Raw genomic sequence first — 72089 nt, 5'->3', positions numbered from 1 at the left:
CATAAAAATCAAATTGCTTATTAGAATAAGATAAACTATCCAATGATTTTTTTATAATAGTTTCCAAAATATTTTATTTATATGGCCTGCTCTACAGTGTCACAGCATACATGTATTTTTAAAATTTCTAGCCACATAGGTGGAATTCCAAACAATAATGGAATCACATTTAAATATAAATCCTGTGTGAGTCCCCCTCGCTACCACCAAGCTTCCTCTAACTAATATGCAATTATGCTTATTAAATGTTACATGCATTCTAAAATCATTCAACTCCAAAAATAAAATCAATCTTCTAGTTGATCCAAGAATATGCATAACATCTGGGAGGTTTTAATCCCCCCACTATTGAAACAAAACAATATTTTTCTTCATCCAACAATCAAATATGTAGTGTTTTCCCCAAGGTATACATTACCTCCATCATATTTTTCATATGTGGAAAACCACTCCTTATGAGGATTCTTATCATATGAGCATCTTGAGTCAACCAACCTATTAGACGGGATGTGCCACTGAGAGAGGGGTGAATTAGTGGTTTACAAACTTTTTCATTTATCTATCCTATGTGTTTATATCGGTTATCAGATCTAACAGAAAGAAGACTTACCGGTTAGATGGGAGACTATCACAAAAGCAATCACACATGAAAGGGACATCACATAACACCAACATATATGAGGAAAAGCCAAGATGGGAAAAACCTCGGTGAGAAATGTTGTTGGAGTCTATTCCTCCAATCCAGCCTCACAATGAAACTCTAATTATAATGTTTAGGGTACCAACCTAAGGAGCACCAATCCCTGATTTAGGGCACCAATCCAAGGAGCACCAATCCCTGCACCGAGCTCCAACTCAGTGATATTCAATGAACATAATCAATTACAAAAGTAATAGCCATGTTACAAATTAACTTTGTAACTCTTCTGCAAATCTCTCTATCGGTTCTCCTCTCTCCAATTCTCTATCAGTTCTCTGCTCATCTCTTAGTTGCAACCCTATCTCCTGATGCAACTTACTCTCTATTGCACCTTCACTAGTTCAGTCTCTTCTTCTTCTTTGTCGGTCTTGCTCTCTATCGATTCTCTCCTCTCTACTACATTGCTGCTCTCCACCACCGGTCTTGATAACTTACGCAAATGTCTACCATCTTATTTATGTCATTTCTCAGCTTCCCTTCTCAACAATCTTCTGCAACTCTTCTCTGTCGGTTCTGTCACTATCGATTTTCTCCTCTGTCAGAATCAATGGTTGATTGTCGATTGCCTCACTGTTACTGGTTGAACTCTTCAACCCAATTCTTTCTCACACAGTCTCTCCTCCAATACTCATTGAGTACTTGACTGATTTCTTCTCTCACATACAGCAACACCCTCTCATTCAACAACATCCTTCATCGATTTTGGCTTAAATATTTATAAACTGATTTTCCTGCCAAAATCCAATTCAAACTTTGAGCGGTTAGGGTTTCTTCATTGACCTCGAGGCAAACCAAATCCAATCAGATCTTATTAGATCTGATCTCCTTGATTGATGAACTGCAACTCATCAATCAATCCCATCATTGTCGTGCCTTACAAAATACTCCTTCCTCATTTAGCAACTTTCTTTAAACCTGTTGGCTAATCTCTTGGTCGATCACCAAGAATGGTTTGGCGTTATCCTTCATCTACTTCGATGTGCACAAACAATATGTCCTAGATCTCTGTTGTTTGTTTGACCTTGAGCTACAAACCTCTGCTACGCATCCCATGAATCACGCAGTCGACATAAATGTGGACCTGTCACCATCTACCTGGCCACCTGAAATGTTACCAACTCAACATGTTGACTTGTGCATGTATGCTTGCCACATCAACTCTACGTGGCATCTTTATCAGCATCCATCTTTGCTAGATCATCTGTGTGGATCTGGATAAGATCATCGACCAACACCATTACCGGGTTCATCTATCGACTTACTAACCCTGTCGATTATACCTTAACCGATCTGCCATCACTTTGCACTTGGCATCTCTTTCGGTGGATCACCTTTGCTGGTTGCCAAACATATCAATCCACCATATTCTCATCTTCATTAGGAAGGAGCGCATCACTTAGCCTCTTTGCTCTCTTACCGGTAGGAACCCTTGATGACATTGTGTCATCAACCTTCAACTATTTCCATCTGAAGCATCTGCATACCGGTTGCACTTTCTATCTGTAGCTGCTCAGCCTTGCCTTCTTCATCATCAGCCCCGACCATATCTCAATCGGTTTGTCAAGGTGATAAACCCATCACTTCTTTACTCTTCTTTTTCTGTCCCAGTAGCACATCATGTCTTCACATGTTGATCCGGTGCACATCCCTGATCTCATGCACCTAGGGCAACTTAGTGTTTCACCAGTTCATTCGGTGTGAGCCATCAATCACCCACCTTCTATTCTTCTCTCTTATCTCAGAGGACTATGATGCATTCCATGCATAATAGGAGATAAACTCCACTTACCAGTGGGAGTGGTTCTTTGTCATCTGCATTCTGCAATGCACCAATGTGGCTTCCCTGTTTGAGAAACATATCTTCAAACAAGCATATGTGATCCAATTGGGGCACATTCACTATTAGTCATCTCTTCGTCTGGTGGGAGTCTTGTTGTTTCTCATCCACACAACATATCTGTGGCCTACACATACTTTACCTCTGGTGTTGATGTGATTTAGATAACATTCCCCCTCTTTGTCACAATCAACCAACCAACATCTTACTCACTTACAACTGTCATCATTTCCCAGTTGTTATATCATACCGGGCTCTTGTCCATATCTTCAACACAAGTCAAACACTAACTTGTGTACCGGTGACTCCAATGGGCATTGTCCTGAATGACATTCTCACCCTTACCGGTGACCTGCAATACTAGGTGACATCAAAGACATCACATCCGATATGCATCAATGACAGTGTTGCACATACATCTCTTATACCGATTGACATCAATGACAACACAATGCCAACACAACCAATGTTCATTAGCAACTACATTACAAGAAGATAGTATGTATGTGGAGAAATCATATTGTTTAATTTTATTTTTGCACTCCTTCACATGTCATCTTTTCCCACAGTTTCAATACTTCCCCATTCTTCTTTCCATGATGAGTCTTAAAATGACCTTTAGACTCGTTGTTAGGCCCTTGATCTCCTTTGCACCCTCTTTCTTTAGGCCTACCCTTGACATTGAGAGAATCCACCAAGCTATCCATAGACTTCTTCTTCATTTCTTGTGCCAACAAAGTTGCAAAAAGTGCATCTATCTTTGGATCTTCAAGGTTAGTAGTGATAGATTTCCATGACTCATGTAAAGAACAAAGAAGTATAATGAATTTTCTATATTCCCCACGTTTAACATCTATAGATGCTAATTGAATCAAAATAAAATTAGATGAATTCAAATGCTCTGTAATGGATTCAATTTCTTTCATTTTAAAAGAAAACAAATTTCTTTTCCAATACAATTTTGTTTACAAGGCTCTTGGCTCGATAAATCTCACTCATTCTAGAAAAAAATGTAATATTTTCTTCATACACATTTAGGGGGATTAAATTTGCAAGAAAACTAGATAGTACCTTGTGCCTTTTTGTCCATCTTCTCCCAATCAACCTGACTAATTGCATCAAGTTTATTTTTATTTTTTGTAGCCACCCATTGTCTCTTTCATTAAGGAGATCCTCCATTTCCATCTTCCACGACTCATACTTAGATCCATTAAACTTCTCAACATCCAATTGAGATGTAGATGTGGCCTTGATTCCTACAAACACAAATATGCAAAATAGAACTCCCATTGTAGCATAGAAAACCTTCACATTTCCACCCAATAAACAAAGTTGGCGAAGCTCTAATACAAAATGTTAGAAATGAAGGAAACTACTACAATATGTAAATCTGATATAACTTATAATTTTGATAATATAAACTATAAATTAAATGGAGAAATGATTTAAATTGCAAAGAAATAACACAGCTCAAAATCCATACACATAATACATGGTTTTACGTGGAGAGAACCCTTTCGAGTAAAAAATTCTACCAAAAAAAGAGTGCAAATCTGTATTATTCTTCAAAGAGATTACAATACAATTTATTTCCTCAATCCCACATTTAGTCCGAGAGCAAATATGTACCTATAAAACAAACTTCATACAAAACTCATACAAACTCCACTTTCAAGCACCTATAATATAGAAAATGAGCTACCAAAAGAACGACATCCAAATTGATCAAATATCAATGCCTCTATCTTGGAATAATCAAATGCAACCCATAATAGCCTCTTATAGATTCTCTTATAACAGTCATAAGGCTCCTCTCATGCATGGATGCCTAGGAATCAAGAATATATAATACATTACATAATAGTTATCCTAGAATCTTATGACAGGTGTCACAACTATCATAGATGCTCTTACAAATTATGGTAGTTATCATGACATATTCTCAAAGTGGATACTTAGATTCTCCAACTTCACCTAAATGTTGTTATCCTAGTAAAAGTAACTCAAGAACAACCTGCTAGTAAATAAGTAATCATTGAGGCTAGTAAATAACAATTTACCAGTGTTCTTGAAATCCTCGACCTCTTGTGAATGATTTACAAATAATTTTAGGAATATTTAAATTACATGAGATTTACAAGGTTAATGGCACCTTGATCTCGACATTGAAAGGGACTAGAATCTTTTACAAGGTCAATGCAATGATACCAAAAAAAATGTTCAACAACACAAGTGCAACCGAACTGAAATTGGAAAATGACCCATCCAACCTACTTGTATGGGCCCTCATAATCCATACACCGAAGAATGGGATTCCAAAAGAAATGTAGGAAGACACCTCTTTCTTCTTGGAACAATCCATGCCATTCTCTAAATCCTTTGAACATGGAGGAGAGAGTCCTCAACCACCACCACATCTCACCTCATGTGATGAAGAAGAATGTCCAATTGAAGATGTCATGTGTTGCATAAAATCCTCATATTCAACAAGAACACGAATCCCTCCATAGGCCACTGACTAGGTAATGAGATTAGATGCATAAGATACCTAAAATGAACTAGATTAATATCTAATAGGGAGTAATAAAATAGGGGAAGCCACCATAATAGGAGCGTTCAAAATGACATTGTGATCCACCATCAAGAGGACCAAACAAGGAGACTCATCAGACAAAGAATTAAAAATAGAAAAACAATTCACAATCAAAAGATTAGGGAGGACATTCTTCCATGTAGCTAATGAATACTAAGAGGGGGGGGTGAATTAGTATACCAAAAATTAGTGAACTCAAACCCTTAAACAATTTAGCAGTTAACCGGTACAACAGATTTACTAACAAACTGGTTAAGATAAATGCAAACCAAACAACAAATAAAGCATTCACCAACAAGAGCACAATCACCATAACACAAGAGGTTTTGACGTGGAAACCCAAATGGGAAAAACCACAGTGAGCTGAAACTCACAAGTAACTATCTGCAGAATAGTAACTAGACCAGTTAAGGTCATACAATGTTCTTCACCAGAACATATCTTGTTAGGAATCTAGATCTCTATTAGGAGATAAGTCCTGTTAAAGACTACCTTGTGAGAGAATTTCAGATCCATAGTTGTGAACCACCTTGTTAGAGGATTTACAAAGGCTTTGCTAGGCCCACCCGGTTAAGGGTTTTAGACTTGTCGAAGATGTGAGTAATCAACAAGTGAGTGATCTAGATACTAGCACAGTATGCTTGGTTGGACCCTTGATAGCTCATTGTTAATGCACATTTAGCATTACTTTAGTCTTCAGTATCTCCACACTCTGTTTTTTCACACAGACCTAATCTTTTCTTCTGTGATCGCACATACAAAAACCTCATGCACTTCTAAAACCCTATCAACACCTAAAACCCTAGACATGATGTCCTTGTAAAGGAATCTGATTTCATGTTGGTCCAATAGGATTACATTGCAAGTTCCTAGGTTCAGTGCATCTAGACATATTTGGTAACACGACACAAAATCACCGCCAAAGTGTCGGTGGATGATAACTCATCACAGAAATACCGGTTGGTAACTCATCACAGAGTAATACTAGTTTATTACCAATTACCGGTTCATACATTTTACTAATTATCGGTTTGTCAAATGAAGACTAGGAAAACATTAACAACCACTTTGTTCCTTCGTATCGCTTTGGGATCCTCAAACCACTTGAGATCGGTAAACACTTTCTGCAAAACATCGATAGTCTAAAGACTATAATACATAATACCAATCAGAACAATTACCAGTTGAGCATAACTCATACATAGGGAAGTGATCATAAAACAAGTGTGTGCCCATCAATGACAATCACAACATCATCAAAATGCCAACAATCTCCCCCTTTGGCATTGATGGAAACACTTAGGAAAATTTTGACATCTAAGTGTTTTACAACAAAAATATGCCATAATCAAAATTTCTCTCCCTAAGCATATACACTCTCCCTTTTTGCAGAAAATACAATGTATACTACTCCCTTTAAGAAATAACATGAAAGTATACATAACATTTACCAAAATTTTAGATACTACTCCCCCTTTGCTAACAATGATAGAGTACTGCAGAATAACCCCTGTTTCTCATTATCATTAAAATAAATAAGTGTTTATGACAATAATGAGTGAAACTTATCAAAAAATGATTTAAAATCCTGCATAAAAGTCTTCATGAATAATGACCATGACTCTAGTAATGAGGTAGCCACCTCACTTTCTGTCTGCATCTGTGATACTCGTTCTTCCATGACATCAATTGTGCTCATCTTTTGAGTGGTTGTTAATGCTTCCAGATTAAGAAAGCACTTCTGAAGAATTTGCAGTTTAGGTAATAAAACCAGTTGAAGCTCCTACAAATCTCTTGCTCGGTTGCTAATCTCCACTTCTATTCTGGCAGACTGAAGCTGATACCAGTGCACAGTTTGCCCATATGTAGTAAAAGAATCATAGGGTTTCTTAAAGGTGCTTATGTATGTCTGCAAATCAGATTGCAGTTTATCCTTTTGTGCAAGCACATCATCACAAAATAGATGGGGTTGGCTGATTTTGCTTAACAGTAGCTTGCCCTCGTCCATAGCATCTCTTATGTTCTTCTACTGTTTCAGAAGTTCAGACTAGAGCTCGTTCAATTTCTTCACTAAGGCAGTGTTTAGTGCCTTTTGATGCTTCTTCAGTGCATTAGCTTCAACAACTTCTTCCAGGCATTGTACCCAGTCCTCTACAATTGTACATAGAAGCTTTAGTTGGGCCACAGAGGAATCGGTACTGAGGAGGTTAGTACCGGGAATCAAACTGCTAAGAGTGTCAACCGCAGTTTGAATAACATCTTGCTCCTTTTTCCTCCTTAATGCTTCCAGTCGCTCTTGTGCAAGCTTAATGCTTTGGTGCAGCTTCGATTTGTTTGCAGATTGGAGGTCAATAGGACTGGTGATGTCAGTCGGTTTGGCTTGACCATCGGTTGCCTTTGGGGTCTCCACTTGTGTGCTCTTTGCTGCTTCCTTCTTCTCTTCGACTCTTTGCTTTTCCTCTTCTACCTTCTTTTTCTCCTCTTCTTCTTTCTTTTTCTTCTCTTCTCTCTTCTTCCTTTCTTCTTCCTTCCGCTTCTCCTTGTTTTGTTTCCTCTTCTCCTCTTCTCTCCGCTTCTCCTCTTCTTTCTTTTTCTCTTCTTCTTTCTTTTTCTCTTCCTCTTTCTTCTTTTCCTCTTCCTTCCTTTTCTCTTCTTCTTTCCTTTTCTCTTCCTCTTTCTTCTTCTCCTCCTCTTTCTTCTTCTCCTCCTCTTTCTTATTTTCTTCTTCTTTCCTCTTTTCCTCTTTTTTTCTCTTCTCTTCTTCCCATTTCGCTTGCTCTTTGTCAGCCTTTTCTCTGTCCTGTCTCTCTTTATCTGCTTTTTTCTTTTTCAGCATCTGGAGTGACATCTTCAACATCTAACGCATCAACATCAATCGTGTCTACATGTTTTGTTACTCTTTCTCCTTTATCATCAAATTCCTCATCTGGTTTTCTGGTTTCCGGTTCTTGTTCGGCCTTCTTGTTGGCCTCAGACACTTGGTGCAATCTCAGAGTAGCTTTGGCATGGGAGTGTGTATCTTTCACCACTTCAGAGACTTTGCCTTCCAGTAACAAGAGTCTTCTTCTTCTCATGAAGAAGAGGCCTTTGTACTTATCCATGATTTCATAGAGCTAATAATTTGACACATCAGGAAAATATTGTGCAAAGATTTCATCTCTTATTTCCTGTTCTTTTTCAATGGCAATGCACCATTTGTTATCTAAAGAATTTTATAAAGAATCTGGTGTCACCGATCTAATTTCTAATGGTGACCGGTCATTAATACATAGGTATTGGATGACTTCCTATTCAACTTCCTCTTTTGCATTATCATTAAAATCATCAAAGTGATCTATTAAATCACTTAGCACTTTTCTCCTAACATTCTTAATAGTCCTTTGATAATGTGTCAAGGGTTTGTAAGAGGAAATGTCTATATTTACCGGTGCTGATGATGTCGGTTCATTGCTGGTTGTCTTTGCCTTCTTCCTTGTTTGCCTAGTCTTCTTAGGCTGCACTTCAGGTTCTGTATCCTCAGAATCTAGTGAGTTGCTCTTAGTCTTCCGCTTTCTTTCAAAAACCTTGGCGGGTGCAACTTCCGGTTTCTTCTTGGCAGCTGACTGCTTGGTCACTTTAGGACTTGCTGAGGTAACTGGTGTCGATACCGATGGCACTGCCTTTCCCTTCTTTACTGAAGGTTCTTCAATCAGTTTTATCCTTTCCGAGTAGGTGTCAGTTCTCTTCTTCTTCAGATCAAGAGGCGAGGCAAGTAGGGTAGAGGCATACTCATCTAGCATGTCATAAATCACCTCATATCCCATGGGTTCAACTTTTTCCTTTCTGGGCTCAACCGCCTCCATTATGCACTCATCTACTCTGATGGTAAAGCAGATGTCCTCTTCATACTTCTTAACGATATCTCCAGATATCCTCATCCTTTGGCTCATCTTCCGTCTGAATTAATCAAAATATTTATTCAAGACCTCAGGATATTCGGTTCCCACCGCTTGGAGACTTTCCCTGATTCGTTTGGTGACCGGTTGGTCAGCAGACCATTGAATATCACCGACTCTCAGAAAATAGCCTTGAAAGTAGAAAAATAGACCTACCAAAAGTTGTCCAAATTTGAATCTAAGGGCACTGTCTTGTTTAATAGACTTCAGGTTTATTAACAGTTGCTTCTGCATAAAGGTGCATAGATCAAATGATGCATCTTCCATGATCATTCTTTAGGCGACATTTATCGCAACAATAGAGACATAGTTTATTCTGCTAGCATAGAACGTTCGGTATCTGATCACCATGCAAGCATACTTGACCAAATCATCCTTGATAGTGTTAACGGTCATTCCTCGTTGGTCACTCACAGAACCGGCGAGATTAGTCATTTCGGCCTTGATGACTTTTCTTAGGGCTGGCACCTCACCAATGTTGCAGAAATCGATGACGGCATGAATGGCTTCAGTCGTAATGTTATGTGTCCTTTCGAGATACATCTTGTCGCCATGCACTCTGCTCAGGATGATGCAGATGTGATCTTCCGTAAATTCTTCAAGAAAGTACACCGCATTGTGAAGTTTCTTCCTCTCTAGGATGCTGTATTCCGGTTTGATCTTCTTGTCATCCCCATAGAATAGACCTAGCTGGGAATGAATTGCTAAGGATCCTAGGTCTTCTAGTTTACAATCAATGTACCTTGAAATATCATCTTCCAGTATGAATCCAGTGGGTATCTGGGATAGGGCATTGTATTTCATCTTTTGTTGGATAAAATCTGCTGAATCGACAGGTGTACTAGAACTGGAGTGCAATGCAGAAGCCATGATTAACTGATAAACAAGAATTTCAAGAAATACCTTTAGAATTTTGAGATTTAGGGTTTGCAAATTTAGCTTCTCTTCACACCACTTCGGTTGCTGGATTACTGCTTTGTGTTCTTCACTTGATTGGTTGACACTATCTCCGAATTCAACTACAAAGATTTGAAATCTCTCTGAATCGCAAGTCGAATTGCCTTGTCGCTCTACTCTTGAAATTTTTTTTGCTCGTAAACTAATAAGTGAAAATTAATTGAAAATCCCTTTTAAATGAATTCTTCACCTACCATAATAAATGCTCCATCGCTAGGGCATAAACCCTAATTTTCCTTTTACCGCTTCACAATCTTTTGTCGATTGTTAGGTAACGCATACTGGTTAAGGTCTTTTACCGGTGTAAACCAGGGGTTCAAAACATTTCATCGATTTGTTCCCCCTAAGCTTTTCTAAAGCTTAGTTTGCCGGTTTAGAGACTTCCACACTAGGTGTAGAAACCGGTTCATCTTGTGACACTTCTTTAGATTTCTTTTTCCATGTTTTATTCATTCATGCTTGAATGGTTTCAACATCAATCTTCCCTTCTGGAGTGACCAGTATGTCATCTGATAGGTTCTTTCTGATTCTGTAGGTTCTGGCAGGGTGTCCTAGTTTGTTGCAATGATAGCATACCATTCTAGGTGTTCTCCACGGTCCGTTGTTCATTCTATCATTCTTCCTCCTGCATGTTGCAGTAGTGTGACTGCTACCATGGCAAATCAAACAAGTTGCTCTCCAACCAGTTGCCGCTTGATAGCCACCACCACCTGACTAATGGTCATAAGCATTTTATCAGTTTGTATTCCGGTTCACAGAGGATTCAGGAAAAACTCCTTGAGTCCTTTGAGGATATCTCCCGGTGTTGTGCATAACAGACCTACATTCAAATGCTCTATGCCCAAACTTGTTGCATACATAACAGTTACCATTGAATCTATTGGATCTAGGCTTATTGTTTAGAAAATAAGGAAAATTATTGTAAGCCTTATTTCTACACACATTAGCAGTATGTCCTTCCTTGAGACAACTAAAGCAAACAGGTTTAAACTTTTGCTTACCTTTATCCTTTGGTGCCGGTTGCTTCTTTGATGCTCCATCTTTTGTTCCAGAGGTCTCACCTTCCTCATAACTAGAAAAACCAAGTCCAGTGGTATTCTTTACCGGTTTTGCCGATTCAAGCTTTTTCCTAGCTTAACAGTACTCTTATTGAATTTGGCAAGTATTTCTTTTGACTCAGTGACTTCCTTGGAAATAGCAGCATTGGATTCCTTCAAGGTTGCATTCTCAGAAATAGCCATGTTTAGTTCACCTTGCATTTCTTCTTTTCCCACTTTACTCTCTTGGAGATGAGCAGTAAGGACACTGATTTCTTGCTTCAGCTTGGAGATCTCATGATCTTTGTCTTTTACCAGGTCTTCAGCTTTCCTCCGATTCTCAAGCTCTTGGCACATTCTGATAGTCAGTCCTTCCAGTTCCCTTCTCAGGTTAGCATTAGATTCATTCAGTTTTTCAACTTCTTAAACTAGGGCTTCCATGTCTACTTCATCAGAAGAACTATTTTCAGTAAGCTCCATCAGTTTCTCAACATGCTCTCTTCTCTTTGCTAGAGAGGCTTTATATTTGATTTTAAGTTCATCAAAGGCTTTCTTAGTCTGAGTGAGACAATGAGTAAGCTCCCTCACAGTGTATTCCCCATATCTCCTTCCAAGTGGTTAAACTTATAGAAAGGTTGGCTCTGATACCAATTGATGAATACTAAGAGGGGGGGAGGGGGGTTGAATTAGTATACCAAAATTTAGTGAACTCAAACCCTTAAACAATTTAGCAGTTAACCAGTACAACATATTTACTAACAAACCGGTTAAGATAAATGCAAACCAAACAACAAATAAAGCATTCACCCACAAGAGCACAATCACCATAACACAAGAGGTTTTGATGTGGAAACCCAAATGGGAAAAACCACGGTGAGCTGAAACTCACAAGTAACTATTTGCAGAATAGTAACCAGACCGGTTAAGGTCATACAATGTTCTTCACCAGAACAGATCCTGTTAGGAATTTAGATCTCCGTTAGGAGATAAGTCCTGTTAAAGACTACCTTGTGAGAGGATTTCAGATCCATAGTTGTGAACCACCTGGTTAGAGGATTTACAAAGGCTTTGCCAGGCCTACCCGGTTAAGGGTTTCAGACTTGTCGAAGATGTGAGTAATCAACAAGTGAGTGATCTAGATACTAGCACAATATGCTTGGTTAGATCCTTGATAGCTCATTGTTAATGCACATTTAACATTACTTCAGTCTTCAGTATCTCCATACTCTGTTTCTTCACATAGATCTAATCTTTTCTTCTGTGATCGCACATACAAAAACCTTAGGCACTTCTAAAACCCTATCAACACCTAAAACCCTAGACATGATGTCCTTATAAAGGAATATGATTTCATGTCGGTCCAATAGGATTACATTGCAAGTTCCTAGGTTCAGTGCATCTAGACATATTTGGTAACACGACACAAAATCACCGCCAAAGTGTCGGTGGATGATAACTCATCACAGAGTAATACTGGTTTATTACCGATTACCGATTCATACCTTTTACTAATTACCAGTTTGTTAAAATGAAGACTGGGAAAACGTTAACAATCGCTTTGGGATCCTCGAACTGCTTGAGATCAGTAAACACTTTCTGCAAAACACCGATAGTCTAAAGATTATAATACATAATACCGGTTGGAACAATTACCGGTTGAGCATAACTCATACATAGGGAAGTGAACATAAAACAAGTGTTTGTCCATCAATGACAATCACAACATCATCAAAATGCCAACAGTAGCTAGGCTCATGTTCTTATGGTGAGAATGAGGCACTCTAAAACAAGATGTTTGGTGAGCTAGGCTCATATTCTTATGGTGAGAATGAGACACTTTAAAACAAGATGTTTAGTAGCAAAGCATCATTTGAATTGGAATGAAAAGGCTCTCATAATCATGCAAATGAATCCACAACCTACCCTCAACCAAAAAATAACATATCCATGAAGACCCTTGAAAATATTGATGTCCACCAAAATATGGGCAAAATTAGATTGGTCAATGTTAGATGTAGTCGATTCTATCTTCAAAAAAATACTAATAACATTGTTGATATCCTCAAAGAACTAATTTTCCTGGAATTGGAGAGAGAGAGAGAGAGAGAGAGAGAGAGAGAGAGAGAGAGAGAGAGAGAGAGAGAGAGAGAGAGAGAGAGAGAGAGAGAGAGAGAGAGAGAGAGTAGGTAGCCTCACCCATTTTGGCATAATATTTGAAAGGTTCTATCATGGAATTGGAATAAAGAAACCATGGTTGAGAGAGAAGGAATGCTCACCGCACACCCACAACTAAACATCCAACACCATCTCCATGTCCCTTACAGGTATAAAAACTTACAATAAATAAACCCCTAGTACAAATTAAAAAACTTAATTATACCATTAGTAAAAGTCCTCCAAGACTCCATAACCCACTTATGTAAGTATGTGAGAAAACACCAAAACTAATTAAATCTACATACCAAACTTCAACGAGCATTAAAAATTTCATTATCAATCACATTTTTCTCACAAACATGATAGGGAAATAATGTGAACAAGAAAGGGGCACAACTTTTCCATGGAGGGAAGGCCAAGATGAATCAAGGAGAGTCCCTGAGCTAGCTATGATCACATTGGACCTTCCAAGATTTTCCCCACCCATGCCAACCACCACTAGCTCAATTAGGAGATGCGATCCCACCATCTATGTGTCTGAATGAACCAAAAGACAAAGAACCCGAGGCTTCAACAAATTTGAGACCAATGGCAAGAACCAAAGCATAGAGGCTAGCAATAGGTGATGCAGTAATAATAACCACACAAATGTTTTTGACATGGTTGATACTTGACAACCACAATGTTGATTTTATGGTTAAAATATCCAAGATTCATATCGATATGACAAGTAATGGAGTATTCATACTATTATGGATCATCTACTATGGTAGAAGTTTATGTTGAACTTTTTGAATCTTTCTTCAAAGATGTGTAATACATGGTTTCCCTCTATTCTCCTCTTTTTTAATCAAATTAGAACAACAGTCCTTGTCATGGTTGATAATCGACAACCTCAATGTTGATTTATGATTAAAATATCTAAGATTCATGTCAATAAGACAAGTAATGGACTATCCATTCTATTATGGATCATTTGCTATGGTGGAAGTCAATGTTGAACATTTTGAAATTTTCTTCAAATATATATATAATACATGGTTTCCCTCTATCCTTGTCTTTTTTAATTAATTTAGAAAAAATCATTTGCTTAGAGACTTTGTTTTAAGACCTACTAATAACATCTAAATTGGGTGTTCATTATTTGGACTAGATATAATATCTCTATCTCAAATTTTGAGATAGGATGCTTCTCTAGTTGAATCTATAATATGGGCCAGATTCAAACGGTCTTAACATATTGGTAAAATTGCATAAAATGATTATGTAAGAATTTTTGTTTGTATTGAAATTGTAGCAAATAAATATCACAATGACAACAATAATGCTAATGAAGGTATATATATTTAAACAATTATATACATGGATGCAAATTAAACATATCTTTTTATTAGTTTTACATTTAACAATAAGAATTATGTTAGTGCTAATGATAATTATAGTGATAGTTTTACATCTTTCTAAGATTTTCTTCATTTAAATATGCTAAAAAAATAATGCTAGTAATATGATAGTTATTATTTTACATCTTTTTATATGTAATAAAAGAAGCTTTTGAATTTTTTTTTTTTTTAATATGTTAAAAGACAAATACTATAAATACAATAAAGAAATCCAAAAATATCATTCAACCCAAACAGGAGTATAGCCATTGGCCATCCCAATTGGAGCTTGGCTATAAAAGATTCAGTACAAATTTAGTAAATAAATAATATGATTTTATCTTAGAACTATTTATATTTATTATGATTATTAATTATTATTTTTTCTGAATTTGTTGTACTTTTTTAATAGGCTTTTTTCCGTATTTGATGTCGAATTAAAAGTTTCTGTATGAAACGTACTATCTTGCTGGTGTTGAAGTTCTGGAGAGCTCAGTTTCAAGTTTAGCGGGCAAAGAATTTACAGAAATTAAATTTCTAGATATCAGCAACACAATGTGTTCAATTTAAATGCCGGTGAGTTGTAAATAGGTAGTTTTCTGCAATCTTCAATATGATATTTAAGGGTTACATCTGTAACTGTTTCTTGCAGGATATTAGCAATACAGCATTGGGCAGCAAACTGCCCCACGGTGCAATGATGGCTCAAAAGGAAGAAACATGGCAAGCTCTCAAAGAAAACGGCAGGAAGCTGACAAACAGTGGTAATTACATCTTGTGCTTAGACCCTGATTCAATATTTCAAACTAGGTAAACCATACCAACTTGTAAAAGAGAGATATGAGGAATGCCCAATGTCACAGAAGGATCCCTGCAGTTCTTTCTCAAAAAGTTGTATACCACATCAATAGCTAGCCTTTTTAGAAAAGATGAATCTCTCTTTGCTTTCATATAAGAGTGCCCCAATATAAAGGCAGCTCCAGCTTCTGTTGCCTCATGAAGCTCTTGCAGCTCATCCCTCACATCAGAGTTAATGTCAGGATAGTTAGGAAGCATGAATCGCACCTTTTTTCTCCGTGCTAAATGGAGAGAATCAATTTCTACAATGTCTTGTATGCTCTGAATGGTGGGTGAAGGTGACCTAACATAAGATACACTTGTAGAGTGTATGCTCTCTTGTGTTTCATAGCTCAGACTCTTCTCCATTCCAGACTGCACGAGAGGAGTACCGATCACAACCATTTTCTCATCTGCAGAGTAATTGCCACTCGAGCAAGAATTTCTTTCTTCCGATATTATAAACTCCCCAAGCTTGAAGATAAGCTGATCCTCAAACTGATCATCAACTTTGTGGGCATCCCTATAACCATATCTGACGATGCATCTGTATAATCTATATTCTTTGGGTCCTACGCGTCCAATAAGAAAACGTTCCTCTGGTGGCACATATGGTACTGGTACTGATTTAATGCATATAAAGACAAGCACCTTGTGAAATGCTGGAAGATTTGTCACAAAGTGTGTAAAATTTGCAGGTATCCCAGTGACAAGTTCTGTATATACAAGTCCAATACCAGGAACACGTGCAATCCCCAAACTAGGAACAAGTCCAAGCAGCCATTTTATGGACACCTTGTTTAGCAGGTCAAACTCATACTTCTTTATTGTGCCATAATGCCACACATACATGATTGTCATGAATATGAAAGCTAGACAAATAGGCACCCAAGCTCCTTCCAGAAACTTAATAAGGGATGCAGAGAAGTAGAAGGCTTCAATAGATCCAAAGAAAAGTAGAAAGCAGAGTGCTAACAGAACATTTTTGTGCCAACATAAAATAATTACCAATGATGTAAGAAAGGTGGTAACCAGCATAACTGTGATGACAGCTAGCCCTGTGATAGAAATAATCAGAGATGTAGGAAGCTGTCAAATTTCCAGTTAAATTAAAAATGTATCCTTCCATCTTTGCAAAAATGATTCATGCTTGACTCAAATATTAAAAACATAAAAGTAGAAGATACCTGATGCATTTCCCATGTGTTTCGTATCTCGGAAACCAACAGTAACAGCAAGACAAAGAATCATTAAAATCCAGTTGATTTCTGGAATGTATATTTGTCCGTGTATTTTCTTAGAGGTATGCACTACTTTCACCCTAGGAAAGCAACCTAGGGCCAAGCTCTGATTGATAATGGAAAATGTCCCACTGATGATAGCCTGACTTCCAACCACAGATGCAAGTACCGCAATTACTAGAACTGGCCACCGTAGAGGTTCTGTCAAGGTATTACACAACAGGTCCATTTTTTCATAATTTTTCCGAAAAAGTAGAAAAGTTGCCCAAAATATGTAGGTTTATAAAACACAAACATAAGTAAATGTACCTGGCACATATACATAGAATCCAATCTGATAGCTATTTTCTATATGATGGTGTTTTGAAAGATAGGCAGCTTGACCCATATATGCTAAGATTAGAGCAGGATAAACTATAGAAGTGAAAGCAATCTGCAGTCAAATAATGCCTCATTATACAGTGACGTCTTGATTCTTCCTTCACGACAGAAGTAATTTGCAGTTGTAATTTTAAATATTAGTACAATGAAATTGGAACTTGCAATACCTTGATGGCTAATTGTGAGAAGTGTCCCAGATCTGCAAACATTGCCTCTGAACCTGCACAAAAAAGTTGATCAGGTCAATTTCTTGCAGAAGAGGTTGACAAATTTTAATATAGTAATTGTGTTAAGCAGCCAGGATTTCCGGTTATAACAGGATTTACCTGTCACACACAATAGAATACCTCCCAGTGACATCCATCCTGCCTTTCTTGTTTTTCTTAAAAAATTGTACATATAGTATGGTGAAAGTGCTTGATAAACTTGCGGGTTCCAGTGAATAACGTTGTACAGACCAAGTGCACTAATGCACACCAGCCAAGTCACAATAATTGGAGCAAAGAGCATACCCAGCCTATGTGTGCCATAATGTTGCAAGGCAAATAGACAAACCAATATAACACACGTGATAAGAACAACATCATCTGCAAAACGAACTTTAAAATGTTAGAAAACAAAATATAGGTAATGGCAAACTTCTCTCATAACTCTTGTTTTCTTTACAAGTGATATCAATAGCACCATTGGTGTTAAACAGGGCTGTCTGCTTTCACCTAACAAGTGGTCTCTATATAAATATAATAAAACATATTATTGTAAATTGAGGGGAAATAGATGATGGTTGTATTCTATACGATAAATCATCACAATTTAATTATTTGCAAATGATCTCATTCCTGTGTCACATGCTGCTGTAGACTTACAACATCTTATCTTGATATTCTGAGCTAATTTTGTGTCAATCATGATTTACAAGTGAAGTTGAATAAAATAGAGTCTATGGTTTCTGTTGTCACAAAAGTTTGCACCCTTGCTGTAATATCCCACTAATTTTTTTAATTTTTTTTCAGGCTAATAGCAATTCATCCACAACAATTAACCCGTTAAGGTTAGAGTAATAAGCAAAACAACTGAAAGGGAACCCTTCCACCTTTTGTTCACCGAGAGCCCAGACTGGGAGGGTGAGAGCATACGGTGTTCCGGGGATCGTCAGCATCAATAAACAAACTGAACATTACAATTGCATGGGCGGCAAGCCATCCCCTTTTGCTTATCCAGCAGGATAGAAACTAAACTTCTTGGCGGTGAACCGACCAAGGGAAAGATTACAAGAAATAGAAGTTCAATCACTCTACCGCGTATTTCAGCGGGAGGACATTACATTAACAATCACTCTACCGCATATTTCAGCGGGAGGACCAAAAACATTGAACTTATCACTCGACCACTTATTCAGCGGGAGGACATTACATTAAACCATCACTCTACCGCATATTTCAGCGGGAGGACTATTTATCAAAGAAAACTGAATTACAAAACCGAGAAGGCGGCAAGCCAGCCTCTTCCACTTATGCAGTGGGAATTACAAATAAAAGCAGATAGAATGGGATGCTCAGTACTACTATGGAGATGAGATGAGAAGATTAATTGCAGATTTCTACACAATACTGTAATTTTCTGTTACACTGCTCTGCAGGCTGAAAGTATAGTTTCAGCAGCCCATGAAAACATGAAAATACTCATAACTCACTCAATTTTTACTCGAATTGATTCAAATCAAGCCCAATCCCACCGTACATCCAATACAATGACAACCAATCACAGCCACACCCCAAACAACCCTTTTTTTAATTTTGCACGCATCCCAATGCAACCCCAAAAACCCACGCCTAGACTAGGAATTTCAATTTTGCATAATTAAATCAATATTCAAACAAACGTGCTAAAAACTTACAAACTTATTTGCCAGTGCTAGGAAGGAAGATAGGAATAATACCCATAACTGTCAGACGCTCCAGCAGAGAGATGTGAGCAAAAATGTGTTTCAGCCACAGGCAAAACCAGCAAGTCCAGAATCGTTGCAACACCAAGATGTCTATGGCAAAACTCTGAAAACGATAGAAGAATACAAGGCACAGCTAGGTACTGTATTTCAAGTACGAAACCGGGTAGCACTAGGGAGACGCACTCCGAAGCCTCAAGTTCTGTTGCCAATCCGGCAACATAACATTACAGATTTTCAAGATGCTGCAAATGGGAACCCAAGCCTCATATTTATAACTTCATTCTTCAAATTCAAATGACATCCCTCCAAATTCCACGCTTGCATTTGAATTTCATTCCACTTTTATGTGGACCCAAGTGTAGCGCCCAACTTCCTAAGTCAAAAGTCACGCCCAAGAATGGGGAGGACCCACGTTAAACACTTAGGCACATGTTAGCGATGCAAAGTGAAATAATATCCCTTCTAAAATATTTCACATTCCATAAAACAACTGAATTTCGCCCAAACTTAGGATTAAACAGGCATTAATCCCAAATTTAATAAACCAGTAGCCAATAAATAGATTAATTAAATATTAACCTTAGGATAAGGAAATAATATTTAATTATGTTGCAAATGTCTCCCGCACTGATTATTATCACCACCAAGATGAAACTGAGCCTAGATGACCACAGATTGCTGCAGAATTCAGACCCCTGTCTACTGCCAAAAATAGAAATGTGCCACCCAGCCACTTACTAAAAATAGTAAGTCAAGAATTAATGCTCAGAAAAATATGATCATCGCGTCCAGAGGCAAAGCAAGGAGTGCTCAGTAGGACAGTGGCACCAGAATGGTCATCCCCTGACTTACTAAAAATAGTAAGTCCTCGTTTCATCGATGCTAGACCCTGATTACTCATTCCACCTAGCTTACGGGTCTTAGGAATAGGCTAATGGACCACTGAAAGAACATCAATGAGAAGGGGACATTACACTTGTTGAACTATCAACTCAACAACCTTGTAAAACATGTAAACAACCCCGAAGTGTGGGACCTTGCGCAAGGGGATTGAATCTCCGGAGAAGGCCGACTTCCTTCTCAATCCAAGTGTAGGTGTTGAACCAACTCAACACTCCGATTTCTACTTCTAAACCTATCCTAACAGCTTGCAGAGGAAAAAAGAAGGAGGAAATGCAAAAATGAAAGGAGGTGATGCACTCAGATAGAGGTGTTTCTCTCCCCACCTAGAAGTGACAAAAAAAATCAATCGAAATACCCAGGAGATGCACAAACTTCAGTTGCATGAATGACCTCAAGCACATGTATGGAGGTTAGAATTTGCTGAATGTCAAGAGGAAAGAAGGTTTCCCACAAGTCACACTCTGAAACAAGTTAATATAGCATATACGTAAGAGAAAACCACAAAACATGCACTTACAATGAAGGTAAGAAAACATACACAACATGCATAAGTTGAAGGAAGGCAAGAATGATAATTTCAATTCATTCTAAGGCCAATGGCCAAACTCACAGTTGTAGAAGTGCAAGAAATATACAAGTCTTCAAGAGAAGTGAAAGAGCAAAGAATAGCTTAAGCTAGCAGGGAGAGAACCCTTTACAATGAGGCTTAACCTAAGTCACAAGGTTCGAATTCGAGTTCGAGTTTGACAACAATAAAATTTGGATGAAGTTCGGTAAGGAGAAAAAATTCGGAAAAAAATTTGACATTAAATTCGCCTTGTATAGTTAATTTAAAATAATAATAATAAATCCACAAAATAAAATAAATTAAATATTAAATTTAAATTATTAAAAATAAAATAATTTATAAATATATTAAAGGACAATTTAATAATTAAAAAATAAATAACATTCAATATAAATCTATTAAATGTTAATTTTTAATAGAACTTTAAGAAAAATAAAAGATAATATTTATTATTTTATAAAGTCAATTATTCATATTTAAAATGTTATAAAGCATAGGAAGAGGTAAAGAAAAACTTAAGTAAAAAAAAATAGTTAACCTTTCAAAAGGTTTATTACCGCCTACACAAGAAGCGGAACCAAATATGCAAAAATTTGCAGAAGAAATCTGCTCTAAGCAATCGATCCCGTGGTTGAAGAAATGCTGTTGTAGAAATTCATGCGTGGATCGTGGCTCTCACTCGCGTTATGCGCTGCAAAAATGTGTGGCTTGTCCCTTCGACTCTCATCACACACCACAAACAAAATGCCCTAGCTGCTAGCAGGCGATTGGACGAGCTATGTGAATATGTGGCAGAAGAAATGTGTGCCCTAGCTTTAAAACTAGCTCTTTCTCCCTACGAATATAGACACAAATTTTTGTGAATTCCATGCCTATGTTATATATTCACCGAATTTCAAACTTTAAGCATGAAATTTGGCAAACCTTGTGACATAGGGCTTAACAGCCTTTATATAGCAAATTGGTCGTAGAGGAGAGACCAATGGTCAAGGGGAGGAACCCTTAACCCTGGCGTGCACAGAGGAATGTCAGTCAAGGAAGGCAAGAAAGTGCACAAACTTGCCATGGTGTACATGCAAGCAACCTGGCCATACCTTGACAAGGCAATCTCAAGAAGAAAAGTACTTCTAGAAGGTGGATTGCTTGACATTCCAAAGTCAGAGCATGCAGGCCTGACATGAGGGCCATCAAGTAACCATAAATAAGCATGGCCTTGTACTCCACTTGATGGCCATCGTGCAAAACATTAAATGTGCCTCTGTATCTCAATGAATGAAAGTGTACAAGTCGCAAGAGTTGATGGAGCATTAAGAGCTTTGAGTGTTGATCATGCCATCCAGAAGTGTCGCAAGTCGGAAACTTGGGATTTTGGGTTTGGGAAGACGTGGGAAACCTAGGTTTTCAGGATTGGGAAGACTTGGGAAACTTGGGTTTCCGGGGTTTGGAAGACCTGGGAAACTTGGGTTTCCGGGGTTGGAAGACTTGGGAAACCTAGGTTTCCGGGGTTTGGAAGACTTGGGAAATCTGGGTTTACTTGGGAAACTTAGATTTCCAGGGTTTGGAAGACTTGGCAAACTTGGGTTTTGACAAGACAACACTTAACACTTCATGACCATTGGCCTTGTCCTTGATCAACTGGGGCAGCGCTGGTCCATGAAACATATCTCTGATCGGTTCTCATTGATGGACCAAGGGTGTCATAAAATAACAATAGTTTCCAATACAACTAAGAAGAACACAACTAAACTTATTTACAAAATTAATTTTGCAAAGTGTTTTTCTCTTATACTTATCTTATTGTGCCTTCTACAAGACCTCTGCTAAATACGCTTCCTACTATAGAAGAGAGATTATGCAAGGATTACAAACTTATCTTAGCGTGTCTTTTCATTGGAAGAGTCGATGAACCCCCCACCATCACCATACTCTCAAATGGCCAAAACAAAATCAAAGATTGTCTCCATGAATTTGCAATACCCTCACCTTTTATGGAGAAAGAAATTCAGATCACATGCTGATTTAAACAATTGACACCTCCAATTTCATTTTTTCCATGGGTTTATTTATCTTTTAACCTGATAGTTTCAAACTTACAATTGGGTTGTAGTTTTGTGAAAATTATTTTTTTATCTTTTAATTTCATACTTTCACAATAAAGGATGGGCCGTAATTTTGTGGGGAGGCCTATTCACCTATAGTTTTGTTAGGCCACCACTACCCATGAAGCTCATCAATAGTGATACATCATTAACTCCAAAAAAATGAAGAGAGTGCAAATTAATTGATTCAAAAGAAAGACACATATGATGTTGATTGCTGATATCATTGTTTTACTACTGATTCTAATATTGAACAATCAATATATATCATGACATTCATATAATTTTTTTTTTAATTTTGAACAATGAATATCTATCATGACATTCATTTAGCATTGGTTTTAATATTGGGTAAGTATTTTTATTTTTTCTGGTGGTTTTGTTTATTATATAATGCTATGTGGCATTTTAACTTGATTCCTATTTTTAGGCTACAAATATACATTAATATATTATTTTGTACAAACGATCCCAAAATGAACCCAACCCAAAATAAAGCTGCTGTATCCACATACTGAACTACCCAAGCCAAAACCAGTAATGTAGCCTCTTAAGAGAAACTTAAGGCTCTTTATGGGCTCTTATTCATTATGAATTTATGTGCATCCACATGCGTAGTTCTATCCATCAAAGGATGCCCCCTTAAGATTCATCATGCTAACTTTTTATCTTTAACCTCACTTGTTCTACCTCAATTTCAGACGTACAAATGGGTAGCTTGGCACCTGTTCTTTTTAATACATGGAACATTGTTTTTAATACAATCTTGGAATTTTTGCTAAACCCTATTGGAAATAAGAGTTTTAGAATGTTAGTCTATTCTTGAAGCTGAATAATTCTATAATGACCAAGAACTCATGCCAAGTTACCCACTTGTTCCTTTGAAACTGAGGTTGAATAAATTAATTTGAAAGTGAAGGTTGAGATAAAGGGTTATCTTGACAAATCTTAATTCTCTGATGATTAGAGCTAGTTATGCTACTGCGCATAATGAATAAGTGTTATACATGCATCCACAATGCACCCATTCAATTTATGTATGCATGCAACCTGCAAGAACAAGTGTACAAGAGCCTACATGCATTCACCATGCACCCATTCAATTCATGTATGCATGCAAGAACAATTGCCAAGCATTAGGGTAGTGTGGCACTTGTATTCAAATTCATGCATACATGCATACACGAAGTACCTCTATAGTTTGGTAGCTTGGCACTTGATAATCATTTTTTTCATTCAAATTTCTGGTTTACCTCATTTCTGAATAGCTTTAGATTGATTTTGGATCATTTCCTTGAGTATGTGATTTTTGTTTCAGTTACTGCTGCTTTTTATCTGTTAGCCTGTCTAGATAGTTCAGGCTCAGTTCTGCCACTCTTTAGCTTGGTGCATCCAATGTTTAATTGCTCAATGCAGATTTGTAATACTTTTTCAGCTTTAATCTATATATAGATCACTACTTTATAGACAGGCAAAACGCAGATGAAGACGGGCATCAATCTTTATAGATGGCTTTATTTGTAGTGCTTTCCTAGCTTTCATCCCAAGAACAGAGAATACAGAATTCTTTGATGCCTCAAGACCAATCTCTTTATGTAATGCAAAATATAAGATTCTGGCAAACATAATGACAGACAGATTGAAAAACTATTACACGTTATTAAAGTAAAACAAAGAGATTTTGTGGCAGGAAGACAGATATTAGATGAGGTTTTGTTAACTCATAATATATTTCATTCAATCAACAAAAGCAAGAAGGAATGAATGACAGTAAAACTGGGTATAAACAAAACTTATGACAGAACTAATCAGTAACTTTACAAAAGAAGTTTTGCTATCCACATGATTGGATGACATGGGTTGAAAGTTGTATAAGCACTCCTATATATTCTGTCCTTATTAAAAGCTTGCCAGCTGGATAATTTCATGAGCCTAGGGCTTTATGGGAGCAAGGTCTATACTCTCCTTAATTACTTTTTAAAATGGCAGGAGCACTTGAATTATAGAAAGAAACAAGGAAGAGGAATAAAGGATCTTTCTAATGTTTTTAATAATCTAATAGCAAAGGCCCCAAGTACACAGTAAGCATTGGATATTTATGAAAGAACTGTGCAGAAAAAATTAGAAAGCATTGGATATTTATGAAACAACTATAGATCAGAAACACAAGGAGAGAACTACTAGAACAAATCAGCAGACTTACGAAGTTTGAATGCACCTAGGAATGAATATGATGGAGGGAAGGATAAGGGCGTATTGGAAGAGGGTGGTACACTGTATTCTAGAAAAAAATACATGAAAAGGAAAATGTCTTACTTTGATAGGTGGAAGAGCATGTCTATAAGAAGTTCCACTCTACATGAACCATTTACTAGTACTAAGTAAAATGTTGAGGTTATCACAAGATTAAAAAACAGCTTTTTGTCAAATGGGATATGGGCAAAAGAAAAATTCTCATAGTAGCATGCAAAACGAAAATTCCGACCAACATAAAATGGATGCTTGGGTTTGACATCAATTAAGGCCATCAGTTAAATATTCAAAGCAAAGTGAGTATGGAGGGTATTTAGAGAGATGAGAAGTATTAGAGTAGGATATTTAGAGATAAGTATTTGGACAACCAAAAAGATAGAGCTTCTTACATATGATTTGTAGGCAAAAAGAATTGGAGATGCATCCCCTTAATAAAGAGGACTCGAGGCAAAACATACAATATAGTGACAAGGCTTTGCTTTGGGATTTACAAGGACAAGGTGATCTCCTTTGGCTCAAAATAAGTAGTTTGTTGATCTAAAGAGTTTATGCCAAATGGACCCTATCATACATTTAGAAGGAAGAAGAAAATGTAAACATTTGAAATGGACCCATCATTTTGACAGAGATGAAATTGCAATTCTGAAAAATATTTTCAAAATAATTCCCGTCAAAAACAAGAGGGACTATCTAGAGACAGTTTAGTAAACGAGGCATACAGCAAAAAGAAAAAAAGAAGTTTAAGCTAAGAATTTGTGGCATAAGCATTCCTTTTAAAAGGAAAATTCCTTTCTATTGTTGGAAATTTTAGGTAAAGCATTGATATATGATTCTCTCACCCAAGGAGGATATCATGCCCCTTTAGATGTCCTTTATGCAAGAGCAACTTAGAAGATGGGGGTCATATGGTTGAGATTTTAAAATGTCCCACCCTTATTCTGCCCTGAATTTTCAGTTTTGGTAGTTTGACAATTTGTCAAACAAGTGCCATGCAATCTGATTTTCACCCTTGATTTACACTACTCATGATGCACTCTTTCCAAATATCCATTCTATCAAACGATTGGCAGACCTCTGAAATTGGTAAAGTTGGTTTGATATTGTTGTCTTACAGAAATGTCTATGGTTTTGGTGACCAGATTTCACATAGCCATTCATACACAATGTGAAATAAAATTCCTTCAACAGTTCCTTTCACGTATGTTCACATATATTGCATATAAAAATAGAACATAGGTATCCTCATGCATACAAAACTCAGCTTTAACTGTTCTCAATAGTCTGCTATAAGCTACAGCAGTATATATAAATGAGCAGAAAGTACAGTTTCTGACCTTGTTTCAGACCCGCAATGATATCAGCTGGAAGTGTCCACTTAAACAGCAAGAGGGGGGGTCTGTAACGTTGCAGAAAACTCTGATATACAGCTACAGGGAAGACTGAAATTTGCACAGCAAAGCTTTAATCCTCCAAAATGCCCTTGGCGTCCATATTAACAGGGAAGACAATAAATTCTGATTTTATCTGATCCATTAATGGAAGCCCATGGGTTGTTCTGGAGACTCAGAACTTAGCATACCCAGCAACTTCTCTTTCCTATTTGTGGATTGAATGTACAGGCCATGTATCCCAAATACAGCAGACATAGTATGATAGCAGCCCCTCAAAAAACACTTAGCGCACAGCAACAGGAATGCTTCCAGCTCCTAGATGGTGTCTTGGATAGTTTACTCAGCAGCAACAACCCTTCAAGGCATTCCAACACATACACCTCTGTTATCAGGTGCCACACAATAGTTCTGAAATAAAATCCAAACACCTGCAAATTTGTCTCCAATGGAGACTTCACAAATTAACTGTAGACTCACTGTAAACCCTATGAGAAAATCTGCTCAAGCCCTCCAACAACTGAATCAATGGAGCACAATGGTGAATCCTAAGTGAATCCACACCAAAGATGGATTTGCGTTTTTGTCCAAACCATCAAATGAGCTTCCAAGTGCCTTTTTATAATGCTTTCATCCCAACGCCTTAATTAGGGTTTGCACATTTTAAATTATAAATATATTATAATATCCATGTCTCCCAAAGCACAATTAAAAGTCACTCTATAAAATAACTTTTATAAAGTCACTTTGTTACATTACTTTATGAAGTCAATTTATTATATTAAATAATGTAAAGTTAAATATATAATTTAACTTTATTATTCAAACGATATTTAATATAATGTCCATAAAACTCCAGTCGCCATGATGCTATCAACTTCTGCAATAACTAACTATCCAGAAATAGCCATGATATTCACTGATCATCCTGTGACTTACTATAAATAGTATGAGCCAAACGTCCAAGTGACTTACTATGAATAGTATGAGCCAAACATCCAAGTGACTTACTAATAATAGTAAGCGTATATCAAAGAGCCTTGAATGATCTCAGAAAGGCATACCACTAATAAATTGGGACATTGAGCTGAAGAATACTGAAATAAGCACCAAAAGGTCAGCTGAAGAGCCATAGAACACCCTCAAAAGGGTCCCCTAATCACCATGTTAGCCTACGGGGACCAATGTCATAGGCTAACCTCTAGAAATAGCTGATGCCTGAAAAGGGGACATACAGACTTGTATGGTGGCATTGGAAATTTGGGGAAGTTTCTCTAGTAAAATGCAGCAGGATTGGCTTGCTTAGAATCATTAATGGAGAGGATGTTAGTGTTGTCAAGGAGGTTTCAGAATGGGATTTTCAAGGCCAAATAAACAAGAATTTCCATTTTCATAATTTGGAATTTATGGTTTGACAAAAACTCCAAAATTTTTGGAAGAAATATCTAGCATGGAGAATGTGAGGGAAGAAAACCACCTTAAAAATGGGTCTGTCAGAAATAGTTTAAAAAAGCTATAATATCCTAGGGAAAATTTTCTTGGAAGTATTTAATTAAAACCTTCAACAAATAGACTATATATTGGACAAATACATTTTGGGTTAAAATATGAAAAACCCAAACCCTAGAAACCTAGATTAATAACTCTAAAATATGCCTCAAACTTCCTTATATTACTCTAAAGTGCGTTAATGTTCTCACAACGTTTCTACCTTAGGATTATACTTTAGACTTCAATATTTCACCTAACTTGACAAACCTTAACTGATTGTTTCTCAACTTTAGCAAACCCAAATTTTTTTGCCTTACATCTGTTCAAATAACATTAATCCTTAATATTGTAGGCCAGGTTCACAAATTGAAGATAGATTTGTTTTCATGAATTTACATCAACCCTAATACCTAGATTAACAAATGAACATACCAGATTGTAGGTAACACCAAAACTCTCTTTTTTATATATATTAAATGTCTTTGAGTTACACTTAGCTTATCAATACATGAAGTTGACGATTAACTAATCACAAAATATACTACACAATATTAGACATAGCCTCATAAACTATTATGCAGAGGACCCACAACAAACAAAAAAATGACACAAATCCAATGCCATGAAATTACATGAAATTGGTTTGAAATACACTACAACACTACAACAATAATCATAACCATCTAACAATATAGTACTCGTTCCTATGACAACAAGGATGTTGTGGAACTCCACACAGCTAAAGATCCATGACCTTGAAGCTCATGCGCAACCTCTGGTGAACTTGTGCTATCAAGAAAAAGGGTTTTCATCCTCTGCCTTGTGAAACCAAATGGTTTTCATCCACTAGCTTCCACAAATCTAAGGGCCTTTGTCCTCAAATCTGACCGTTTGAACACTGATGCTCACAATAATGTCAACTAGCACTTCAGTTGGAGAAAAAAGCATAATCCTCTTGAATAATGAACCCAGAAATATATCTTGTTTGGCATATTCGGAAAACCTAGAGAACAGATCCATTGTCATTGGCCCTTTGATGTCATCAACATTAATAGCATCCATCAATTGGAGCATGCAAGGCAAAGAAGAGCCCACAAAAATCTCTAAAACAATGGCCAACTTAAACTACCACATTAACTATGATGCTTTGACGATTTGTGTCCACTGAACCACATTAATTATGATGCTTTGACAATTTGTGTACACTTAGGGAATTTAACATACCTCCATACTAATAACTTTTTGGGACTTTAGGTAGGTCTAGTGGGGATGAGAAAGGTAAACTCTAACCAAGGAAGACACTGGAAATCGGAATTTGGCCTTCGGCCTGCAAACACAATTTGATTGAATGAGGACATTACAAAATTCCAACTTGATGTGCATAAGAATGGGCTATGCTCAATTATGATGGATCTATGAAAGGAAATCCATAACTGGCAAAAGGAAAGGAATCTTTAGACATTATGATTTACAATCTTCATTAATGTTTTCAACTGACTTGAGAATGGTTACAAATAGGGAGAGAGAAGCAATGTCTCTATTAGAAAGAGAAGTGGATGAGAAGGATTTAGGATGGGATTTTGAAGGCCATATAGATGATAAGTTCCACCATAATAATTTGGAATTTTTGGGTGGATGGAAACTCCAAACTTTTTTAGGCCTTTTGTGGGTGACAAACCTGTGTTGGATTAGTTGTCATTGATGTCAAAATCATGTCAAAAAGGAATTCATTGTTAAAGATTGATGGCAAGCATAGTGCATCAGATAAAGAAACTTTAGAAGATGACAAGGAATCAAATGTTACGAGTAAAGAAAATGAAGTGAGATATCAAATGAATGAAGGCTGACCTGCAACAATATTAGGACGAAATCTATGTTTTTCAAAGATGGCTGACTCCTTTATGATTGTGAGATTTTGCCAAGATCTAGAGCTCAACGAAAAATACAATGGAGAGACAAAATATTGATAGGAATAAACTGTATTCTATCAAGAGAAAATACTGATCAACTGGATCATCAATCGTTACATACAATGAATATGAGTCTGCTTATATAGGCAAGGCTATATGGATATGTGAGCACACAAACATGACATGTGGCTCAATAAGAAACAAGGGTAGGTAGGAAATAGGTGTGGGTAGGTAGGAGAAACAATATAATATTCCACATGAGGTGGATCACCCACTGAATATGGAGTGTAACAATAAGATCACACCATAAAAGGTGGAAATTCTCCTACACACACTATCCCAATGTGGCACAAACACCCAAGTGTCTCATACCCAAACTACTATGAAATGCATTTCCTAAGTAAACTTAAGTAAAGTGTAATAATATCCATGATGAATGATTATTTACACCAACACCCCCCCTTAAGTGCAACTTAGGGGAATGCACTTAAGTCTACAATGCAACTAAGCAATGCAAGATGGGTCTCGATTACAAGGCCATGTTAGGTACCCATGTACAAATGCAAATGCATGAAAACCAATGCAAGGAAATCTCTTACAAAGCGGGGAAAGAGAGAAAAACCCAATGGGAAAAAACCCTCCCCCAAAAGAGAGATGAAAACCATGTATAAAGAACTCTCATAGAAGTATGTGAAGGACAAAACCCCATGTGAGGAAAAAGTCCCCCCCATATGAGAGAAGAAGAAGAAGAAGAAGAGAGACTAGGAAGCCCCCCCTCAATGTGGAATCTGCACCAATGATAGAAGCTCGAAGATGAATGAAGAAACTGCTCCATGAACGTCGAACCACGTTCCTCCCCTTAGGAAGAAACAAAACCAAAGGTGTATCCAAAAAGTCTCCCCAACCATGAAGGGAAGATGAAGAAAAAATACTCATGATGAAAGGAATCTCTGAAAACTGCTCAAGTGTCCCCATGTCAATGCTGAAAGGTACCCCCTCCAAAGATGGTAAATTGTGCCACATTGCTGAAAAAGGCACTCCAAGATCTAGTGGAGATGAATGTAGAACAATATCCAAAGATTCATATGTCTCAAAAGATAAAGAGACCTCCTCCAAGTGTTGTACAAAAGTATCCACAATCATGTCAACCTCTAAAGATTGATCATGTAGAGAATGCACAAGAGGGTCAGAATTATCCCTCGCAACAATCAAAGAAGGATCATCTTCATCTAAGAGAAGATGAATGTCATGAATGGTGTCTCCCAAATCTGCAATGTAGGAGTCCACAAACAAATCTGCAATGTCTGTCAAGTAGGCATCCCAATCAACTGAAGCTAGAAGACATGAAATATCCTGCTGCACTGAATCATAAGAAGGCAAAACTGTTGCACTAGATGCATCATTAGGTGCAATAGGTGGTGTGATATCAATAGAAGGAGATGAAATGCAAGGCTCACGAATGGGGTCACATGTGAGAATCCCCAAGTTCAAATGCCCAAAGTTCTCCTCAAAATCTGAATCATCAACATAGGAAGAATCAACCTCATCAAGAGGACCAAAATGTGAAAAAGAGTACAACCGAGATGCATGATCAACCACCCTAGTCGCAATGATAGCTCCACTCTCCAAGTCTCTAATGATAACTGAATCAGGTGTGAACTCCACAGTTTTCCTCCTAGGTTTCCCTCCTACACAATCTGCTACCACCACCATCACTCTTGCACATCTGAAACATGTCAAACCAAGGTCCCAAACACCATAACCCATTTTTTCCCCTTTTGAATTTGACAGGTAATATTTCAATTCTGACAAGTAGAAAAGGGAAAAATTAGGCAAACAACTCTTGAATGTTGCAGAGGCACAAGACACAAAGGTATTAGTGCCTTTTGAAGGTCAAGAGAGCAACCTGTAGGTAAAGGGAGCATCCAAAGGGTCACTACTGCCTGTCACTCTTCAAAAGTCACTATACCAGTTTGAAGCACCTCTTGACGGTCCTCCAATTGCCTATCATCACAAAATCAGTCCCAAAATGCAAAAGACACAATTTCTTAGCCCTTTTCCCTTTTCTTTATAGATACATCTTGATTCCCAGCTCTTCCATTGTTATACTTTCCACAAAGCTGATTAGCTTATTGTTTTGTTGTTACATTGCAAGAAATCGAATTAATTAGGTGTAATCAACACATAGTAAATGAACTATGAGACCATAGTAGCATTTATTTTCATTTCCCCTTCAAATTGAATTAGTACAATGATATTTGCAAATAATTATTTACTAGGTTACTGCATCAGCAAGAAAAGAGGCCCATTCAAGGCATGATTTGTCCTGAAATCAGACTCTGAATCAATTCACTTATGGAATCAGGTAGGGTTCAGTTTTGTAGTGTCTGAAATGTTCAGAATCAGCAGGAAACAAACTCAGATGATTCTAGCCTTGAGGGCACACATGGTATTTCAAAGCCATTTTTCAACATGATTCCAGAGTTAGGTAACTTTTTCAACACATTTTAAAAATTCCTTGTCTACCAAAAAACCCTTAGCAACCTCTCTCTCTCTCTCTCTCTCTCTATATATATATATATATATATATATATATATATATACAGCAAAGAAAAACATGAACATCTTGTGACATGTTTGATGTGCTGCAGGCAAATCTCAAATATCTAATCATGATAGTATTTAGCAACAAATTATAGATATTTTTTGCTTGGTTGGCATATTTCCACCCACCATTTTTAGATTTTGTTTGTGTTTTCTGCTTGGTCAACAAATTTTCACCCTTGCATTTCAAACCTTCTCTTCATATTTAGCAACTTCATACAAGGTTGCATCTAATGACTCATAAAGGATTAGTGTGTTTCTTAATCTAGAAAACTACTATCATCATAATCCCGCATTGATAACAAGTATGTCAAAATGAAAAGCATAAATAGAGTCCATTCATGATTAAAGGCCAAGAAAACCCTTACACCTTGGAAATCCTAACAAATCTGTCTGCCTTACTGCCATGCAAAACACAAAGAAATCACTGGAATTTGAGTCTCAAAGCCACAACAAATGACAAGGACTAGAGCTGGACAGACATGAAACTGAAGGTTGAAGCATGCCAAGCAGGTGGAGATTCAAGCAAAGGGGAAATGGAAAACTTTCAGTCAGAGGAGATGAATGAGAATACACTAGAGTTATTAGAGAAAGGCATGCAAAAAATCAAAGAAAGCCTAGATAATGGAGGGACAAATGGGGAAACCTAGTGTTCCTCTACAAGTGCAAACAAAGAAGGAAATGTGGACTATGTTATGGAAATGGCAAGTAACAAGGAGGAGGTAAAACTTTGGAATTTATGTTTTTAAGAAGTGATTGAATGTATTGATGAATGTCAACACAGATTGTTATCTTGTTATCTTTCTTTTGTAAGAGGAATGCCATCTGAAACAGATTTTCACAAATGGGCCAAATTAATTGGGAAAATTGGGCTTGGGGAATTGAAGGTGAGGGCGATGTGTCTTGCAAGTTCAAATCTGTTTAATAGGCTCAAGGTGTGTTGCAATATGGTACATAGGTCATTTGTGGCTAAATCTACTATTCACAAGACTGGACCCTTGATTTTCACCTTTGAAGGTGCTCAAGATCCCACTACCCAATGTGGGTTGAGCTACCTTTTTTAAACCTTGCCTTAAGACCTTTTTTGAGGGAAATAGTTTCACAAATGGGAAGAATTATTTTATGTAATAATAACTCAAATAAATTTTCCAGCTTAAGGGTTCATCCTAGAGTTTGTCTAGAGATGGATTTAAACAATCAGCTTCCTTAGAATATCAAGCTAATTGGCCCTGGGTTTGAGTTTTCGCAGCCTTTAGTTTATTTAAACAAACCTAATACTTTTTTTTTATTGCTGATAAGAAGGTCATTTGATAAGAGATTGTCCTATCAAACGAAATAGATTTGTTTTACCATAAGTTCAAGCCACAATCAGCCCACAAACTTTACAAACTCTGTTGCTACTACACCTTCTAGAAAGTAGATTGAACCTTCTGTAGATGTCCAAAGCAACAGCAATAATCCTTCTATGATGTTTTCCTCTTCTTATAAAGACACTATGATGTTAGATGGTTGGAGATTAGTAAGGAAGAGAAAAGAGCCCTTTGGGTCTGTTGTGGTTCAAAATGGTAATATGACCTCTCAAAACTATCTCCTCTTACAAATTTTCCCTTCTTTGAGGTCTCTCGATCGCACTTCTATGTCTCCCCCTCCTTCTATGAGGCATGGAGCAAGATCCCTCTTAGCTATTATGAAAGAGAAATCTTTCTAACCAATTTATTGCTCTTGCTAACCGTTTTGATGCTTTGCCAGAAGAAAATCTTTTTAATAATACTCAACAAGGAACTACAATTTTTTTTCATGGAATGTTAGAGAGGTGTCTCTCCTCCATCGCAAATATGGGATTAAGGAGATCACCAATAAGTGGAAACCTGATATCGATTTTCTTCAAGAAGTCAAACTTAATGGTCTCTGTCTTGACTCTTCTCTTTACAATGTATGGAGAGATGCAACTTTTCCCATGCATCTCATAGAGAAGGTTGAGGTGTGGCTGTTATAGGTGTGTTTTCATGGCTCTATAAGTTTTTCATTGATAAAGGGGAGGACCCTTGCACAACTGCTTGGCATTTATCAATGGACAACCTACTGGTTTATGTTCAATTTATGCTCCTAATAATGCAAAAGAGAGGTGTTTATTATGGGATTAGATGGCTATAATCTACCTAATGTGTATTGAGTTGTAAGAGGTGATTTTAATATGGTTGAACACTCCACAGATCCTAGCCAAACTAGTCATTTTAAAAATTTAAATTAAGTTGCAAAGAATTTGACAAATAATTGAGTTGATGTAATACAATTGGGATGATAGATCCAATTCATAACAAATGCTCATGCCATGTCCATAATTGGTATACTTGTTCTAACTATAGATAGGATAGAAAATTTAGCAAGATTGATAGGTTCTATGTTTCTCCCAACCTATAGTTAGCGCAATAGTCCTCTGGCATTTGGGTAGAAGTTGATTATTCTACTAATAATGCAAAAGCGAGGTGTTGATTTTGGATTAGACGGCCAATAATCTGCCTAGAGTGGATTGGGTTGTAAGAGGTGATTTTGATATGGTCCAACGCCTCATAGATCGTAGTTGGAGTACTCACATTGAGCTAAGTTGCGAAGAATTTGATAAATGGTTGAATAACTATAATACTGTTGGGGTGATAGATCCAATTCATAACAAATACTCATGCCATGCCCATATCTGGTATACATGGTCTAATTATAGATTTGGAGATGATAGAAGATATAGCAAGTTCAGTAGGTTCTATGTTTCTCCCAACCTGCAGTTAGAGCAAGAGCCCTCTAGCATTTGGGTAAAAGTTTTGGACCATTTTTCCATCCTTTGCTCTATTTCTAGGTCTAAAGCAAGTTGTTTGGAGTGTCAATTGCCTTATAAGCTTAATACTTCTCACTTAAAAAATCCTTCCCATGCTGCTTTAGTTGGCATTTGGAACTCTATTCCTAAGCTGAAAGAAGGGGATTTTAATAGGGAATGGTAGCACTATGCTAGTTCTCAGTGTGTTGAGTTCTTATGCTCTTTTGGTAAAAGATTGGCTTGGCAAACGGAACATAAGAAAAATCCCTTCAAGGAAAGTTGGAACATAGCAGAAAATTGCTTATTTCCAATCCAAATAATACCAACATTCAAACTTCAATAGTCTTTATTGAGGCTCAACTTTGTAAACTTGACATATACAGGGGTCAAGGAGCTAAAATTTTCACCAAATTACATTGGATTAAGGAGGGTAGTAGAGGTTCCAAGTACATCAAAATTTTAAACTATACGCATAAAAAGGTGTATATTGGAGCAATACAAGATGAAACTGGACACCTTCATATGAAGTCAGTAGAGATAAAATCTATGTTTCAGAATTTCTATGAGAAGCCTTCTAGTGAGAATGCTCATCAGAAAGATACTCAAGTAATTTTGGAATAGATTATTAATTACCACATTCCCATGAAGGTGGATTTTTAGTATAGCTGATTCTTAGACCGAGAGGTTTCTATTGAAGACCTAGAGCATGTAGTGTTTCCAGTGGCTCCTAATAAAAATATTGGGTTTGATGGGGCTTTCTATCAAGTTTTACCAAACAATGTGGCTGCACATTAAGGAAGATTTTTACCTTACATATTTGGAGGCTTTAGAACAAGGCTCTTTAGGGCCTACTATTAATAAAGGAATAATTGAGCTTCTTCCAAAAGGGAAATGAAGACTATCTTTGGATGGCATCCTATTACTCTAATAACACTTATAAAATAATTGCCAAAGCCTTATCTATAAGGATAAAACTAGTGGTAAAAGGGATTGTTAGACTTGGACAAATTGGATTTCTTGGTGGTAGATTTATGCTTGATGAGTTAATTTTGGCTTAGGAAACTAGTGAATGGGCTCAACAATTAGGAAAAATGAATTGTTTGTCAAGATAAATTTCAATAAAGCCTATGATAGAATGTGTTGGAGCTTTATCCTTAATATGCTACAATGGTTGGGTTTTGGACCCAAGATTTGTAAGCATGTTCAAATGCTATTCAAAGATGTCAATGCCTAGTTGGTAATTAATAATTCCTCATCTGATCCTTTCCCTTTACAATGATCGATTAGGCAGGGGGCGTCCTTTAGCTCATATGTTCTCGCTATTGATGCACTTGGATACTTATGACAAAAATACAATCAAATGAATTTGATAAATGGAATTTTTACTCTCAACAATGTGGTTGTGCTTAATTCACATTTTGTTGATGGTAGTTTTCCCTTCCTACAAAACTCTAGAAAGGAAATTAACTATGTTCCACAGAGTTTTGGGGATGGGGATGGGGATGGTAGGGGACGACGAGATGTGTTTCTGGTACAAGGGTACTTTTGGGCCATTTTTTAGGGGATGGTAGGGGACGAGTATAAAAAAAATAGGGGGATTTTTAAGAATATAGAGAAATTTGTTGTTGATAGGTTTGTTTGGATTGGCTCTACAACTTCGACAGTGCAAAGTCCCAAGGTTTACCCCATTGCAAGGGTCGTCGTCGAGGTTGTGGAGGAGGGCATATGACCTCCTCCACCTAGTCAAGCAGCCCATTTTTCTCGTCTTCTCTCTCTACATTTAATGTTAATTCATGTTTGTTTGGTATTGTTTCAGTTCGCACGCAAGGAATTGTTAATGCTCCTATATGGATGGGAATCCGGTTAATGAAGTCATTAATTTGGAGAACCATGTTAATAATATTGATGGTGCCCATTCAAACGGCATCAAATCCTTCAAATCTGCTCTGATTGAAACCCCATTACCCATCCTCGATTCTGTGAAATTTGATGTGAATTTTGTTGCCCTTTCCAAAGGTAATGGCGAGTCAGGAGGAGGTAAAAAGGCTACCCCTACTGGTCTCTAGCCTTAGCATTGTTCCTAATTCCGAAATGGTTAACGCTCTGAATAATGAAAAATCTCGTTTAAAAAGTGTTACTATGTTTCTCGCGGCCGTGGATGTCACTAAGTGCCCGACTAGCAAATTTTAAGATGAATGGTTCACAAATGTTTGTATTAAGAAATTAGGGTTTCATTTTTCTTTTTGTAGAATGATTCAAAAAGGGCTTTTTTTTTCAATGATGCTAAATCCCAAGCGGCAGTGATTGAGAAACAGTTCTGGTACATTGGAAGTTGGTACATTTAGGGCCCTCCAATGGTTGCCTGATGCTGTCTCGGATGAGATATTGGCCTTGTCCTGCCCTAGGTGGATTATGGTTAAGAATCTTCCTCCTTTGTTATGGAATTTTTCCCCCAATTGTTGGAATCCATAGGGAAAGTGCTTAGGGTAGATAATACCCATTCTTTAGTTCCCCATATGGATGCTAGGGTTTTAATTTCAATTAGCTTGGCAAAGATCTTCCCAGGTTTATTGAAATAAATGTCAATGATGAACCCATGGTTTGTCTTGTTGAAACTCTTGGCAAGATTAATGCCTGTTTTCTATGCAGGCATGAGGGCCATATTCGGAGGAATTGCCCTATTATGTCGAAACGTAAGCCTCCTAGTAAAGCTAAGATCATCCTGGATGATGGTCTACCTAAAAAAGCTACTAGAGATCCTACCCCTTCTGATCTTTCTCCACCCGAAGGTAATTCAAATGATGTGCAAGGGCTTGTTTTGGAGTGCCTCAATACTCTGAAGGAGGCGGTGAGGGTTGTGGTTACCACTCCACCTATAGACCTCCCCTCCCTTGACGATTCCTTAAAAATAGGGAATTTCAATGCCAACCCCCCACCACATTCGGCTATCTCTGTTTCGTTATCTCAGTTAAGAGATACCAAGAAAGATGCTTATGATTAGTTTATTCAGAGCAAGGCTCACAAATCTAGAAGGAAGAATGCCCAACAACTAGCTTTGGAGCAGCTTAAAAAGGCCAAGGATTGCATGATGGAGGTTATACATTCTCCTAATGAACCATCTCCTGTTGACCCTGCCTCTGTTCCAATGGAAGATTATTCCCAATCTTTGCTGCTGTTGGTTAGTGTGACTGAAAAAGATGACCGCTCTCTTGTCAAATCCATAGTTAGGGATATGGAAGAAAGGAGGTACTCTAGTATGGTATTGGGTGAGTCGGATAGTTTGTCTATCCCCAATAGGAGAGTTCCCCCCTTAAACTCTCGAACAATTTTAGTATTTTTGAGGAGTCTCAGATTGAAAAGCCTCAAGATGGTGAGATTGGTTGTTGTTTCTCCCCCCTTGGTGATTTGCAGGCTACCCCCTCTATCTAGCATTGTAGTAGCATGGTTCCTTCAAGCAATAGACTTAACTCTAGAGTTGACAAGGATAATGCGTTCTTTGATATTATTATTGCCGATCCTCTTATAGGAAATAAGGCCTCTAATGAGAACCATGTCTTGGCCATAGTACCATATGATAAATCCAGTGTGAGTCTTAGTGTTGACAATTCTGAAACTCATCCATTAGAGTCAGACCTGGAAACTGGGTTATTATCTAGTGAGTCAGCCACTAGAGAGGAGCAACTTTTAGTTTAGGACAAAAGGAATAAAAAAGAAGAATATGAGGTGTTGATTCCTGTTGGAAATGGTTTTTTCACTGAAGTAAGAGGAAGACCTAAAGGTAAGCAGTCTCCTCTGCCTAAGAAGAAGGATAATAACAAAGAGCTTCCTAAATGCTTTGATAGCTTTAAGGCTGCCATGGACATTGTTTAGTAATGTGTCTTATGGATTTGAACTGTATATCTTGGAACATTAGGGGACTAGAATCCTCAGACAGGAAATATGTTGTCAAGAAGTTTTTGAACCAACATAAACATATTGATATCATGCTTCTCTAGGAAGTTAAAGTCACTAAATTCACATTGGATGTGAACATAAGATACATTTGGAAAGATGCACTCCAATTTTCTACCAAACATGACAAAGGAAAAGGGGGAGTTGTCATTCTATTGGGGGGCAAGTGGGGTAATAAGGTTATTGATAAGGGCTGCTCCCCATGTAATAGGGTTGTGTGGATCATGATTAACATCCAAGACATTAAGGTTGGAGTGTGTTCCCTTCACGCCTCTAATGATTATAGAGAAAGGTTTGACTTATAATGGTGTTTATGCACTCTCCCGGACATCCCTTGGTTATTTGGAGGGGACTTCAATATGATTGAGAATTGTGAGGATGAGTTAAGAGGTTTGGAACTAGAGTGGAAGAGCGGGGAGAAACTCTACTGGACTAGGATGAAGGAAAAACTCAAACTCTTTGGTCCTCTTGAAGGAAATAAGAACAGTTATGGATCCATATGGTACACTGGGCACAACTTCCAACAAGGAGAAGGATATATTGTAGACTGGATAGCTTTTATGCGAATAAAGATTTTTTTTCCTTTAAATAGGTGGATGACTGTTCCACAGTTAGAGTGTGTCCATACATCCTATCGGATCACCAACCTATCAAGGCTTAGATTACATTAAATATTAATGTTGGCTTACCTACTAAGAGGGATGATAGCTTTATCCTCAATACTAGCCTTCTAAAGGACCAAGATGTTAGATGTGCTATCTACATGAATAGGCAAATTAACAAATGGGACAGCCATACTCCCTCTGCCATTGACAAATGGAATAAGAATGTTAATAGCTAGAAGATCCTGCTGCAAATGGTGGGAAAGAAAAAAGCTAAAGATGAGAGGAAGGTTGTAAGAGAGTTGGTAGATAACCTTATGGTTCTGGAATCTTTGACCCAAATGAATCCTACCAACCTTGAATTACTACAATTGTTGACACAAACCAAAGATTCGCTAAGAGGCATTCAGAATAAAATGATTCAGGGAATCAAAGTGAGGGCTAGGATCAACTGGTTAGAGCAGGGTGACAAGGGTCCAAGTTCTTCTTTAATATGCCGAGACAACAGGATTTCAAAGAAAGGATAGATAAAATCTGGGAAGAAGGTAGAGAGTTGGTGGACAATAATGACATTAAAGAAGCGTTCCTTCTATACTACCAGAAGTTTTTCTCCTCTGAAGGGAACTCCCCTTCCAGTCAATGTGCAAGAGACAAGTTTAGAGCCCTCATCCCAAGGCCACTAGCCCTGATGGCTTACCTATTGAGTTCTACAAAGATGCTAAGGATTGGATAGGCTTGGACCTACTTTAGGTATATGAGGAAGCATTGAATAGGGGTTCATTGGGAGCTGATATTAATCAAGGGGTGATCAAACTACTCCCCAAAGATGGGGACAAGTCTCGTAAAAAAATGAAGGCCTATTACTTTGTTAAATGTTTCATATAAAATCCTAACAAAGATTATTGTGCTCAGGTTGGTAGATATCTTACCCAACTTTGTAAGTAATATTCAGACTAGTTTCATCAAGGGCAGATACATTCTTGAAAATCTCATCACCAATTGGGAGGCAATGGGCTAAATATACCAACCAAAATGTGGCTATGTTTTTAATTGATTTTGAGAAGGCATATGATCGGATTGGAGTTTCCTCATCATGATGTTGGAATCATTCGGGTTTCCAAAGGAGTTCTGTCAGATGGTTCAGATTTTACTTAATGTTGGTTTTGTTCAGGTTGAGATCAATGGATCTCATACTCAACCTTTCAAGTTGGAAAGGTCCATTAGGCAGGGGTGTCCTCTGGCCCCTGTCCTGTTTGTTATAGCATCTGATGCTATCTTCTATCTTCTTAGAGATTCTTCTCCCTCCCCATGGGTCAAGGGCATCTCTTTGCCCAACAAGGAGGACCTAATCAATACTCAGTTCCTTGATGACATAACTCTATTCCTAGAACTTGAAGAGGCAAACATGGATTCCTTGATGTTGAAACTTAATCTTTTTTTTGTGAAGCTTCTAGGGCCAAGATTTCTTTTGCCAGATCCACCCTACTTGGGTGGGTTGATACCCCCTAGCATGGCTTTGTAAGTACAATTATCAATGGGGGGTCCTTCTAAACAAGTTAGATACTTGGGCATACCCTTTGCAGTCAACCCATGTCTGAAAGAAATGTGGTTGTGGATCAAAGGGAAGATTGAGAACAAATTGACTAGATGGAATAGGCAATACTTGTCCATGGTTAGCAGGATGTAGGTATGCTAGAAGATTATCTCCTCCTATAGTCTTTACTACGCCTTTGTGTGGATGTTCAGCAGTTACCAAATCAATGATATTCAGAAAGTAATCAGGAATATTCTTTGGTCTAATGGTAGAGGCAATAAGAAGTGGCATTCGGTCAAATGGAAATGGTGTTGCCTTAGCAAGAAGATGGGTAGCTTGGGTCTCAAGGATCTTAAGATGTAAGGGATTGCATTAGCTACCAAATGGATCTTTCATGCATTGGAGGGCAATGAGCCATGGAAGGTCCTTATTAGAAATAATATAAGGCTTGCTGTTCCTAAACAGGCCAAGACCTAGAAGTTGCTCCCCTTTAGTGACCTCATTGCTTGTAGTTTCCCTATCTCCCTGGCCGACTCTAATGTCTTCAAGGCAATATGAAAGGCATGGGAGTCTATTAGAAGTCTGATTTCTCATAATAGAATCTTTAGTAATGGTAACACCTTATGCAGTGAGAGGTCCATCTGGTGGAATTTATCCCACAAAGGTAGGCCCCTTCCCTTATTCAGCGATGTTCTACTAAAAGTTGAAATATTAATGGTATTTGCTGTTTTAATAATATTATTATTAATGGTCAACTAATTTCTTGGAATGTTCTCAGTCAGAAGTATCACTTACCTTCCTCCAACTGGAGAACCTATTCTATCTGTAGGCAAGCCTGTATGAACCTACAACTACCCAAGCAATGTTCTGTGGTGGAAGACAGATTCAAATCATTCACATGGGTGGATGGTGCTCTGCTAATGAACACCAAAGAAAAAGTGGTTTATGATGCTCTATGCTACAATGTTGATTTGATTGCTCATATTAATGCTGTGTGGAATCTGAACTGCAGTAATGATAATTGGCATAAAGTGTTTTCCTTCCTATGGGGCAGTAATATCACGCTCAAAAAGCAAGGGTTTAAATGGTTGTTTAATCTTCATATGTTACCTATTAAAAGTAAACAACAGGTTAATGATGTATGTAGTATTTGCAGATTTACCGAATCTACTATGCATGTCTTTTTTGACTGTGCTGTGGCTAAAGAAATCTGGAACATCTTTGGGATCAACTTTTCTGATAAATTTTCTTATTATGATATTGTTTTCGGTTTCATTAATGACATTAAAAAGGATAGTAATCTGTTTTGGTCTCTTTTATCATGTGAGATACTTTGGGTTATGTGGTCCATTAGGAATGAGGAGAAATTTCAAGCTAAGGGTAGGCTGCTTATTGAGTCTTTAAGAAGGCTCATTGTTTACAATGTTGAATTGCAGGTCACCATTGTTATGAGGCCTGCAAAGAAGTTTGAGAGATTCATTGAGGATGGCACAACCAGAATATATCTCTCAGAGCTGTCTCACGGGTACACATGGTCCAAGTTTAAAGTAGAGAGATATTCATTTGTCAGTGCTTTGGAGGCCTTAATGAATGAGATCAATGAAGGCAAGTGGGTGGAGAGACAGTATTAGGCTCAACAGTTAGCTGCAGTGGGGGCGGTGAACTGGAACAAAAGCATCATTTGGATGGAAGGGATGGAAGGTCCCCTAGGGTGGACATCATGGGTTGAAAACTAATACATGAGTCAGTTTCTTAGTTACATGATGTTTATGTTTATATCAGTTTTTTGTATAGAAACCATATGGATGTATAGATACAGTATTCATTTTGTATATGGTTCTCAATGTATGGGCACAGAGTTCATATGTAAGTGGCCCTTCTTGTACATGTGTCGATGTATAGGGCCCTTTTTGTCTTTGGGTTGCTGTCTATGGTTGTTTGTACTGAGGTATAGGACTTATTGTATGTTAGTCTGTTAGTCAGATAGCTTATATTCTGTCTTCTTAACATGGAGTACCTGATACTGATTTGATAAAAGTGATGTTGTAAGTTTGTAACTGTTATCTCCTTATTTTAATATATATAAAAAAAAGAATATAGAGAAATTTCAAATATGCATATCATAACAATCATAAAGAATTCATCATTGACATTAATACATAGCATTAGGCTTGAATTGAGATTTCACATGAGAATTGACAAACATTTTACCAAAATTTAAATGCTTTATTTCATCATTGTCAATAAACACATGTCATAAACATCCATAATAGACATAGATATTAAACATCCATAATTATGAAATGACATAAATTGTAAACAAAAAACATAGAAGTCCATAATCAGCTGTCCATAATAATGTCAAGGGTAGAACTAAGAAAATATATGGCTGTTCATAATCAGCACATGGTAGGTCTAAGTCTAAGAGTCTAAATCAAGATCAGAGTTTGAGTCTCTATCTGAGTCACTGTCACTATGAGGGGCTGCCTCAACCAATGGAACCCCAACCAATCTTGGATGTGTCTCCTCCTCCTCAACCTGCTAGCATCTTTGGGATTGACATCCCAAAGGCTGGAGTTTGACGATACTCAGGAGTTTGGTGATCATGTAGCCGCAATGCATTGTGAGAAGCGCTGAGCTTATTTTTGTGCTTTCATCTAAGGCCAAAATGGTAAGGCAGGTTTGATAGGAAACATCCCCTCTCATGATAGGAAACGCCTCCGCTGCAGGAAACAGACAGGAAATGGGTAGGGTATAGGAAGAAAACGTCCCTGCGTCCCTGTTTTGTCCCCGGTATGGGCACAGGGGTGCCAAGGTTGGGGATGCATCCCTATGGAACATAGGAAATTAATAATGTTTTGGAGGTCTTAAACTTACATTTCTCAATTTTTGGATCAAAGTTAGTACATCATAAGACTAATTTTTTTATGGTTCAGTCTGATCTAATGCCATATTGGATTCCTATAGAATGGAAAGTTGGAAATCAAACATGTGCAGACCACTTGTTACTTGGGTATACCTTTTGGTTTAGGAGTCACTCTTTCACATGTGGAATTGAGTCATCACTATATTAAAGAACAAACTTTGGACTTGGGGGAACAAATTTTGTCACTTGCAGGAAGATTTAACTTGTGAATCAGATATTCCTTGCTTTTCATGTTTATTACCCTTCTTGCTAAATGTCTTCTAAGAAGATTTATGAGGATTTAAATAAACTTATTCGCCAATTTTGTGGTCAAATTGGGAAGAAAAAGTCGATTATATATCTTCTTCATAGCTGCATTGTATTCAACCAAAGGCTAAAGGTGGTTTGGGTCTCTTGGACCTCAAGACTCAAGAGATATGCTTAACAACCAAATGGATGGTTAGAGTTGTTTCAAGAGGAGAGCCGCAAGAAAAAATATTTCATAACTGCATTAATGTCTCTATTGTCAAAAGAAAATGGTAGGCTATTGGATGGATAGATAAAGTCCTTCCTCCATTCTTTCATATAAAACCTTCATTTCCTCTTCAATCCATCTAGAAGGCTTGGCAACATGTTTGTAAATTCTTAAGCTGAAAAGACGCTTCCCTACAACATGGGTTCAGCTTCGAACATTCTTCTATTTGGTGGAATAGGCTAGTGCAGTATCACAATCATCCTCTTGTTGTTGCTTTTCCTAGGCATGCTTATAATTTTTGAAAGCAAGGGGTTTAATAGTTGAGTATGCTTTTAGATTAACAAGTTTATAGGATTTCTAATTTTTTTGAAATCATTGGTGCAGTGTACCTTATGAAAATTTGCATTCCTTTACAATGTAATTTTACCAAAGACTGTCTATGGCTATCTAAATATCAATTTTGTAGATTTCCTTTAAAAAAGATCTATTTAAACGTCCTTCCCAATTGGTCGCTTAATCCTAGATTGAATTAGAAATGGAGATGTAAGCTCCATGAAAGAACATGGAGGAGATTGAGTTGGAAAATATGGAGGTCGAAAGCAAAGGTTAATTCCCAGATTTTAACTTAGAAAATCTTATATTATGAATTGCCAGTTGGGGATATATTGAAATATTTGGTGGTCCTACCAGTCAAGTGCCCTTTTTGTTAGGCATAATAAAAGATTAAAACATGTTTTCTAGGATTGTTCTGGCAAAAAAAATGGAATGTTGTTTTCAATCATTTTGCTGTCTTACTTGATCATTCCTTGAGTTGGAAAGAGGCTATTTCAGGTGTTGGTGATACTTCATAATGTTGTGGCTGATTCTGTTAGACAATTTATTTTGCTTGATAGATGGAAAACCAAGTGCTTGACAGTGTTTCCAAACCAGTCCATTCACCAGGAGACAAAAATGCTTAAGTTGTATACTGGTATCTTGTTTCAAATTGTCTCTCCTTGTTTTCAGCTGCAGGGGGTCATCAAAGAACCTACCAACATCAGAAATTTCAGATTCTTGAGAGACACAAACATGAGATGATTTGTTCCAGGCAGTTACGAAGTTTGTTCAAATTCAGATTGCAATGTTCCTTGTGCTTATTGGTTCCTCCTGTGGACTTGTGACTGGTTATATTCTTGTTTTTGTCCTGTGAAAGTTCAGTTCTTTGGGGTCTTGTTTTGCTCTTTTGACATCTGATTATTATTTTATTCTTGGCAGTCTATTGAGTTCTCTCTTTCTTTGTAATATTTTTTGGCATTGATTCAATTATAAAAAAAATGAAAAGTATAAATATAAGCTAAATGATGGGACCTTACCTTGTACTGAAAAAATGATCATGTACAAGTACTGCTGTTGTCATCCTTTTGTACCTGAACTTTGACATGTATTGGATCATTGATATCTTTGAGCTTTAACCCAAACACAAGACCATAAATATAAAAAATGCAGTTATGACTACATAAATGATAATAATAAAAAAAAACTAAAGCTTAAGCTAGCCAATGATGAGAAGGAAAATTAATTGAGTAATAGCTAAGTTGCCGATGGTGGTCTTGACAATGATCCATATGAATCCAATTACTAATTGTATCATTTTACTAATGAAGTTTCAGGTACTGCAAATATGTATTTTTTTATTATTATACAATTTTGTACAGAAATACCCAGCACCTCAAAAATATTTGCCATACCAGCTTACCATGTGTTTTACCTGTACCAGTAACCTAGACTATTTACTGTGAAAATAAATCACTTCCTAAACTCAAATAAGGTGACCTGCTGTGCTAAAACAATCGGGGCTTTCATACCAGAGCCTTAGCTTCAAATTCCAAGAAATGTGTTAAGCATTGAAATTGGTTGAAATAAACACATCACTGATGAATGAAGCCAAGTGCAAGTCCTAAGTTGTTTGGCAAAAGAAATACCCTTGAAGGTTACCCCAAGAAAAAGAAAAAAGTCATAAGGAATTTTAAAGATTAATTGCTTTTAGCAAGCCTTTGTTCAAATTCATCTCATTTGAGGTAGCATGACAACATGCTGAGTCTGTTGCTGGTACAACATGTATTAGTAGTGAGGAAAAAGATCTTACGTTCACGGTGGTCTTTCGTTGTGGCAAGTTCAAGCCCAGATACTGCAGAGAAAACTGCATCCATTCCATTGTACTAACATGTTTCAGCAAAGTTTCTTTTAAATAAGAAAATTATATTTACTACATTAAAATCAAACAACAGTCCAATTGTTTGTAAAAAGTTGGTTACCCAAATACATAAAGTATCTGAGACAATACAGACCTGAAAGTGCTGGGGTTAGTATGCCATCTCCAATTATCATGCAAGTACCAAGGAGAACCATCATCAGCAATGCGGTGTGCAAATTTTTGTGCTTTTCAAGAATCCTTTTTACCCTTGATGAATTCTTTGTCTCAAGAGGATATTCCAATTTGTATGTGGAGACTTCCTCATCAACAATCTGACGGTTTGGCAAAAGACTAACATTTGCATGTCTGCACAATAAAGTATATAGGGCAAAAGTCCCACCTACATCATCATTTAAAAATTAGAGGGATTGTTAGAGTGAAAATTCATTTGCCTGACATAACATAGGAAAAGTTTATAGGGTAATCTAATATGCAAAAGAGAATTCTTTTGAGCATGAATAATTCATATTGAAGTTAATTAGTGTTAGGCATGTAAGATGGTACCTTCACCATTGTCATCAGCTCTTAGAACTATAAAGACATACTTGAACAATGGGACCAAAGTCAAGGTCCAAAAGACAAAGGACAAAACACCAAAAATCTCTTCATTGGACTGTGAGTGTTGAATATCTTCTGCAAAAGTGCTCTTGTAAACATATAGAGGAGAGATACTCAAATCACCATAGACAACACCAAGGCTTTGATAAGCTAGGAACAAAACTGTCTTCCAAGATTGCTTCTGCAGTACACCGATGAATGAAAATATGGAGTTGTTAGTATTGACCTTCCCAATATGAAAAGGTTGTAATTCACCCTTCATAGCCTCATATGAACAAGATAAAGCTGCAGCCATATCTCATGTCTTGAATCGACTCAAATAATTTCCCTTGTAGAATGAGAATAAGAGTTCCTGCTTCTAAGTTTATAGATAATGAAAAAAAACATCTTATCATCCTACCAAGCCATAATATTCATAGGACCGTTATGTAACAAGGCCATAACCTATACTTAATAGTAATACAGATTTGCAGCAATTCCAACTCAACAAACATACCACAATGAGGTTGTCTACCAAAACCTGGACAGGATAACAGAATCATGTTTTGCTGATTGCAGACCACAATTAATGCATGTGCAATCTACTTAATAGCTAGATACCTAGAAAATTGCAACTTTACTATATGCTACTGCTTTTCCTCCAATTTATTTATTTTGGCAGAATAATACCTTGAAAAGGTGTACTTGGGTACTAAAGTGCAACCTTGCTAAACTTGAACAGAACACAATATACCTAAGCTCCTAGACATTAGCTATAATATACAAGGAAAAATCCCAAGACTCAACAAGTTTAAACCATGGGGAACATGAATACTCACAGCAGCATACAGATCTAATGCATCCATCGAAATAGGAGCACTGCCACTAAAAAAGTTGAAATAAATTTAACCATTGTTCTTCAAGTCAATGATTATGGATTTTTTAGTACGGAAGGACCATAAGCATTACAAGAAATGGGTCCTTTTTCCTTATGATTCTGCTAGTTATACAAAATACTTAAAAAGTTCACTGCACTTCTTGAAGACAAGGCTAATTTGGTGCAAGGACATGAGAGCTAGTGGCATTGCATCAGCATGAAATAGGCATGTTCTGATGTTATGTGGGCTGCAATGCAGTTATGCGAGAGCAAAAAACCATGCATATGATTTTACATTGTCCTTTATGATCCAAAAAGACAGCACTACATTTATCACCACCTACTGGCAAGGATATTAGATCTTAGAAAGTTTATATCAGAATTGTTTCCATCTGAATCACCTACAATCCCTATAATAGTCCCATCCTAACCAAACAAAATTGTTGTTACTTCTTGTATAAAGTTGCATCCGCTGCTTGCAGCCAAAACCATGCCCCATAGCTCTAACTAACATGGTGGAATTTGAATTGGACTGTAACCAACCAATCTTGACTTGCAGACTAATTAACACACAAGCATCCTTTACCAAATTATAATGTGGATTTCAGTCCACTTCAAATTATGTGGTTTCAGTTCAATTCAAATTCCACCATTTCACCAGGGTATATTATGTGGAAGACTCAGAGTACAATATTCCCTTGCCCAAAGAAGATGAAAAGTCTAACATGAAATGGGCATGAAAGGAAACGAGGCGATATGTCAACTGACCTTATCAGTGTCTTTGTGAAGATGGACTTCACCGGCAGGATTCATGTTACCAAAGGACAGAGCTCAATACAGAAAAATGGTTATGTATATTTATACTGCAAAGAGAAGCTTGGAGCCATTAAAGCTAAAAAATCAAAATGAGAATAAGTTTATGCAATAAAAAATGTTGGGCAATCAACGTATTTCATGTGCTGCACTTGCACTGGCCTTTAGTTATCTCGCTGGCTAACCAGCACAAGTAAATTGTATGAGCATTTGCCGTACGTAGAAAGTTTTAGTTTTTGGTAGGGTAGTTAGGAAATGTGTTTAATTTTCTTAATTATAGTTTTTTCCATTCGGGGATTACAGAGAAATCTTGTATGATGGCTTTGTTCGGATGAATGGGGAAAAATGCTTCAACAGCCGGCACACTGGCGGTTTGCCGACTTACCTTATTTATCCCATTGTGAATATACCCAAACGAGTTTAAGTTTTGTTTGGCTGCCGGCAAAGAATCAATGGCAAATTAGGAATTGGGCGAGGGAAATTAGTGTTTCTAGTGTGATTATTTCGAGGAAACATGTTTATTGTTTATATAAATAAAATAAAATGAAAGAGTTGTTTCAAAGGTATCATGCGAATATGCCCTTTATATATGGTAATCAGTGTACATATAACTTAAAAATTAAAAAATAGGATTTTTATCTTTAGAGAATATTTTATTCATATATTATGTATTTTTTAATATAGTTTCAAATAAAAAATTATCAAATCATATATGTAGTCGTCATACAAAAAGAGGGTGTTTTAAAATAAAAATAAAATAAAGAGATTATTGAAGTAATGAATGATTGTTTGTCAAACATGAAATTAAGATTTGTAGACAAATTTAAAGTAGTTTATTAAATAAAATAATAAAATAATGTTAGAGTAGTCAAGATTTGCTTGTAAAAAACATTCCACAAATGAACAATGTGCAAAATGAAAGATAGCATATGCATGTATTAGGTGTTTTAGTGAGGACACGTGTTTTGATGCTACAAGGTGAGAAAAAAGTATGAAAAGCCTAAGTAATCTTAAGCTCATTATGAATAGGTCAATGCTATTAGCTAACTAGTTCAATATTGACTCTATTTACATTGACACCCCCATTTAAGTTCAACTTAAGAAATAATGTATGGAAAGATGGCGAGTCCCAACTACTAGGCCATGTTAGGTACTTGTGTGCATTTTTTTTATAAAGCGGAGAAAAGGAGGAAACCCAATGGGAACAAAACTCCTCTTCAAAAGAGAAATAATAACATTAAAAATGTACAAATTAAGAAGATAAAGATAGGAGAACTTATGATGAACTTCCAAGGACTACCTTTAACACAATGTAAAATAGATGTTTGTTTGATAGGAGAGGAAAGAGAGAAAGTCTATGTGATCCCCCCAGAAAGAGAGAAAAAAAGAACTCCATGTGAGGAAATGCTTCCTTCAAAAACTAAGATGAGAAGACAAATCATGCAACCTCCCCTTAGAATAATGCTTGTAGTGTTGGTAGATGCTTGACACTTGATGTTGAAGATGATTCATGATTGTCAAACAAGATTTTCCCCCTTGGGAAAAAAAATACTACAAAATTTGTGCGAGATGACTTCCAATTCCATATGGGAATAAGAAAGAAGTAAGATGAAGGTATCTAAATGTTGCACATTATCCAAAGACTAAGATGATGCCCATGATGTCTTTGAAAGATGCTCAAAGATTTCAAATCCAATAATAACAATAAGATGAACCACGTATCATAATTTTTTTAGGAATAGGAATCATGGATGTATGATGATAACTAGACCAATGTGAATCTAATATTGTTGTAGATGATGATTGACTTGGATATGTCGACTCATGAATATATGCACATTCTATCATGATAGAAGCAAATGTAGGCAAGGAAAGAGCAAGATCCAAAAATGGTAATGGTTTTATTAAAGATGACATCAAAGACAACATAAATATCCTCAACAGTGTTCCAAACTTGTAATGTGGGATTACAAATAAAAAGACATGTCTAGTAGCAATGTGATTGTTGTGTCATAAATTGTATACCTTAACAATTTCACACTCTATTTAGCACCTACTTTAGTGTTGTTTTCCCTAGATAATGTCGAGCCCGTTTGTGCTCTATGCTACCCTATAACTTTGTTGTTAATCCTACAACTTAATCATTGTCAAATGCAAAATCCAAGACTAGGTCCTATGTTTAGTGCCCCAACACTCTACTTTCCCTTTTGAAGGCCCCCTTTTTAGTGAACCAGGGCACCTAGTGCCCTAGTCCCTCCAAAAGGGGGCCCAAATTTTAAATATTTGAGTGTTGACCTTTGTCATTCATGATGCAATCTTGATATTTGCATTTGATCGTTATTAGTCGACCTACATTTAAAATAACCTTGTGATCTCTATATAAAAAAACATTGTTTATGATTCGTAAGGTTAAGAAGCTAAACATCATCCTAACTAAACACAATCTAGAGCAATCAAATTACAGAGCAACAAACTACAAGAATTCTATATCAAGTGTGGATTCATGTTTGTCATTTATTGTTATAATGTCATTGTATAAATACTTGTAGATTTTCCAAAAGAGCATTACATCACCATATTTATGTGAAGCTCCATATCTAAGGTAATCTTGTCATTTCAAAAGTTGTCATTTACTTAGCCTTTATCTTTGCAAAGATACGCACTCTATCACTCATCATAGTTGTTGTGGAGGTGGGAACACTAACATAGGGTTTGATTGGGCAAGCCCCTATACAACACAACACTTTTCTTTCATTCTTTGTGTGTGTAACTTCAGATCTAATTGCAAGACATGTACAAATGAGTGAAGCAAATAGTGATAGACATTCTCAGATTTCAAATGGATGAAATGCCTTAGACTAGGGCGCCCAACACCCCTGTCCTACTACTTTGAGCTATATTTTTGGAAGACAGAAGTGTAGAGCTTCTTGATTGCATTTATTATTGTCTTTCAAAGTCTCAAACACCTTGAAAATAGGGCTCCCAACATGCCTATCCTACACAATTAAGCTTCAAATTTTAGATCTAGGTTCCTCTCTATATAGTCTTTTCATATTTGTACCTTTCTTTTGCATTTATGTTGTATATTTTTTCTATTTTCTCACTCTTTCTTAATTTAGCCTTCTTTAACCTAGTTCATCAATCACACACACAATCAATTCCAATCACATGCAATAGTTAGAAGTGTGACTTAGGATAAAGTGGCTCTTCCTTTTGGACAACAAGCCAAGCCCACTGACACCTCTAATGTTGTGGGAAAATCAACTACTCCTAGGTTAATGCACATGTTAGTCTAGGATCAATTTTCTACAAATTTCTTCTTCTTTAATATCGTCACATAATGACCATACTGCTAGTGAGTGTAGAGCCTTTAAGAGAGAGGTTAGAAAAATCCTTAGAAAAAGTACCATTCATATGACAAGTGACATTGGGTTTCTTTTTTGTTTGATCTTTCACATAATTGAATAATACTTCGTTTATATGTTGCTCTTCACTATGGGTCATTAGTAGCTCAACTTTTGAGGACTCACTGTCATTCATGGTGGTACAATTTTACATACAATCATACTTGGGTAGCAACATAATAGTCTATGGTGTAGTTACTCTTGCCTAAGCATTGCGGGGCAGGAGTAATTGATATATTAGAAGCATGCATCATTTGTCAAAGATCACCTCTTCTTTCTTTTTCAAGGAGATGAATATCCTTGATAAGGATGCCTTTCCCCTTGTTGGAGATGTATATTTCATAAGGATATATTCCTTGCATAGAAGTGTATATCCTTCATGAGGATCTCTGATGCAAGAGCATCCCCAGTTCATAGTAATCTTGCATCAACCCAAAACATTTTCTTCTTGTTTGCAGTTTCTGTTTTTCTTTCTGTGTGTCCCGGTTTTTGCTCACTAGATCCTATGGAGTTGGATTCTACTTGAAGACTTGATCATCTTTCTTATTTCCAGACCACGTGCATTTGGATCATTTTTCGACAAGATATCGCTATTGGTTTCCGTGACAGTTTCCTGTTACCGGTTGACAGTTCTTACTATCGGTTGCCTAGACCTATTTTGGTGATCTACTGGAACCACTTATGAAGATTTCAGAGCCTTGGGCATTGATTTCAATATTCCTTGGTGTGTGGCCGACCTTTTCTTGTGATCTACGTTTCATCCTTTGGATTTTCCGAAGGAATCTCTTGGCGGAGGTTGACCTTGTTAATTTTACATGCTAGGTTTGGTTCTTCGGAGTTTGATCCCTTTTGGGCTGACTGGATCCTTTGGATCGATATATATATATATATATATATATATATATATATATAAAATTGTAATTGCGCATTATAATGGAATCAATCAAAGAATCAAGTAGCAAGATTGTGCATAGAAGATAGATCTTAAGATTAAAGGTCCCAATTGTGACCTATTTTGTATGTTCTACCAGGCCTGTGAGCCGGGTATGCTGTAATCCGGTTGCTACCGGTTGGTTGTAATCAATTTTCATGAAATAAAACAATCTGTTTTGCATTGCCTCCATCACATCTTTGTGTTTTTGTTGTGTTTACTCTTGCCGACCGGTCCGGATTAATCTCTTTGAGGTCCCTCCTCACCGGTGACTTCTTCAAGTGGTATCAGAGCGAAGTTTCATTCCGGAGGTTGCGTATCCTAAAATTTTTGTTGTAGGGTGGCGGATTGCGGATTCGACCTATAGCTGCATAGGACTAGCGTGAACGATGGCACAAAGATGGGCTAGGAATGGTGGAGCGCGTGGGAATGCAGACCCTACTGTGATTGAATGTTGCGAGGTATAGCAGCCTGATTGGAAGCCATGGAGACAAACCAGAGAAGAGGCTGACATATTGAAGATGTAAGTGAAGATGAAGGAGAAGAAGCCTCGACAGAACAAGCAAACCCACCGGTGGTTGATCCAGATGAGGAAAGGTTTTTGAGGGTTTTGAGTAGGGCGAACAATAAACCTCATTTTACCCCACCAAAATATGATGGGAAGTTGGATTTGGATGAACTGATGAATTGGATCTCAAAGATGGAGAAGTATTTTGATTTTGAAAGCACTGTAGAAGAGAGGAAGGTGAAATATGTGTGTACCCAGTTGAAAGGTCATGCATCTCTTTGGGGGAGCATTTGCAAGTTGATAGACAGAGAAGAGGTAAAGAGAAGATTAAGACATGAGATTAGATGATTGCTAAGTTGAAATCGAAGTTTATGCCAGCTGATTATCAAGTGAATCTATTCCGGAAGTTGCAGAATTTGAGATAGAAGGAATCTAGTGTGAAGGAATACACCAAAGCATTTTACAAGTTGAACATCAGATCCGAACATGTTGATGATGAAGTTGAACAAGTTGCAAGATATTTGAATGGATTGCAGATGTCTATACAAGATGAACTGAGTTTGATCAAATTCGAGAGTGTTGAAGAGGCTTACAAGTATGCCCTAAAGGCAAAAGAGAAGTTAAACAAAAGACATGAGCAGAGACAGAGAGATAGAGGTGGAAGGTTTACCAAAGGAAGATTTCAAGGAGGAAGAGGAACCAATACAGATCAGAACAAGGACAAGGAAGTGACAAAGAAGGTAATTCATACCGGAAGGATGATAGAAATTTCTACCGGAGGAGAGAACCAGATGGTTACTGGAGTGAGAATTTTGGAAGACAAGACCAGAGAACATTTAGAGGAACTTGATATAAGTGTGGAGGAGAAGGGCATCACGAATTCAAGTGTAAGAAGACAAAGAATACTAGAAGAGAAGCAGTGGTGGAAGAAAACCCCACTAGATAAGATAACAAACTAGAAGATGGAGAACTATTGGTGATGAGGAGAGCTTTGTGTCATACCGGAGGAGATGAAGAGCCCTTGCAGAGGAAGAATTTGTTCAAGACTAGATGTAAGGTATTCGGTAAGTGTTGTAAAGTTGTTGTTGATAGTGGTAGTTCGGATAATCTTGTTTCAAAAGAAATGGTGAATAAGTTGAATTTGGAAAGATTGAAACACCCTAAGCCTTATCAGAGAGCATGGATTCAGGATGAACATAAGTTGTTAGTAAGTGAGCATTGTTTGGTGAAATTGAAAATTCGGAATTATCATCATGAAGTCTTGTGTGATATTATGCCTATGGATATTTGTCATCTTTTGTGGTAGACCTTGGTAGTTTGATAGACAGGCAGTACATGATGGGAGAAAAAATACATACACTATTGTAGCCAATGAGATGAAGCAAACCTTGTTGCCTTTGGAGGAACCTTTGAAGAATGAAGTCTGTACGAATGCTAAAATCTGTTTGGTAGATGGAAGGAAATTCCTGGATGGATTGAGACATAAGAATGTGTGTTTTGCCTTAATTCCTAAGAAGACTGAGATACCGAAAGCAAAAGGAGAACAACTGGAAGAGATAAAAGATTTGTTGACAGAATATGAAGACATCATTTCAGATAATGTACTTGATGGATTGCCACTTGTGAGAAGTATTAGTCATTGTATGGACTTGGTTCCCGGAGCTAGTTTGCCTAACAAAGTTGCACACCGGTTGACACCGATAGAGAATGAAGAACTGAATAGACAAGAGCAGGAGCTATTGAAGAAAGCTTTGATTAGGGAAAGTCTGAGCCCTTGTGCAGTACCATCAGTATTAGCACCTAAGAAGAATGGAGAGTGGAGAATGTGTATTGATTCCAAAGCAATAAACAAGATCACAGTGAAATACTGGTTTCCTTTGCCTAGGATGGATGACATAATGGGCTGTTTGAGTGGAGCAAAATACTTTAAAAAGATAGATTTAAAGAGTGGATATCATTAGATTAGGATCAGAGAAGGAGATGAGTGAAAGACAACATTTAAGACAAATGAAGGACTGTATGAATGGTTGGTGATGCCTTTTGGATTGACTAATGCATCGAGTACTTTCATGACGCTGATGAATGAGGTATTGAAGAAATTCTTGGGTAAGTTTGTTATTGTGTATTTGGATGACATTCTAATTTTTAGTTAGACAAAAGAGGAGCATTTGTTGTAGTTGAGACAAGTGTTGCAGAGGTTGAAAGAAGAAAAGTTGCTGATAAATATTAATAAGTGTACTTTCATGAAGGATGAGTTAGTCTATTTGGGATTTGTGATATCTGAGGATGGTTTGAAGATGGACCTTGAGAAAGTGAAAGCAATTGTTGAGTGGCCTACACCGAAAAGCATTGGAGAGGTAAGATCATTTCATGGATTGGCTAGTTTTTACTGGAAGTTTATCAGAAATTTCAGTTCAGTTTGTAACCCTATGATTGAGACCATGAGAAGAGATCAAAAGGAATTCAAGTGGACCACCCGAGCAAACAAAAGTTTTGAATTGTTGAAGCAAAAAGTGATTGAGCAGCCTGTGTTAACTTTACCAGATTTTAATAAAGTATTTCAAGTGGATTGTGATGCAAATGAAACAACAATATGAGCAATCTTGAGTCAAGAAGGGAGAGAAGTAGCTTATTTCAGTGAGAAATCAAATGATGCCCATAGGAGATATTCAGTGTATAATCAAGAGTTTTATGCCATAGTTCAAGCCTTGAAGAAGTGGAGACATTACTTGTTGCCTAAGGAGTTTGTGTTGTATACAGATCATCAAGCTTTGCAGTATTTGAACAGTCAGAGTAAGTTGAATCAAAGACATATGAGATGGGTAGAATTCTTGCAGAGTTACACCTTTGTGTTGAAGCATAGAAGTGAGAAATCTAACAAATTTGTTGATGCATTGAGTAGAAGAAGGAATTTGCTGATAGAGATGAGAGTGACAGTATTAGGATTTGAAGATTTGAAGACATTGTATGATGAAGGCCTGGATTTTGCAGAACCTTGGAAAGTATGTAGAGAACCAATTATGGTAGATAGAAGCAAGTAGTTGGATTATTTCATTCAGGATGGGATTTTATTTAGAGGAGTTTAGTTGTGCATAGCTAAGAGTTCTACGAGGGAGAATATGATAAATGAGAAACATAGTGGAGGTTTGGTTGGAAATTTTGGTATTGACAAAATAGTAGCATTGGTGAATGAGTAGTCCTTTTGGCCCCAGATTCATAAGGATGTTAAGAGATATGTGCAAAGTTGTAGAATTTGTCAAGTTGTAAAGGGTAGTAGTCAGAATGTGGGATTGTATAAACCTTTGACAATACCGATAAGACTTTGGGAGGATATAAGCATGGATTTTGTACTTGGATTGCCTAAAACACCGAGAGTGAATGATTCTATATTTGTGGTAGTGGATAGATTCTCGAAGATGGCTCATTTCACACCTTGTAAGAAGACATCAGATGCATTGCATGTAGCAGACCTATTTTTCAAGGAAGTGGTGAGATTGCATGGATTACCTAAGAGCATAGTTTTAGACAGAGACACTAAGTTCGTTGGCTATTTTTGGAGAACACTTTGGAAGAAGATGAAAACAAATTTGAAGTTCAGTTATACTTTTCATCTACAGACTGATGGACATACAAAAGTAGTTAACTAGAGTTTGGGAAATTTGTTGAGATGTTTAGAGGGAGATACAAGCGGAAGTTGGGATTTGATCCTTGCACAAGCAGAGTTTGCCTACAACAATTCAGTGAATAGGAGTACTGAAAGAACACCTTTTGAGATTATTGCCGGAGTGCATCCTAGAGGTATATCAGAATTGAGGGACATTAGCAGTGAAGACTTTGTAGATCACATGGAAACCTTGAATATTTAGGTTAAACAACATTTGGAAGACATGAACAACAAGTATAAGGAGAATGAAGATAAGAAGAGGAGACATAAGGAATTTGAACTTGGCGATGAAGTGATGGTATAAATGAGAAAAGAGAGATTCCCAGTTGGAACATATAAAAAGTTGTAGATGAGGAAGTTTTGACCTTGCAGGATTTTGAGGAAGTTGAGTTTTGGAAATGCATATGAAGTGGAGTTACCAAATAGTTTGAGTATTTCACTTGTGTTTAACATTGTAGATCTTCATGAGTATCATGAACCAGAATTCAGTGAGGACAGTGTTGTAGACTTGGAGAAAGAGTTACCTTGGAAGGAACCAGATCAGATTAAAGAAACTTTGGATAGTAGGATTGGGCGTAGTACCCGGAGCAGTCAATATAAGGAGTATCTTGTGAAGTGGAAGGACATAACAGTTGAAGATTCATCTTGGATTTCTCAGGTAGAGGTAGACCGCCTTGGTTTTTCTCTGACCCCAGCAAAGTGAGAGGCTCACTTTTTCAATAACCCCATATGTCTGATGTAGGAGCATCCCCGGTTCATAGCAATCTTGCATCAACATGTAATGGTGGAAAAATGGTGAATGATAGATTAAGCTGAAAACTACCCTTTCCCTCAAAGAGAGATGAGAGTATCACTATTGATTACCCTTTGAACGCTTTTCACCATGTTACATTTGGAAGAGGAGAGGATAATTCACTAGATTCAATCTCTCCACACGAAGATGGTAGATTGAATTCTGAATGAAATGGGAATGATAAGTTAATCCCCTCTTCCGTATTTGAAATGGAAATGGAATTGATTGATTTATGTAGTACAAAAGTGACAAAGAACTGATTATATAAATTGAGATCGGAATATGGGATGAAGCTGTACACCTGGATCTAGCAGTAATATGTCGAGACGAAGTTGCCCTGCGAATTCGAGGAAAAGTTGCCCGGACCGTGGCGGGAATGTACACGGTCCTCCGAAAAAATCTGCGAAATGAAAAGGGTTTTTCTGCCTTTGCAAATGGAGCCCAAATATGAAAGTACAGTTGCACACCTACAACCTACACACAGAAAAGAGAGGAAAATGAGTTGGGATTGGGGGTTTGCCTTTAGGTCAAACCCCAGTTTTGGAATTAACCAAGTAATGAAAGAAAGTACTTGCAAGTAGTTGTAAATGAAAGACTGAATTGTAAATAACCTCAAGGGAGATTGTGGTAGCAATGTTGATAGAAATGCTTGTGTGGAATTGAATGTTGGAATCAATCTCCTCTTCAATGGTTGAATCCTTGACTTGAATGCAACACCTAGCCTTGAAGGGAGACTTGAGAATCCTCAATCCTGGAAAAGAATGTTTGAATGCTTGATCGCTTGCATTCATCCAACTTCGACCTATCCAACTTTTTTTCAAATGAGAGGATGAATGCCCCTTAAATACATGTTAGTGGATTTGATTTTCGTGACAGGCCGACATCGGAGGAGTTTCCCGTTCGATGCACAACCAACAATGCAACCCTAGGAAGGGTCCTGCCCCAAAATAGGGCAGGGACCAGGGCGCCACGCCCCTGTCCTGGGAGGTCAAGGGTGCTATGCTCCTATCCAAGGGGGGATAGTGGTGCCACGCCCCTGTCCTACCCCTTTCTCTAGGGCAAAGTGCAGACGGGGTGATGTAGAGGCCACATAAGAAGCTGTTTTTGAGGGGTGAGCAATCTCCGGTCTCTGATCAGGCTAGAGGATTCGAACTCGCGTGCATGAGGACCCTAATGTAGTCAAAAATTACTAGGGTCACAATTTTACGACACTATACTTAGCCCCCACTTTAGCAGGAGTATAAATGTACACCAATACTGCCGGTGAAGTACAAGTAAACAAGATTGAAAGAATTTTACCATGTCAAGGAGGCAAGATTCACCAAGCCCCTAGTGGACTTAGGATCTTACAACTTCGATTGACAAAGTAAAAGGGAAGATCAAGAAGGGGAGAACCATGACTGCAAGTAGCAAAGTTCCCTTCACTATGAGTCATGAAAGCAAGGATACAAAAGATTACAAAGCTAAACAAGGTTCACTAAGTAATTCTAAGTATCACAAGAAGGAAAATATTAGCGGAGTGTATGCCCCCATGTTAAAGCGATCGCATGCGCCTTATCGGGAGCGATTGCTTTAACGTAGGATACACCCAAGAGAGAGAGAGAGAGAGAGAGAAGAAAAAGAGCACGTTATCACAAGGATTTAGCCCCCAATCGAGGTATAAATCCAAGGGTAATGAGCACAAAATAGGAGGTAGTGTCGCTTTGCTCGGGGTCAGTATGTTGTATGATAACTCATGTATATCATGTATGTATATGCATATAATAATCTTCATTCCCCAAAGAAGGACACTACCTTAGAAGAAAGGGAAGAGATTATGTCTTTTGAGTCAACATGAAAGAGACCAAGAAAAGATCTCAATGCTTTGCATCGTCCCCAAGTAGACATTAAGGGAACAAATAGAAGAACAAGGATATATATAGAAGAATTGTCACAAAAGAAAAAGAAAGGAGAGGGAGAAATATTTGCAGTGCTAATATTGCTAATCTAGCACGATATCCGCCTCCCGATCTTGCTGATCACTATTTCGGGAAGGCGAGAAACATGCCAGAGGAGCGACATTGAGCACAACAGATGGAGCTATCACAAGATCCAAACAAGGACTACGCTCATGTTGTAAGTCACTTTGTTCGATTCTAGGAGCTAAGATTAGGGTTTGTGAAAACTCATCCGATAAATGCTTGTCTACATCAACATATTCATACTCACTATCAGAAGCATTAGGAGTTGTATTGCCATTATGAATAACATTTTCACCCATTTCTTCATCAAAGTTTAGAAAAAGAGGAGCAAGAACATGAATAGGAGTAAAACCATCACATGTTTTATGCAACTTATGATTTGGAGATGTAGGTTGAAAATCTTGCTTAGGAGAAAAGGGAATCATGTCAACTGTTGAAGTCTAAGGAGATTGAATATTTTGAGGGATAGCTTCATGAACTCGAACACAGTGTCTTCGTTGGAATTCTCTCGCACAACGATTCCATCGAGTCTTAGTGGAAGGCTGAGAAGGAGGATGAACATTTGAACAAGTAGGAATGTTTCTCTCCTTGATAGTTGAAGGTTTAGGTTGAGGTCTTTTAGGTTGAACAAGAGGAGAAGCATGCCTCTTCTCTTGATAAGAGGAAGGAGGTGGAACAACGCCATAGAAAGGAGGAATATTAGCTGTAGGAAGGAGACCGGGTCCATCATGAGGAGGAGGTATAGGTCTAACCTTAGGAGGAATATTGTTGTTTTCTTGAAGAGAAGGTGAAGGCACATCCATAGGAATAGGTGGACGATCTTCCTCAGGAGGGAGATTAGTTCTATCCATGAGGGGAAGAACCTCATCTTGAAGAATAATAGGAATGTCAAGTGTTGGGGATCTAGGTTGACTTAAGGATAATATCATATCGTTCTTCCATTTTTGATAAGATTGAAAAAGAGCATCACTCCTTAATGGAAGAGATTGAAATTGTTTAGGCCAAAAGAGATCAATAGGAACCCCAAGGCTTCTTTCAGATGGACAAAATAAGCTATGGTTCATGGTTATGATTTCTCCATTGTGAGGAAATTTCAGACACTTGTGGATTGGAGAAGCAATAGCCTTCATGAAAGATAGCCAAGGATAGCCCAACTTCACACGGAATTTCTTAGAAGGTATGATAGCAAAGTCAACATCCATGGATTTAGTATGAACTTCAACAAGAAGGGTGATAGAGCCAATGGTAGGACAAGAGAAGTCATCAAATAACTTCACAACCACATTAGAAACATCATATGTTGGTTTATCCAATCGTAAAGTGAAAAGATACTCTTCAGTTATAACATTAACCATGCAAGAGGGTTAAATCAGGGCACCACGACAAGGGATATCCTTAACCTTCACAACTATGTATAAAGGGCCATCGGGTGCTCTAATGGTCTCACTAGGGTCAAATGTAATACAAGGACCCTTAGGCATATCTTGTGTTTCTGCCATATTAACCAAGTTTGGAGCCATGGAAGTGAATTCTTTAGAAGAGAGAGAATTAGGCACAATCTCAATAATGTTAGAGGTATGAGAAGGCAAGGGATCAGTAAAAATATTAAGATTTTGATTAGAAGGAGCTACTGATTTATTCCCTTTATCATTCACACCTACCACATATATAGTATTATTTTCAATCAAGTCTTGAATCTTATTCTTCAATGCAAAACATTTCTTAGTATCATGACTAGGTTGATGATGAAATTGGCAAAAATAATTGTTATCAAAATAAGGGGATGCAAGTTTAGAAGGATCAATTTGTTTTATAGGAGGAAGTTTGATAACATTTCTGTGCAACAACTGAGACATAATACTATGTAGAGATTCATTCAAGGAAGTAAATTGTCTTTCTCTTTGGAATTTTTTTGAAATAGAAGACACACCTGTTGTAGCATTCACATGGTTGTTGTTGATTGGATCATTGAACTTGATGAAAATTTTTGTTGGTTTGAACTTTGCAAATGGTTGTTGAACACTCTGCCCCTTATCACTCGGAGCCATAGGAGTGGATTGCTCCATTTGACTCACAACTAGTTGATAATTGTGGAGTGTTGCGCACAACTGCGGAAAGGAAGTAAACTTAGACAAAATAAGCTTTTCCCTGATATATTTTTGTAAATTAGAAATGAAAATTCTTTGCATAGCATTATCAGGTACATGAAAATAAATTTGAGCACACAAATGCTTATATCTACCAATGAAATCGGTCACTTTTTCTTTAACACCTTGTTTACAATGCATTAAATCAGTCAAAGTGATTTTAGGACCAATGTTAATTTGAAATTGTTGGATGAAAGCATTTGCCAATTATTGAAAGGAAGTGATAGAATAAGAAGGCAGCGAGCAATACCATTGTAAAGCCTTATCTCTTAGTGTTCTTGTAAACAATTTTGCAAGCAATTTTTGATCATAAGCAAAATCAGTACACAAGGTTTGAAATGTTTTGACATGCGTAAGAGGATCACCTTTTCCATTATAGAGTTCCAATTGAGGGATCTCAACATGTTTAGGTGGCATGACTTTAACAATATTAAGAGAATGTGGGCTCACAACATCAAAGGTGGGCACACTAAACTTGGAGTGACTCATGGAATCAATTTATTGTTGTAAGGAAGACATGGTTTGAGCAAGATTGTTAATTGTCACTTTGGTAGAAAAATTGATGTTAGACATAGGTGATTGAGAAGGTGGTGTGATGTTATTGAAGGAAGGCATGGACTGAGAATAAGGTGATGGGACATTATGGTAAGTAGGTGATGCTCTGCAAAAGGGATTAGAAAATCTGCTTGATGGCAACACACACAAGAGCACAAGAAACAAACGTTAGTGTTAGCAACAAAAGATTATCCTAAATAGACATATCAAGAGAGATATTAAGCATGAAATAGAAAGAATACAAACATAGAATAGATAAACTATACTCCTCCAAATGCTAATCAAGATGCTCATAGTTGCTCCTCCTTTGTTCCTCTCCTCTCCAAGTCCCACATGAGTGTAGCTCTCAGCTTTTAGCACTAGCCATGGATGCCATATGGAGATTCAAGATGGTTGAATATGATAAGCAAATGCTATGCAAGTGTAGATAGTGATGCTATGAAAAATGTCTATGCTAATACCAGTATAACAACAATACTCTAATTCTTCCTTCTTTGCTTGAGGAGAAGGGTTCTATTTATAGAAGAAATGGATTGATGGTTAAATAATCAAATAAATACTAAATATTCATTTAATTAAGTGGACAAATTTATGTGAGTACAGTAGGCATTGATGATGATTGGGTAGGGAAAGGGACACTTAAAGGAGGAATAAAGTTGTTGAAGGAATTGACCCCTTGTGTCACATTGATTGGTTGAGGAATAGTAGGAATACTTATGGAAGACATAGGTAATGATGGAGGATTAAATGAAGAAGAGGGATTTCCCCCATGACCCATGGTTGTAGGAATGACATTTTGAGTTGAAGTAGCCATGATGTTGGATGTGAAAGTAGGAATACTAGTCGTAGGAGTAGTCAAAGGAATTGAAGGATTGACTTGTGTTGAAGGTTGTGAATAACCTAGGGTTTTGTTACAACTCTTGATAGGCATGACATTATAATCAACAATATGTGCAATGCCACACAATATATCAATTCCATTCTTATCACTTTGAATCATGCGCTTAAGGCCTTCAATTAATGGAAGAGATTCACTATTAGGGTATTCTTGGGACATCCAGTGTTGAAAGTTATCAAATTGATTGTCTAATGTAGAAATTTGATCTAAATAAACCCTAGTTAAAGATTCTTCATCATCATGGGATTCATCAATGGGGTGAATAGGCACATGATTAGGATGGGAAGAATTAGCATGATCCTCATTAAAGAAGTCACCCAAATTAGGCTCGATCTCCTCGGTAATTAAACCTTGGGAAGCCTTAATTCTAATGCTTCATCTAATGGGGATAGGATAGGTAGGACTAATAGTGGTAAAACTCATGCACTAGAGGGAAAATTTGAATTTTAAATTGTGGAACAAAGCTTACAAAATTGAGTAATGCAAAATTTAAGAAAATAATGATTATACAATTTGAAATTTGTTGGAAGAAGGGGATGACACAATTTCCAAAAATGAAAGGAAAGTGGAATTTTAAAATTAGGGCCAAGGGAAGACCACTTAATTTTACAATCAAAATTTTTAAAATCAGAGCAGACTATAATTAACCTCTTAATTTTAAAAAATTTCTTGAAAGTTGAAATGTTGAATTTTGAAGGTATTTCCGATTATAGAGGGATAAAAAATTGATAAAATTAGCCAATCTTATGGATTTAGGCTATAAAATACAGTCATAACAGTCTCTCGAAATTTCGAGAAAAAAGCCGAAGACCGTGGCGGGAATGCACATGGTCCGACCAACTTTTTTCAAAATTTTCAGGGATGGATATTGCGATGATTTTAAAGCTAACCCCCCAAAATTGATGAATTTTACAACCTCTAGATGGGCAAAATGAAGGCGCAAATGTGAAAATAGGACCCTATTAGGGTTTTTAAGAAAAAGAGGAATTGAATTGCAAATGTGAAAAAGTTCAAACCTAACGGATAGGGACACCTTGACAAATATTTATAAATTTTAATTGGAATAAAATTGATTTGAAATTTGCACAAAATCCAATTAATTTTGAAAATTAGGGTTTTATGACCTAACCACTTAATTCTAAAATTTAAATTTTGGGAAAAAGGGGGGAAATTGAAAATTTGAATTGTAGGAATGAAGATAAATCTGAGAACAATCGAAAATCTGAAAATTAAATGGAAATCCAATTTTTGCACAAGTTCAAGATGATTTTTGAAAATTATGGTTTTAACAAGTAACCTCTCAATTTTATATATTTTATTTACAAATTGAACAAGACAAGGAGGAAATTGAATTTGACAAACAAAACAATTTTCAGATCTAAGATTACCTCAAGTAATTTTTCCAAATTACAAGTTCAATTTTAAAATTACAAACTAGGGTTTTGAATGATTTAACCACTAAGTTTGCAAAAAGTTGAAACTTTTAAATGAAAAATATGTAATTTTGTTCAATGGAAAGCATACAAGACATCGGGTTCACCAAAATGTAATGGTGGAAAAATGGTGAATGATAGATCAAGAGGAAAACTACCCTTTCCCTCAAAGAGAGATGTGAGTCTCACTATTGATTACCCTTCAAACGCTTTTTACATTGTTGCATTTGGAAGAGGAGAGGATAATTCACTAGATTCAATCTCTCCACATGAAGATGGTAGATTATATTCTGAATGAAATGGGAATGATAAGTTAATCCCCTCTTCCTTATTTGAAATGGAAATGAAATTGATTGATTTGTGTAGTACAAAAGTGACAAAGAACTGATTATAACTTGAGATCAGAATATGGGATGAAGCTGTGCACCTGGATCTAGTAGTAATATGTCGAGACGAAGTCACCCTACGAATTTGAGGAAAAGTTGCCCGGACTGTGGCGAGAATGTACACGTTCCTCCGAAAAATCTGCGAAACGAAAAGGGTTTTTCAGCCTCTGCAAATGGAGCTCGAATCCGAAAGTACAATTGTGCACCTACAACCTACACACAAGAAAGAGAGGAAAATGGGTTGGGATTGGGGGTTTGCCTTTAGGTCAAACCCCAGTTTTGGAATTAACCAAGTAATGAAAGAAAGTACTTGCAAGTAGCTGTAAATGAAAGACTGAATTGTAAATCACCTCATGGGAGGTTGTGGTAGCAATGTTGATAGAAATGCTTGTGTGGAGTTGACTGTTGGAATCAATCTCTTCTTCAATGGTTGAATCCTTGACTTGAATGCAACACCTAGCCTTGAAGGGAGACTTGAGAATGCTCAACGATGGAAAAGAATTCTTGAATGTTTGAATGCTCTTGAATGTTTGATTGCTTGAATTCATCCAACTTCGACCTATCCATCTTTTTTTCAAATAAGAGGATGAATACTCCATAAATACATGTTAGTGGATTTGATTTTCGTCATGGGTCGACATCAAGGGAGTTTCCTGCCTGATGCACAACCAACAATGCAACCCTAGGAAGGGTCCTGCCCCAAAATAGGGCAGGGACAGGGGCATCACACCCCTATCCTGGGAGAACAAGGGTGCCACGCCCCTATCCTGGGAGGACAGTGGCCCCACGCCCCTATCCAAGGGGGGATAGTGGTGCCACGCCCCTGTCCTACCCCTTTCTCCAAGGCAAAGTGCGGACGGGGTGATGCAAAGGCCAAGGAAGAAGTTTTTTTTGAGGGTTGAGCAATCTCCGATCTCTGATTAGGCTAGAGGATTATAACTCGCGTGTGTGAGGACCCTAATGTAGTAAAAAATTGCTAGGGTCACAATTTTATGACACTACACAACCAAAAACATTTTCTTTCTATGTGTCCCAGTTTTGGCTCACCTGATTGTTGGGGAGTTGGATTCTACTTGAAGACTTGATCATATTTCTTATTTCCAGACCATGTCGCATTTGGATAATTTTCTGGCAAGATATCGCTATCGGTTTTCTTGATATTTTCCTATTACCGGTTGACAGTTCTTGTTATCGGTTGCTTGGACCTATTTTAGTGATGTACTAGAACCCCTTCCGAAGCTTGCAAAGCCTTGGGAGTTGATTCCGATGTTCCTTGGTGTGTTGCCAACCTTTTCCCATGATCTATGTTTCATCCTTTGGATTTTCTGGAGGAATCTCTTGGCGGAGGTTGACCTTGTTAATTTTACACGTTAGGTCTTGTTCTTCGGGTTTTGATCCCTTTTGGGTCGACTAGATCCTTTGGATGATATATATAATTGTAATTGCGTATTATAATGGAATCAATTGAAGAATCAAGTAGCGAGACTGTGTGTAGAAGATAGATCTTAAGATTCAAGGTCCCGGTTATGACCTATTCTATATATTCTACTAGGCCTGTGAGTTGGGTATGTTGTAATCCGGTTGTTACCGGTTGGTTGTAATCAATTTTCGTGAAATAAAACAATCTATTATGAATTTCCTCCATCATATATTTGTGTTTTCATTGTATTCACTCTTGCTGATCGGTCCAGATTGATCTCTTTGAGGTCCCTCCTCACCGGTGACTGCTGCAATCTCCTCCTTTCTTCACTAGTACATTCAGGTCAAAATTTCGACGGCAAATCATCGGAATTTCGACCCAATTTCATCGCACTACTGACAAAAAAATTTGTCGAAAACTTTGTGTCGGAAGTTCCGACTATCCTTGTGGTCATCGCAATTTCGACATCACCTCCAGCCTTTTTGACGACCGCCATGGATGCTCATACCCTGAAAGAATACTGTAGCGAACTTGGCTTATCGTCAGAATTTCGACTCCAAAGGGTAAAATTCCGACAGAGGAGTGCCGTCGGATGCACATCATCCTCGTCGGAACTCTCCTGGAGGTCGTCGTAATTAATTTTTTGGAATTTTTTTTTTTATAGAAAAAGATTGACATTGGTATCTCTCTTCTATCTCTCTTCTCTATCCCTCTCTACTATCTCTCTTCTCTCTCCCCTCTCTAGGTCTCTTTCTCCATCCCTCTCTTCTTCTCTCCCTCTCTACTTCTCTTTCTCTACCCTCTCCAGGTCATTATCTCTTCCTCTCACCCTCTCTCTCTCTCTCTCTCACCTCTATAGGTCTCACCTTCCATTCCTCCATCATTACCCATGTTGTCAAGTTGCAAGATATTTCAGAAAGTACTTGGTTGCTAGGGTTGATTTGCTTAAGTGTTGGAGTCAGAGTTAGATGAGACCTGCATGATTAAGCTGTATTAAGTGATCAAGTCACCAAGATCTCAATTGTAAACATGACTAGGTTCTAGGGTTTTAGGGTAGCATAGGTCAAGATTGAGGTATGGTGGTCAAGAATTACCTTCCAATGACAAAAGACATCCAAATGATGAAGAATGAAGGCGATGAACTCATAGAAGTTTGGAGGAGATAATTTGACTAAGTTAAAATTTTGTTTAAGTCATGGTCATGATACTAGCTTGCTCATCAAGAGCAATTTGTGCGAATGAACCCTAGAAATGTGCCCATGCTAGAGAAGCAAGAATTCCAATAAAACCTAAGGCAATGCTAGTAAGGGGTCAAAATTAAAGAATTAGGGTACAAAAAACAAAATTTGGCTAAGTCGAGATGTTGCTCAAGGATGACCTAAATCATGGAGTGTAAATCAATCATGAAACATGAGAATGGATAGGTCTTGACCCAAGCAACGTAAATCCCCCTTGTGATTCCATCAGATATCACATCACAATCATTGAGTCTATCTGCAATATAAAGTCAAGACCTGACTATTGGAATCTTGGAGTCATCCCATTTGATCACGTAGTTTAGCACTTGGGAGGATTTTGTTCAAGAGAGGATAGAATACTTAGTATTTTATTTTGTGTTGCATAGTGCATAAAAAACACATCAACGGAAACCATTGAAAGGTTTGGTTAAAGCCTTCAAATCACAATCTCTATGAGAAGCTATCAAGAGTGCCCAGAATTTGGAAACTTTAGTATCCAAGAACATAATTCATAAGGCACCACTTTTAGAGCAACCAAAGAAGCCTATCAATGTAATATTTTATTTACCTTGGATATGTTTTATCCTAAGTGTGATATTCCACTATTAAAAAGCTTAATTAGGTAATATTTTTACTTAGGTAGAATAAGATAATGAGTTGCACATTCTCCTTCTTTGATTGAGATTCTACTTTTTCCTTGTCACAAATTTGGAAACTTGGATAAGCAATTTCTTTTTTTGGTTTTCTACCTCTTCATGATCCTCATGGATTTGGAATCTTGGAAGCTATATATTGTAGGTTTTTCCTCGATTAACATATCAAATGAAACTATTGTGAGCTTTCATATCTTAACATACCAAGGGCTTAAGTTTGGGGAGGACAGGGGGATGACGAAGGGGGTGGGGTGGGATGCAAATATATATACAACTTAAAAATTTAATTATAAAAGGATGTGTATAGAATAAGTATAAAACTGCAAATAAAACTTTTCCACACTATGTAAATTTTACAATAAACATTAAAAATATGTCAATGATTGCATTGAAATTTGAACATTAACAATGGTGGTAGAGTTTTGGAACTTTGGGAACAAACTAAGAATAAGTAAAAGAATTGCAGATGAAACTTTGGCATACTAAGTGTTTAAACTAGTCAACATAAAAAAAATGGAAACGATTGCATTAACAATAAGAATGGTGGGTAGAGGTTTGGGCTCAATGGGTAGTGCCCCTTGTGGGGGGTTTGGGGCAGAGCCCCCCATCAAGGTTAGGGGGCATTGCCAAACCTTTAATACGGATGACATTTTCACAATAATTTCACCATTTTTGTTTAGAATTGGAGTTTCTAATTGGGGGCCATGGGAGACTCATATGCATCCTCAAGATGGTCAAGAGACTCCTTGGAGTCCCTAGGATGTCCCTAAGTGGTGCGGAAAGGGGATGTTTCCCCTAAGTATTGCATCCTGAAAAAATAGGGATTTTGGAGGGGGGGAAGGGGTCCCCATGTTTCAATGGTTTCAAAAGATTCTAAGTTTTTTTTTAATCTTGTCATAACAAAATATACTCCTCTTGCATCCTTGGATGATTTGAAAATTGAAAACAATTTGACAAGAAAAAACTAACTTCTAAAGTTTAGACTTAGTTTTCTTTTTTTATCCAAGTCACTACAACATTTCAATGATCAAAGTAGCTTTTTTTTGGTGGTTTCTAAGCGTCCAAAAGGCTTGAGAAATTCAATATTATCTTTCATTCCACCAAAATTGGAGATCAAGAAGCATGCTCACAAACAAGGATTTGTTTGTAACTTAAGGCAATCGACTAGTTTTTGGGGCATTTTCAGGTCTAAAGAACCTACCATTGTGTCAAAAAGGCCCATAAGACCCTATTTTCATCTAAAACTTGTCTCTTTTGGTTGTAGAAGCATTTAAGGAAAAAAAAAATCACACAACCAATGATATGCCTATACCATACATATTTGAGTTAAAATAAAAATAAAAAATTGACAAGGTTTGGAGACCATTGAACAATTTGGGAGATTGCTAATACATACACTCAAATTATAAAGTCTCAATTTGATGTACTTACTCTTCGAGAGGCCCATACAAAAGCATTTTGTAATTACGAACTAAGATAAATTTCCATTTTTGGCAGTTTTCATCATGGATTATGGTATTAAATTCCGACATTCTATTGTCAAGATAAATTCAGAGAACAATTTGTACTCGAAACAAGGGATAGTGAAAAATTACATTATGTAGGATCTCCTACCCTATCTCATTGAATTCATTCCTACACCAAGTGACTATGAACAAAAGCGTAGGTATTTAACAACAATGACATGGTCCATGGACTAGTGATCCTCCTCTTGATACTCCATCTACAAATGAGAACATCTCTTATACACCTTGCTACTTCAGAATTAAAAGTTGCTTCTTCTAGAACTTTCCCTGATTCTTTGCAATAGGATTATATGTCTTCTAGATTCACCCGACCACTAGGACACATTCCTATCAAGCATCTTTACTTTTTTGAAAAGTAGACCACATTTCAGATCTAGATGACACTATAATGACTTTGATTTCCTCTTGCAAGATATTCCTCCATCATGTATTGCTTCATCGAAGTTCAAATTTTCTTCTTCAAGGGCTCTCAATGATTCTCTATATAGGATTCTTCGTGTCTATGAGATCCACTTCATTGGGAGGCCTACTTAAACATTTCACATCTGTTTGTGGACTCTCACCTTTCAAATATTGATGAAACAATTGAGAATATTTGTCTTCTCATTGATGACAATGCCCATCGAGTTACATCATCTCCCATTGTAAATTCACTTGTTCTATCCCCACCATATCATGCAACATGACACATTCTATTTCACATTAATTAAGGTCTCATGCTTCAATGATTGTAGTCCCTGAATCTTCTATGGAACAATCACAGCTTAACATCAACATCAAGACACATGAGTCGCTTCAAAAACCATACATCCGAATTCCTTTCTACATTCCACTTGAATGGGAATTCAACAATTTGACAACTCAAGATTTCCATATTGTGAAAGGAAGGTGCATCATTTGTTGCAAATGAACCTACTACAACATTCACCATTCAACATGTTGCATTGCTTTTCTCTCTTCATTGTGGAGGCACCAACTTTAGGGGATGGGGTGGGTCTATATTATCCTTCACATATGTCACTTGGGATGGAGTTTTGTCCTATGGATTTTCTAGTCTCTACTTCGAGAGGGTACACTCTCTTTATAATTTGGGGTTATTTCATATTTTACATGGATACCTAACCTTGTGACCCATTTCTTCTTACCTCAATTGCACTTAAGGGGGTGTGCCAATGTACCATTTTATTCACCAAGTGGATATGTTTTATCGGAAGTATGATATTGCATTTGTTTGTTTAGTTTACTTAAGTAATTTCTTTTAACTTGAGATAATGACTTGCACATTCTCTTTCTTTCATAGGATTATGTTTTTTTCCTTATCCTCAAAAATTTGGAAACTTGGATAAACAATTCCTTGTCTTTTGGTTTTCTATCTCATCCTCATCTTCATCCTCATGGATTAAAAATCTTGGATATTGAGTGAAGATATTGTGAACTTTTGCATTTTCTCTCTTATGAAATCAACTATGTTATGCTATTTTGATTTTATTATCATTTATATTTAACAATTTTAAAAATGTTATCACTTACATTAATTTCTAGGTTAATATTTATTTTGTAGATTCTAATAGAATTGAATACCATACCCAAACAATATCTAGTATGATCTAGTTAG

The 72089-nt window shown here is 37.1% G+C and overlaps 1 protein-coding gene across 1 annotated transcript; it reads right to left on the bottom strand.

The window, feature by feature from the left end:
- Positions 1-15355: 15355 nt before the first annotated feature.
- Positions 15356-47663, bottom strand: LOC131034808 (probable potassium transporter 9). The gene is made up of 8 exons (XM_057966408.2): positions 47235-47663; positions 46825-47070; positions 46623-46676; positions 17384-17644; positions 17225-17277; positions 16986-17109; positions 16623-16877; positions 15356-16493 (listed from the first exon to the last, which is right to left on the bottom strand). The coding sequence occupies exons 1-8, from the start codon at positions 47581-47583 to the stop codon at positions 15400-15402; spliced, it is 2436 nt and encodes an 811-aa protein (XP_057822391.2). The 5' UTR covers positions 47584-47663; the 3' UTR covers positions 15356-15399.
- Between the last annotated feature and the right edge of the window lie 24426 nt (positions 47664-72089).

Source organism: Cryptomeria japonica, chromosome 3 (genome assembly GCF_030272615.1).
Source record: "Cryptomeria japonica chromosome 3, Sugi_1.0, whole genome shotgun sequence".
NCBI lineage: Eukaryota > Viridiplantae > Streptophyta > Pinopsida > Cupressales > Cupressaceae > Cryptomeria > Cryptomeria japonica.
Note: the sequence above shows the minus strand (reverse complement) of the source record. Positions and strands in the feature narration are given on the sequence as shown.

Coding starts and splice junctions, on each gene's coding strand:
- LOC131034808 (XM_057966408.2), bottom strand. CDS start 47,583: ATGGCTGCAGCTTTATCTTGTTCATATGAGGCTATGAAGGGTGAATTA. Junction 47,071..47,234: donor AGCTGATGACAATGGTGAAG/GTACCATCTTAC, acceptor ATGATGATGTAG/GTGGGACTTTTGCCCTATAT. Junction 46,677..46,824: donor ACTAACCCCAGCACTTTCAG/GTCTGTATTGTC, acceptor GAATGGATGCAG/TTTTCTCTGCAGTATCTGGG.